This window comes from Cottoperca gobio, chromosome 8 (assembly GCF_900634415.1).
Source record: "Cottoperca gobio chromosome 8, fCotGob3.1, whole genome shotgun sequence".
NCBI lineage: Eukaryota > Metazoa > Chordata > Actinopteri > Perciformes > Bovichtidae > Cottoperca > Cottoperca gobio.
The window spans coordinates 14835897-14906845 of record NC_041362.1 but is presented as its reverse complement, the minus strand read 5'-3'; the positions used below and the strand labels follow the sequence as shown (position 1 = coordinate 14906845).

At 41.4% G+C, this 70949-nt stretch overlaps 5 protein-coding genes across 14 annotated transcripts in view; 2 read left to right on the top strand and 3 right to left on the bottom strand.

The window, feature by feature from the left end:
- The window catches only part of usp7 (ubiquitin specific peptidase 7 (herpes virus-associated)), a 23576-nt gene extending 19381 nt beyond the window's left edge, over positions 1–4195 (bottom strand). For 2 of the 4 annotated variants that reach the window (XM_029437315.1, XM_029437316.1), the window contains exon 1: positions 3153–4195. In XM_029437315.1, the coding sequence (XP_029293175.1) occupies positions 3153–3243 (91 nt within the window). In that variant the 5' untranslated portion in view covers positions 3244–4195. Of the gene's footprint in view, positions 258–3152 lie in introns of all 4 variants that reach the window. The other 2 variants (XM_029437314.1, XM_029437313.1) reach the window with 2 other exon arrangements.
- Positions 4196–6209: 2014 nt separating this feature from the next.
- Positions 6210–13780, top strand: hapstr1a (HUWE1 associated protein modifying stress responses a). The gene is made up of 5 exons (XM_029438214.1): positions 6210–6642; positions 7747–7827; positions 8199–8266; positions 8466–8676; positions 10327–13780. Exons 1-5 carry the CDS (start codon positions 6447–6449, stop codon positions 10641–10643), a joined length of 873 nt encoding a protein of 290 aa, XP_029294074.1. The 5' UTR covers positions 6210–6446; the 3' UTR covers positions 10644–13780.
- A 1411-nt stretch (positions 13781–15191) lies between these two features.
- Positions 15192–19252, bottom strand: dctn5 (dynactin 5). The gene is made up of 6 exons (XM_029438644.1): positions 19050–19252; positions 18798–18866; positions 18553–18671; positions 18224–18335; positions 16400–16502; positions 15192–16310 (listed from the first exon to the last, which is right to left on the bottom strand). The coding sequence occupies exons 1-6, from the start codon at positions 19095–19097 to the stop codon at positions 16213–16215; spliced, it is 549 nt and encodes a 182-aa protein (XP_029294504.1). The 5' UTR covers positions 19098–19252; the 3' UTR covers positions 15192–16212.
- Positions 19253–19640: 388 nt separating this feature from the next.
- On the top strand, positions 19641–22528 carry ndufab1b (NADH:ubiquinone oxidoreductase subunit AB1b). The gene is made up of 5 exons (XM_029437879.1): positions 19641–19843; positions 20869–20988; positions 21474–21561; positions 22077–22192; positions 22289–22528. The coding sequence occupies exons 1-4, from the start codon at positions 19682–19684 to the stop codon at positions 22166–22168; spliced, it is 462 nt and encodes a 153-aa protein (XP_029293739.1). The 5' UTR covers positions 19641–19681; the 3' UTR covers positions 22169–22192; positions 22289–22528.
- A 1495-nt stretch (positions 22529–24023) lies between these two features.
- On the bottom strand, positions 24024–61008 carry LOC115012763 (trinucleotide repeat-containing gene 6A protein-like). Of its 7 annotated transcripts, XM_029438552.1 has the most exons (28): positions 60706–61008; positions 59152–59203; positions 52800–52898; positions 49724–49787; positions 46726–47034; positions 45926–45973; positions 42852–44888; positions 42556–42724; positions 41952–42421; positions 41440–41571; positions 41173–41349; positions 38632–38820; positions 38275–38441; positions 37936–38013; positions 37539–37706; positions 36562–36717; positions 36109–36228; positions 35809–35946; positions 35542–35673; positions 35271–35445; positions 34997–35140; positions 34461–34631; positions 34233–34373; positions 33485–33592; positions 31989–32219; positions 31657–31727; positions 30811–30950; positions 24024–29966 (listed from the first exon to the last, which is right to left on the bottom strand). In XM_029438552.1, the coding sequence occupies exons 6-28, from the start codon at positions 45969–45971 to the stop codon at positions 29618–29620; spliced, it is 5709 nt and encodes a 1902-aa protein (XP_029294412.1). In that variant the 5' UTR covers positions 45972–45973; positions 46726–47034; positions 49724–49787; positions 52800–52898; positions 59152–59203; positions 60706–61008; the 3' UTR covers positions 24024–29617. The 7 variants fall into 7 exon arrangements, with proteins under 7 accessions (XP_029294412.1, XP_029294411.1, XP_029294413.1 ...); XM_029438551.1 differs by lacking the exon at positions 49724–49787; XM_029438553.1 differs by lacking the exon at positions 49724–49787 and having other exon boundaries at positions 60847–61008.
- Between the last annotated feature and the right edge of the window lie 9941 nt (positions 61009–70949).

The window sequence follows — 70949 nt, the reverse complement described above, 5'->3', positions numbered from 1 at the left end:
GATAGGTCTCCAAATGTGTTGATGCGTCAGTCCGTCTCTTACACTGCATTTAATGTGCACCTATGATCCTTGTCTTCCTCCGAGCTGACAGGAGCAATGGTGTCAGTTCTGTGTGTCTCCAGGTAACGTTACTGACCGAGTCCTCCAGGAGACTGACCTCGTTTCCTCAAGTGGATTACACCGTGCTAATGTGGTCTGTCAGTCAACTCCATGACAACTTCTTGTCCCTCCTTCTGTGTCAGTCTATTCTGAAACCTCTGAGGAGAACGCTCTAATGGATCATTCACTGAAATCTAGCCAAAAACACCACTATGGCTTATTGTAAAACTAACGTTCACTCAAAACACGCAGGTGTCTGGAAGGGGGAAAATCGCAAGCATCAACACACTGATTTATTATTTATAAATATATATTTCCAAGAAGCAACACCGTAATTGATCTGAATACCTCCTATGGTTGCACTACAACAGTGACAAATGTTCTTCTATGAGACATCTGTATTGTGGGCAAATAGAACAACAACTCCAGATGTGTTTAACCTACAGCAACAAGGTTATAACTGCACAGCGGATCTTCTTACTTGGCACTAAAAAGCTGTTTGATGAATCAGACCACACTAAGTTGTGTTCATCTACGGTCTGAATGTTTACCGATGCAGTAAAAAAAGGTAACGAAAATACATTTTAAACCCTAAAAGGAATATCATGAAGTACAAATACTACCACTAAATGAAACCTTGACTTTGATAGTAGAGGTAGAATGTGTTATTTATCAGACTGTTAGTCCTTAATCTTGTCCTATTAGACCATATGAATTTCAGAAAAGGTATCTTTTGAGAAATAGCATTATAAATGTGTGTTTTCTAATAATTTCACACATGATTGGAGAGCCGTAGCACAAATAAACACACGATTGATCGTGTGACAGCAACAGCCTTGCATCCCAGTACGACTGCTGTGGCAAAGCAGATAAAATGACTTGAGGTATGCAGAGCAGATGATGGATTAACCATACTGCGACTGTATGCAGCATCATAGCATGAAGGAAATTAGGCATGTTTTGCTATAGGCAGTAAAAAAAGAAAAAAAAAAAGTAGTGAGAAGTTTATTTTGTCAACTTGTTTTCGCTGTCCCTGTAAGGCTGCAGTGCACTGGGACTGAATCCAACATGGGTGAACTGGAAACTAAGGGGTGAATGCACCTGCCATTAGTACATTTAAAAAAATAAAAAATAAAACTACCGATTAAAAAATGAAAACACCTGGGATATTTTATACTTGCTTATTTCTGTAATTGAGGAAGATGATATATAGTGTACAGGCGAATAACAAGCAACAATGTGTGTGCAAACAGATAATAAAATCACTAGCCCCAAATGACGCAGTGACGCTTAAGGCTGCCCCAGGCCTCTACTCCGTCCGAAGTTGAAATGAATAAAAAACTTTATAAAATGGTGTTAGGGCGGATGTTCTGCGTATATAGTGCTTATAAAACGGTAACACAAGTGGCCCTGACTACAAAGCTGACTAACACAAACACAGATCATTAAAAATGGCGAGCTCCATGCCGTTTGGTCGTCCATACAATGAAGCAGCAAATCCCCGCGCTGCCTCTGTACGGGCCTGGCTTACCGCAGCGGCGACTTGCCAGCACTGCCGCACGTTTCACACAACACACTGTCAAACATCAACATATAAACTAGCAAACAACTAAACCAAAACATAATGTACATTCGGTCTGCCTCATTGTCATCTGCTCCTCTGGCATGGCTAAACGTGTTATACCACGCAGTCCATTTAGCAATTCACGATCGACGCCTCTGCGTTAGCCTTAGCTACTTAGCCATTTAGCAAACACTAGCCACATATTTATCTGCAGGCCGTTATTAGCCAACATTCGCTGGAATCACAAGTATCGGCGAAAGAGATAGGATTAATGCAAGAGACAAACATAACCCATAGTATTTATAGTATATCGTCCGACAGCAAATAGAGATAATTGAAAAAACTAGATTACGTGAGGCAAATATTCAAGGCCTAACGGCCAAATCGAACGTTGCAAAATACAAGCCACCATTTTGAAACGCCACACACCCCCTCTGTGAGTGTTAGCTCGATCAGCTAACTAGCATGCTAGCCAGCGAATGAACGTAAAGAGTAGGGCCTTGGAGCTAATTGACTAGCTTAGAATTAGCTGTCTGACTAGCCATGTACATTGCGTTTTACCATCTTAATGAAAACATGGAGCAATAAAATATATACCCGGCGTAGTCTGCATACACATATTTACAAAACATAATAACTAGTCAAATGTACTGACAACACATTTTAGATGCCAAATTTAAATAATTTACCCTGTCGTTAAGCGATATCGTTACTTTATAGGCCCGCTTTTTAAAATACAAGCCATCAGACACGATGCTAACACACCATCTTTTAGAAAGGCTGGCGTAACATCACATGCTGAACAGTTATTAACTGGCTATATTTTCACGTCATCAGTAAAAATTGCAAAGGTTACTTTGTTCACGGAATGGCCAACTTCGACGAGGAACGCAGGTGCCGATAACTGTCAGAATCAACCCAAAGCCCACGGTGAAGTCAAAGTAGCGAGATTAATTTACCTAGCGATGGTTCCGCGTTAATTTCAGGTTGTTTACAAACAATTAACGTTAGGTTAGCAACAATCAGAGAGCCTGAAATGATGTGACTGCATGTGGATTCTAAACTGCAATGATTTGACAAACTGCATCTGAGAACTTGTTACAGCAAACGACCGCGAACAAAAACAGTTTATTTATAAATACAGCGACCAATGCAAATTCATTATTTGTGTGGCTAATGTTTAACAATGTGGGTTAACAGCTAATTTGGACCATCTACAAGCAATGGAATATTGCAAGCATACGGAGAGAAATCCAAGCTCCGTTCGCTTATAACGCAAAATGAGGTCAGCTCCACACAAGTATGCTGCAACGGACGCACAATCAGCAAAAACGCAGCCAGCTATCCTAGCTAGCTTCGGGCCTTCGTGTTTACTGTAAAGTTGAGCTCAGTTTGCAGAAATATAACAATGCATTTCCCGTGCAACAGTTAAATTTAGAAAAAATAGGTCGTAAATTGTCCGTTCACCCTTCTTGGGACCATAACTCACCTTCCATCTCCATGTCTTCTGGTTCGCTGAGCTGCTGCTCGCCGGCTTTCTGTTGCTGCTGCTGCTGCGTGTGGTGATGGTGGTGGTTCATGTTGGCAGCTGTTGTTGTTGTGGTTGTGATGCGTTGCTCCCTGCTATCTCTGGTACCCTCGACCTTGTCCAGGGTCGGCTCGGCAGGGAACCGGGTTCTGGACTGCTGGTGAGGTGTGGTAGGATGCGGTGGTGGGGTGGACAGGTTGAGCCTCGGCGGCCGGGCCTGCTCTGTCTCGACCTCGGCCTTGTCCGCTGTCAGCGCCGGGGAGTTAGGAGGGGAGGTCGGTGGGGGAGCGGGTAGAGAAACGCGGACGTATTTGCTCGCTATTCGCCCAATCTCGGCGCCTTTGGTGGGTGCGAGTCGCTGGTTGACGGTGGGATGGATGGACCGGGGCTCCAAGGAGGGAGGCCCGCTGAAATTAGCTAAATTAATCCGGATTTACCCCGGGAAATGTGGGGCAAACAGACAACGCACAGCACGACCTGCACCTTGAGGAACAAATACCCTGTTTATTGCTAGTGCTAAGCTACCCGACAATAGGCAGCCAACTGGTGATATAGGTACAACAACAAAGAAAATAAAGGTTCATTTGCTAGACACACATTCAACAACTCTGTCTGCGATATCCCCAGTCCGTATGCTCCTCCGATTGTCCCTCGTCTGGGGAAGAGCGGAGGAAAAAGCTATCCATTCAAACCAGTTTCCAATACGGAATTAGCACTAATGTTGATTTGGAAGTTCGCGGAGACGAGAGTTGCCACGGCCCGACATAAACGAATTCCCCCAAACAGCCCCTAACACAATACACGACAAAACGCGGCACCTCGTTGCATTTCTAGCTAACCTCTTGTTTATTGAGAGGAATGTGCCCGGTCATACAATGTTAGCCTGAGCTGTGTTGCTCCTAACCCGCTCCTCCCGTGGTTTGTGATGTGTTGAGTCTGAGGTAAATCTCAAAATGGCGGTCGCGCTCTTCTCTGAAATGTCACATCCGCATGGAGATCCAAACACTGGCCCATCCCCGGCCAGTTCACATCCATGTTAAATGGTCGGGATCAGATGTGTGCATCGGGTACAGGGGAAATAAAATAGAAGTACAAACAACCATTATAAGACAATAGAGGGATAAGCATACTGGTGACTGCATGTTGCATTGGGGCCCCAATCACTAATTTACAATGATTTGGATAATGATAATAATTGTCTGAATTTAGAAGTACTGGAATAATTAAATACGTGCACTCGATTAATTTAATTTGTGAGACCACGTACTTTTCCTCCAGTGAAATGCAAAAATAGAATTTTTAACATTCTTTTTTTAATTTACACTTTTTCCTGAGCAGTGTTGAACAGATGTACTTTTGCCTGCAAATTTAAATATTGATCACCAATTACGTACAACTAACTACCTGGCTGCAGCATATATCACCCATTAAACTAAATAATAACAAACACATTGTATCAATTTACAAGGGGAAGGCAGGGGTCCTTTAAAAAACAAAAAAAGAACTGTTGGCTTTTTCACGTAAAACATGAGTGCAGGATTTTTACTCCAGTGTAGTATTTTTACATCGTGCTACAGCATTTTAATTGCCTCTTTCTAATATACGGGACCTGCACTCAAGTTGTTGGTAGCCCATTGCTGATTTGTGGCATCTAGTCTATTTTTTTTAACCCTAATAAATTTACTTACTGCTTTTACTTGTATTGACTTTCTTATTTAATAAAGAATTTATTTAATTGTATTTAATGTAATTGTGATGCAGCCTGACTTTGTGATGCTCTACAAATGTCCAGGGGCCTCCTATCCTAATTTGTGACGTCATTCAGTAACTGCAGGGATTCCAAAACTATATAGGCTACTAATGTCAGTCACATCCAAAATTCCTGATTTTCTTTTATCCACCAAAAATACCTTGCAACCTTTCTCATATGATTATTTTCTCTTATTTCACAGAGGCAGGGTGTGCCAATATTAGTTTAGTAAGTACACAACAAATTGGACACAGTGTCACTTTACTGTGGAGAAATGCACAATGTATTTATTTTAAATAAATAGCCTATACACAATATAGAAAAAAGGGCAGCAATACAATCTGCCATACACAACTGTAAAACAATTTAAATATATAGTAGTGGTATCAAAGATAAAAAATAAATCAAATGTTTTTTTAAATAAGCAAAAGCTTACAATAAAGTCACTTTACGTAAATCGTGCCAACTAGTATACCATTGGGTATAACTCATATTACCATATTACCATTGGGGAGGACCTACGTCCAATCATGAATGATCCCTTTACCAAGGCAGTGTTCATTTTGTTAGTAACACTTAGCTGGTCCATATCTGCAGTGCTGAAACCAGACCGTGCGTGGCTGTAACAGACAAGCCTTCAGATATTGAGTAAATGGCACCATTCAGTGGATAGAAACAGTACTACACCAGGATTTCGTTGAAGTTAGGTTTTTTATAATGACTGACTCACTCTCGTTTATCTCATCTCCTTGTGTGTATCAGTTAGTGTTCATTATTATTATTATACAAGTAAAATATATATTTTTAAGAAAATATAGAATATATATATATATTATATACATAATAATAATAATTTTTAAAAAATCAATCTCTCATCTAATGTGTGAAGTATCATGAGAGCCACATATGGACTTGTAGAGTGGTCAGTTCATATGATTAATACAGTAATTTTCGTGCTTGTTGGTTTTGAATTAATTAATTAATTAGCGATAAATAAGCACACATAAGATTATAAGTATGATGGTAAAATGTATTTACAAAGCACTTTTTAAAACGTTATATTATGTTATTATTCTAACAGAACAGTTTTTACGACAAAACTTGCACTCTCTCGCAAGCTTTAGTAATTTTTACTGTGGTTCTTTTGTGTCAATGCTGTGACCGACGTGTCAGAGAGCCAATACAATTCGAAACAAAGCTCTCGAACCCACCCTGCAGTGCACATGTCCCCAATCATAGTTGACAGCTGGTATATAGGGCGGGATAAAGCGCATAACAGGGTAGTCTGTGTTGTATATATCTCGACGTCGGCGAATAGGAAAAATAGTTAGCTAAGCTCATCTCCACAGATGGTAGTAGGGACAGGGAGTAACGCTGTATTGTAGAGCGAAATATTAAAAAGCTAACAGTATTCATGAATTTAACCACATCATTATTCATACAGTGTCCAGATATTAATATTTTAACAAATTAAAGGCGCATCTTACTCGAGTTTGGTGCATTAAATGGAGGAGAAGAAGGAAGAAGGAGACTCGGAGATACAGGAACACGGACCCGAGCACTGGTTCTCAAAATGGGAGCGGCAGTGTTTGGCCGAAGCGGAGCAAAGGGAGCAGAGCGAGGAGGAGGCCAACAACGACCAGGATAAACTGTGGCATCTCTTCCAGAACTCCGCCACTGCTGTGGCACAGTTATACAAAGGTTCAAACCAGCGCTTTCTTTTTTCTTGTTAGTCTAACTATGCTTACACTGCCAGTATGCCTTTGGCTTGTTGGTTAGCAACCTGGCTACTTAGGCGTCACTGTGAACTAACGTTTTCGCTAGAATGCTAACTAGCCCGTAAGCATACTCTGGTCAGTACAGGGTAACGTTTACAGCTGATTTTGCAATGCTAAATTTAGCTAGCGGTGTTAGCCAGAGACAAAAAATAGTTATACAACTCGAATCCAGTGTTATACACATGGTTCGATTGTTAAACAATCATATTAGTTTGAATGACATAATTAAAGTAGCTTAACTTAACATCAATACATTTGTCTATAAGATGGCTTGTTGACACCAAGTTTAGACAGCAGCAGATAGCTAACGTAACGTTAGCCAGGCTAGTTACAAAATGGCGATGGTAACAACAATCGTAGCTACGCGACATTCCCAGATGACAGTCTCTTGTATACTGTCAGTGTTGCCATCTATTATACCGGACGCAATTAGCTGTTCAAATGTGCGATGAAGATATAAAGTTAACAGCACAGAAATGTACTCTTGGTTTTAAACGCCCGGTTTGCTGCTGAGTGAGCAGTTTGTTTAGCAACGCGTATCTAGCGTTATAATCACAAAATGGCGAGGACAGTATTGGTTCGCTGTGGAAATATTGGTTTGTGTACAATACGCTACGGTTAAGGTGCTCTCGGACATTATATATTCCTGTCCATATTGTCAGAGCTCGACTTGCTAAGTCAATCCATGTTTGACATGTATGTTTGACATAGCTTTGCAACTTTACTGCTGAGAGGGCAGTTAAGTTGGTGTGTCGGTGCTTTCTTGCTAAACTAGCTGCTGCCAAGCTGGCCATCTAGCGCTAGCTGACAGTTATTTTTATGCCAAACCCTGTCCCTGCAATTGTAGATGCAAGACAAAATGGCGAATGAAAATTATCTTCATTTCAACCCTACAATCACCAAGCTGTTGTTCCCTTTCAGATGTTTTGGTCTCCGTTGGTCACATTAATCGAGAGTGTTTTCTTTAAAATTGTGGCTGTGTGTTATGTATAGAAACCAAACATATATTTCCCCTTTCCTTTCACAGACAGAGTATGCCATCAGCAGGGTCTGTCATTGTGGGTGCCCTTTCAGAACTCTGCAACAGCAGTCACCAACCTCTACAAAGGTATCTAACCACACTGCTCTTCTCTCCATCCTTGTGCTTTTGAGCAAGATATATTGGTCTGCCAACTACTACACATACAGTTGTTTTTGTGCTTTTTTAATTTAACCAATATGTATTGTTGCTGACTGTTGGTGTACTTGAAAATGTAAACATGTTTTTATTGACTGGCTCATCCAACAAGCGGTAAACACACCTCCCATGGTCATTATCACTCTTGTCAGCTGTGGTTGGTTCTTAGTAAGAATGAGATTGTACTGGACTTGGCTCCTAATTTGGCACGCTACCTCCCAAAGTGTGTGTGTGTGTGTGTGTGTGTGTGTGTACTTGGGTTTGAAATGCATAATTATATATATATTTTTCACCTTTTGCAGAGAGTGTGGAGGCCCATCAGAGAACCTTTGATCGGGGCATCCAGACAGGCCACCAACGCCGTAATAAGGTGGGTCTTGTTTCTCTGTTAACTTTGTTATGCACATGTTACACTTTCCTGTCATTTGTTTGGCAGTTAATAACCAGGTGCTTATAGATTACAATAGGTTCACACAACAGGCATGTTCATGGCGAATATAAATGCATCAGCGTTTGTTAATGTAATTAAACCTGGCCTAAGGATGGATTACACTTGTATTGGATTGCAGGACATGTTGGCCTGGGTGAAAAAGCGCAGGAGAACCATCCGTAGGGAGGATCTTATCAGCTTTCTGTGCGGCAAAGCACCACCACACAGGAGTAGCAGGGCCAACCCCCGGCTGGCCATGGTGGCCCCAAGCCGGGCTAATTCACCAGCTGAGACTGGCTCATCTGTGGAAGCAGACCTCCAGCCCTTCAGGGAGGCCATAGCACTGCATGGTAAGTTAGGTGCAAACCAGTCTATCCACTTAATCAGAGACGTGATTTACAACTCAGGAGGCAGTTACATTGTTGGATAGAAAATCAGTGGTACTGCTGGTGTTTAATGTCGGTATAGAGGTCTGCAAAAGTGTGGGTGGGACCTACTGATTCCACAAATGTATTTTAGTTTAAGTTTGGCAATATACTGTAGAATGGTTTTGAGATAAATGTTAATCCTTTATAAAAAAAAAAAAAAAGTATTAACTGTCTCATTTACTAATATACAGGTTGTCGCCTGATGTACAACAAATGAGTGTGTGTGTGTCTGTCTGAGAGGGAACATCTCTCTAAATCAAATCAATAGTTTGGTAATGACCCTCGTTTTTAAATATGCAGATGCAGATCTGTGTGTATGTATTTCTGGTGTGCTGTCGATGCAAATGAACATTCAGAACTTTATCTGAAGGTCCCTGCATTTTAAAGCGTAGCTGAGGTCGGGGTGGATGATTGGCATTTGGTGTTTTAGGTTAACAGAAACACAAGTTCGGTCTGTGTCGGGAGGTTTCTGCGTCTCCTGCCTCAGTTATGGGAGATGGACAAAATAATTTTGTCTTGCAGTGACAAATCGCATCAAATTCACAGATGTTTATTTTAGTGTAGTAACACAAATAAACTGTATTTCAAACCAATGTGTAGCACAAAACCAGTTGTGTATTTCATGACTGGTGTGAAAAGCTTTTATCTGTTGACTTAAAAATGAGAAGGATGCATCATGAAATGCATACTGTACTCGACCATTTAGACAGCATATTGATTTTTAGAGATGTTTTGCTGACTGGTTTACCACACCGGTCACCTCTCTTGTAAAGTTACAGCTTCTGTTGCCAACAGCCATGTTTTTAATGGCTGTTGGAGTCGTTATGTTCAGTCTAAGGTTGGCTTTGGTTGTTAGATGGCCGCATCAGATGCTATTTTTGTGGCAGACATCCTAACAATATCCTTCTGAAGAAGCTGAAGTTTTCTTCTGAAATACAAAAAGGAGACAAACAGCCCGAGCGAGTGACTTTGACAAATGAAGTCCTGTCAAAAAGCTGTTTACTTGCTGTGTCCTTCCATCACAAGAAGACATCTTCCCTAGTTACACATTTTAATAGTCCTTAACTGGTTATATCTCAGAGACGATAAAGTGCCATGCCCTTTACAAATTTAAATTAGGTCTGATATTAATATCTGTCGCATACAGTATATCCTCTCTCACGAGGACACACATACTGTCTTTCTACCCCTGTGCGTCCATGGCACTTTGATCAGACAGAGCATGCATTTGGGTCAAACAAATATGATGTTGATGCACCTATGGTGTGCTGGATTGGCAGTCACTGTTAGTCCACTCAAAAGACTCCATTGATGTTCGTGTAGCCTTCATTCAAAATCACAACATGACAGGATGCCATTTTCTTTAAAATCAGAACTGATTGCTTTGCCTCTTAGCAAAGTCAGTAAATAAGACAGACGGGTTGCAGCTGCTACTCATGTCACTGTTGTTCAGATAAAACATCTTTTAAAATCATGTTATCAAGATTGCTTATGCGTCTTATTTCTCCAACTGATGCCCTTTTGTCTGTTGCTTCGGTCTCCTCTCTATACTGTCTCCTCCTCCTTCTACAGGTCTGAGTGGAGCCATGGCGAGTATCAGTGTGCGCTCCGGCGCTCCAGGGTCTCCCACACACGTAAGTGGGAGCAGCAGTAACGGAGGGGGTGCCGGCGTAGGCGGTTCTTCCGGCTCGGGGCCGGTGTGCCGCAGCAGGCGCAACGGGCTCCAGGATGTCGACCTGAACACTTTCATCTCTGAAGAGATGGCACTGCATCTGGACTCTACAGGCTCCGCCTCTGCCGGAGGGGGAGGAACCAGGAAACGAAACTCCACCCAGTGTAGTGATGTCATCACGGACTCCCCTACGCACAAACGCAACAGGATGATCTGATCTGCTGCCTGCCTATATGTGTGTGTGTGTGTGTGTGAGGGGGTGGGGGGAGATGCCTTCAAAGCCAAGGCTAGGAGAGGGGGGATGGATGGGCTTATGTGGGACAGATGCACAGATGGACCGACACTCAAATGCCTGGCTGTGCAAAAGAACCCGGGCTGAACATGAAAACAGGGACTGACGGTCTCAGTTTAGTCTTTTCAGATGTTGAATGAATTCTATTCCTTGTCTCCTTTTCCTGCACTATTACTACAAATCAATTATCTGCAATCAGAACACTGTGTGTGTGTGTGTGTGTGTGTGTGTGTAAAATGGGAGTTCCAGACGTCATCGCCGCCCTGGAAAGGAGACAACGAAGGAAGTCACTGACTCATTCTGGGATGCAGATAGTTCTCAAAGTGGTGAAAATGCACTGTGCTGCTTTGACAAGTAAAAGCCACTTGATCCTTGACACATTTGTGCCCTTCCCTCCCTTAAACCTCACTCATCCTCACCCACCACCTTAATAAGGAAGTGAGGGCCATGATCAAATCGTCTCACTCAGTGAACCGAGTTGCTCGCCAAAATGTTGGACCCCAACTCTGTCAGAGACTCGCCTCTACGTCAAACAACCCACGTGTTCTTTCTGTTACTTCATCATTGCAGCTCTCAGTTGACGTTGCCTGTCGGTGGTGGAGCTACATCGCAGGAGTACATGTGTGGCATCATCCAGCTTCATCTGCCGCCAGTTACATTTCTCTACGGTGATGGCATGTGACTTTATTCTCTACTAACTACTCCGCTTCAACAGTGGCTCGATTAAGTTCAGCCAGACGCCATTTTTTAGTTCTTCACCCACCAGTGTTAAAATATCTAGGTTTGTTGCCACTGTTTGCAGCCAAGTTCATTTTGCATTCTTTCTCCACCTCTTTTTGTTGTTAAGGATAATGGAAAGGAATTTAATTTTTCTTTGTGTATACCGCTTGTCAGACAGCCCGTTTGCTGTCTGCGACGCCCCCTCCCCCTTTACCCTAGTCTTATTACAAAAGCAGCTGCTGTTTTATGTAATCTTGTGATTTTTCTGATGAGTTGCAATAAGGATTTTGTGCACTTCAGTTTCACCTCCTAACTCATGCAAACAAATCGGCTCTTCCATTGTATCCCAGTTGTAGCCTCGTCCAGCCCTTAACGGGCCCGCTTGTGGTCAGTCCACACATTGCTTAGAGAAAGTAAACACTTGGTATGAGTAGAAATGCAGCCCTCACACAGCGTAACTCTGGTTCCAACAACTCTTCAAAGGTTTCTGCGCGTGGGCTCTACCTGTCTTCAAATATTCAGAGACCTTCCCTGTCTGGCAAATGATTTATCAGAAGATAATGCTGTAAAGAAAGCATAAATCACAGAAATGTGTACAAAGGTAGCGTTTCTCAACAGACCCACCAAGCAGGCCAGCAAGGGCACACAAGCCGCTGGTTTATTTGGCTCGAGTATTCCAAATAAATCTGCTTTTTGTACAAGGGGCGTGTGCATTAATAAGACGTGGATGGATTTTTTTTTTTTTTTTTACGTGGTACAGGATGATGTGACCCGGGGCTTCTTGAAATGCTTGATTCCTTCCATCCTTATGTAACAGAGAGGAGTAGGAGACATTGATATCACATGAGTCTGAAATGTGGGTATAATAAGCAGTTTGTTAAGTAATATAAACTGGTACTGTACTAAAAGATTTTTGGAGTTAAATCTAAGCTTGTTTGTGGGCAGAATAAACTCAATTGTTTGAATATGCTTTCATTTAGCATAGGATGCTAAAAAAGTGTAAAAAAAAAAGAGTTAAATCTTAAGTTGTCTACATATTTCCAGTGATGCCCTGCCATAGTAGTGCTACAGTAAGTTGTCAGTGAGTTGGCTTCAACTTTACCTGTAATACCCACAGTAACCGACTTGTGAGATGTCTATGTGTCCTTCTCCTGTTCCTCCTTTTTGTTGACTCCTTCACCGTGTATGACCTGGAAAAGTAGGTTTTCTTTAGTTGTATAAAGCATGCCAGTTTTTAAACTTCTGTTACATTTTAGTCACTTTTTTTGCATTATAGGTTGGCTTTTATATTCATACATGATATCTGGCTTATCGGTGAAAGGAACCAGTGAGATGTGTTGCTTCTGTCAAAATGAAGAATTCTGAGTTTAGGAGTATGTTCTTGCATACAAGGGAAACCACTGAATTAGACTAAAAAAAAGTGCAAATTGGAAAATGAGATTTGATTTGCCTACAGACACCTCCGATTACTGTGAAGGAGGAGCAACAAGGAATTCATGGTTGGTAAAAAGAAAACTATGAACGTTCTGGGGAGCTTCAGCTAGCGCAGGTCTAGTGAATTATGGAACATAGGAAGGATCCATCTTTCCTGAATAGGAACTTCAACCCTAAAAGTCACATTTAGAGTCCATCAGACAGTTTTAGGCTCTGGGACCCTGCAGAGAGCTCATGGCTGGTGTTGGAGATGAAGTGAATCCTGAGGACTGACCTGTCAACACTTCATTAAATCAGAGGAATGCATTTAAAATATTTTAGTTGCTTTACTTTCTCTGGAAACTTAACTCACTGTTTTGTGTCTATCACTCCACATTGGTAGCATTCTTGACTGAAACCAAATGGCGCGTGTTGTTACAAATAAGTAGTTATAACCTCCCCAGTGTTTGTTGCATGACAACATGTCAGTTAAAGGGAAGATATGAAGTGGATGCTGACAGGAGAAATAAATACTTTTTTTTTTTTCTCCTCCTAAGGCTCGACTAAAGAGTTGGGTACAGGCAGGATTGTGCCGTCTTTCTAATCCCACTGTTCAACCTGCAGCGTTGACCCCCATTGATTAGCCTGGTTATAATAGAGGGGGCACTTTGTGTTTTTCTTTTCTTCCCCTGAGCCAGTCACCGGCCTTCATCCACATTGTTTCAAAAGGCTGACTCATGCCATGTGTCTCTGGAGCCAACACTATTATCAGCTGTTTCTTGATACTTATTTGTTTAAAAAGTAATAAATGGCTAATCTATATACTTAACATTTAATTGTTGGTATGATATATGTGGTTCACATTGTAAAATAAATAAAACCATTGAGTTGCAATTGGATTGACTGTTTCATTAAAAGAAGAAAATAGATTTGGTTTTATTTGGTTATTTTTTCTCAATCTTTAATACGGGTTCTCTATCAACATGTTTCTTGAACTTTTGGAAAAGATATGGGATAAGTCACATGTCCTTAAGTTATCACATGTAAATTGACTGTAAATATACAAAGCAAATATTTTCATTTCCTTTCGGTAAGGAAGGAAGCTTAATTTTTCTTTTTGTTCCTCACTATGTTTGCACATATATTTTGTGAACTTGCACCACAGGCTCCCCCTATAAACTGGATATATCTGGTTGCATTTACAGACATGCAAATGAGGAGCAGTAAGTAGAGCATCTTTATTCTATTGTTTTATCAAAGGAGATCCAGAGGCTGAGAATTTACACTTCACAAAAACATTGCGTAAGAAAGACTGACTAAATTTTTGTGGTAGCTAGAGGGGCTTTTTGTATTTTTAAAAACATAAAGCCAGTCATCTCATTGGCTTTCACTGCAGATGTCATTGATTTAGTTGATGACTTGTGGATGAAAGAAAATACCAGAGCCATGCATTTGAAGTTTGAGTTTGTGGTGACTTTATCTCTGGCTAAGAGAAATGCCATCTAACGTTACCCTGCTGTAGACCACTAGATGGTGCCAGAGGGCGGCATTAGGAAAAACTCACTTTTTCCATGTCGTGAGTCTAATGAGGAAATGTAGAAGACAGGCCTGCAACGTGAGTGTGACCCTGTTCTGATACTGTAGCATGTTCAAGTGTTATCTTTAACATTAAGCCTTTCTACTATCTTCAAGGTTCCTTCTGGAGGTTTTGACCTCTATGGCTATGAACTAATAACACTATTCCACTCTCCAACAGGTGGCAGTAATGAGTCAAAACACAGCAGTGCGCCAACAGGGAGGAAGAAATAGGACTGATAGGAAGAAATCATGTTGAGTAACAACTTTGCAAAAAAATTAAAGGGAAGGACACACTGTTAAGGTTAAACAACTTGAATGTAAACACAACTTTCGTTTACACGAACACTCCGAAAGCCACCTTTAAAGGTGCTAGCTATTAGCTTAAAGTTGTGGACGTAAACCAACACTGTATCCTCGAAGTCTAACACACGTGTTGAATGCATTTATTTCCTCGTGAAACATCCGTAAAGCACATTCTTTGAATAGTGTAAATACTGCATTATTTATTTCTATGCTTGAATAGTCTTCTTGCTCCGAGTCCTTTGTTGGCATGTTGTTTATACGTCCTCGCGCTAACTGTCAGTGGAAAGAAACCTGTGTGCTCAAGCGCGTGCACACTACAAACAAAGGTACCTTACAAACAATCCACGAGAAATGGTCAGCTGTCCTCGCATCTAAAAGCATACAAGATAAAGCTCTGGGGCTGATAACGTGGAGTCAGAGACAACAACAAACACATTTGCTGGAGGAAACATTAGAAGGTTAACTGGTGATCTGCTTTTCTTTTAATTGTAGAGCAGACAGAGCAGAGTCCATTTGAGGCAGATTTTCAAGCATTTACATTTATTTAATTGCTGCACTTTCTTAGAAGTTGGCTCTGGCTATTGTTTGTTTACAGAAAAAGACAAAGCACATGGATCTGTCCTGCACACATCAACATATTCAAATTAACATTGCAGTTGATAATTTGAAACATAATGAAATAAAAATCAACACGGTAATAAATTGGTGTTATGACAAAGTACATAAACCAGTGAAGGAGAAAGCAAACAAGTTCTTCAACATTAGAAATCAAATAAAAGAGTAAAACAACAGAATACTCTTAACAACTCGCTGATACGAAGTGTAACTGCTGTTTCCCAAATGAAATGTGGACATGCAAAATGCACATGTACAGCCAACATCCTCAATCACAACCATTGTTGTTGCTGTATTGGTCCATGGGTGTCATACAGTATATTACAGGCTGTATTAATACACCTCCACCCTTCACAGCTCATCATCCTCATCTTCCCCTACAGCTGCTGTCAGAGAGCAAAGGTTGTGATTATCGGCAGCCACACAGAGATCCTTGAGTTTCTCCACAGCACACTGACCAGAAAGAAGTATTAGACTACATGAACATACTTCATTAGAATATGAAATCATTCATCAGAAATAAATATCTTGAACTGAGTGCCAGTACATTGGGCGTGTACATGAGTGTGCAGTTCAGTAAAGACTTTTCAAAACCTTCCCTTCAATTTGGAGCTGCAAACATACAACATTGCCTAATGCAGGCTGCAGCTATAACAGCTTTCCTCATACTCAAAAACTCAAATCATGTAAGGGTTCTTTACAGGACCAAATGTTTGTTCTTGGGCAGAGAAACTCAGGGGCCTTTGGGGAGGTGAAGGAATAGAAGCTGAGCTCTCAGAGTCCATTTGTAATGAGAGACCCCGACCCTGACCTGACACTGGCTGGAAAGAGTGTGGATCCTGCTGACGGGCTTTGGGAGCAGGACTCAGATCTGGCTGAGAGGCAGGAACTTCTGGTAGTAACTCTTGGTAACATCTATCATCAGGTCCTGCGTGCACTCTGGGAGCTCTGCTGAAAAGAGACCTAAGAGAGAGAGAAAGACAAACACAGGTGAAAACATGGTCGAATAACAGACAGTAGAGGTGTTTGTGTGCGTGTGTGGTGGAGCGGACCTGGGCATCCAGAGAAGACGGTAAAAGGCGGCACCACGGTCTCAGGAGGGAGCACAGTGTTGTCTAAGATCTTGCAGCAGTCCTTCAGCACACAGCGACGACCCTGCACACAAAACAAGTTTACAAACATTTAGAGTCTAAAGCCTTAACTGACTAAGTGTTTTCTTCATTCTGATAATCACACCCTGGTAAACAATGGATGGCAACTATTTAGAACAATATAGCAGTAAGCATCCTTATAGTCTAAAGAAAACTGGGCTGAGTCGGAGTTTAGCCACAGTTTTGTTATTTGCTGAAAAACTTTGAAAACATTTGTTGGGACTGTTTGTATTTAATCACATCTGTACAAACAATCACACTGAAAAACATGCATCTGTACAAAATACCACAAAGCTACAAGATTCCTAAAAAGATGAAGACGAGAATAATCACATAAATATTTTTTAAATAGGGGCAATTAATCCCAGTGTACTTTTCCAGGGATAATACAGCGCTAGGTATGTATCTCTTTTTATAATTATGTACATCTGCTCGCTCCAAAGGCTGTTTAAATTGTGTTGTTTTCTACTACATTAAAAAGGCTGAGTGTTGTTAAACTCAATGAATAAAATAAAGTCTATGCTGCGTATCCAACATAGTTGCTGCTTTTTTAATTAGCTTGTCGCATTTTCTGTTTAAGTCCTGCGGAGTCAAGTACCTGTCCTTTCCAGTTGGAGTGTATGATTTGGTAACGTCTCATGGGTACTTACCTATTGTTTTACTTCTATTTACTGAACAATTAAAAGACCATTGTGTACTATTTAAGTGAATAAAGTATTCATAACTATGTTTTTATTAGTGTATAATCACTTAAAACTAAGAATCATTGTGTTTTCGTTAGCTTAGAATAGCTGCTTTTCCAAAATCGTACCATTAGAAGCTAGAGCTTCGAGCCAGTTGGTGTTTATGGCCTTAGGCCGCTAGAGCAATATTGCAGTATTGCCCTAAAACCTGTCCATAACATGCTGTCTTGGTGTAAACATCACTCATCCCGCACAACGCAGATAACATAAACAGACTCCTGTAACAAAAAAATAGCCACACTGGAATTACAGTCAGCGCCATCAAACAATCCATAACAGTAGTTAGTTAGTTAAGTAGCCTAAGAAAGTTGAATCGCTTTAGCTAAATCAATTCCTGGGTGTTCTCTCTGCTGACTGAGGTGCGATGTACAGTGACTGCCGGCCTTACTGCTTTGCAGACTGTTAACATATTGCCTCAATTTACCAGATCTGGGTTCCCTGTTACCCTGCTGATAACGTCTGACTGCATGATTCTCAAAGATCAACTTTTTACTTCGGCTGATATTTACCCTTAACAGCTCTTCTGTGAACTAAGTTGAATAAACTAAATTGACTAAAAGTAAGATGTGTGACGTTACTGTTTGACATCCTGAAGCACCGCCAGTCAACACGTCCACGCAATTTGTTTCACTTCATTAAATCAGAGTTCTGCTTAGTGAAACATGGCTAATTTATCAGAAGAACTGAGTGAATTGTGAACATTCAGTTTGATAAGTTAACTTACATAAACCTACATATCTGATATAAATACATATACATAAATGTGTTCCTTTCATATTCCATCCCAGGTCTGTGCCTACTCAAAGCAGCCTGCCATTCAGTGTGCTGCTGCGCTAAGTTTATCTGAACATGACTACCATGTGACTGTTTCACCACAGGCAAGAGACACTGCTTCTGTGTATGTCCCCTCTCAGTGGGGCAGCACTTTGTCTCCCTCATCGTGTCTCCTTTTTCTGCTTATGTGCGCTTTCATCCCACTCACTATTACGCAGTTCTTGCCAATGTGGACGTAGGAACCAATCTGCGCTGCGTTGACCACACAGTCCTCCTCGATGAAGACGTGGTCTCCGATGTGCAGCGGGAAGAACGCCACTCTGGAGGGAGAGATGGAGATGGGGAGGGAGAGATGAAGGGGGACGGGAGCGGAAAGAGATTAAGTTCAGGCGCTGAACTGGCATGAAGTTAGGGACACAAAATAAATCTGTAATTCTGCCTGTTATTTAATGACACAATGACAGCCAAATGTTAAGAATATTTGTTGTACAATACTCAGTTGTGTGCCAGCTAAAAAGAGAGGGAAAGAGCCTTTACCCTTTGCTGAACTTTTTGAAAGGTGGTCGAATGACGCTCCGGCTCTTCACCACACAGTGTCTGCCCACCCTGACATTAGCCAGGTCTCCTCTGATGATGCAGTCATTCATCACAATGGTCTAGAAGAGAAAATAAACACGTACAATTGAAGCTATAGCACAGCCTAACAGAGTGCATTGATGACAACATAACTGCCCTGACAGAAAGCTGTATAATTCATTGTCAGGCAGTTTGTTTTTCCTTACTTTGCCATTGAGTACGATGTTTTGACTCCCACATAGCACTGACTGTCTGCTCACTTTGTTGCCAGAAGCCTGAAATACAACGACAGAAATTGTTAATAACTGCAATAAAGTAAGCTTATGTCTTTAATGTACATCTAAACTGAGCACAAACAATCATTTAAGTTATCCAACGCCCTACGCCCTGTTCAGCTTCGGTTAGCCAAATAGCAAGCGACTAGCTAGCTAACAACGGAATGAAATCAAACACATTACCGTCTCAATGTACTCCGCTTTGTTGTACAGTATTTCAGACAACTCCATGGCTGGAAATAAAAAGAATAACGTATATGTATGTGTGTATATATATAATATAAAATATTTAAGACAGTGGCGAAAATTCAGTAATAATAATAATCTGTCCTGTGTTGCTGCTCTGCTGTCAGCTCTCTCTTCTTCTGCTGACTCTATGAAGGGCTTTTCAGACAATATGAGTTGAGTGCCAAATCATCGATGGATGTCATTAAGCCAAACAAATGAAACAATCCCCCGGTATTTGTTATATTTGCATTGTATCATATTAGAGTTATACATGTGTATGAAGTGTTGAATTATTCTGCGCCTTCAGGTCATTTGGTAAAATAATAGTTAAACAACTAATCCGTAATGTGATTCTTTTATCGATTGGTCCTACTTACTTTTTTTTTTTTTTTAATCAAAGTCAATGTTTAAAGTTATACATTTTTGATTGTCTGTTTAGTTCAATATCATTGTAGACTGCAAAAATTAAAAAATAAAGATGCAAAATAAAGACACAGTTTGAGTTGTGCGCATGCGTACGGCGAAGCCCATGACCCCGTTTCTTCTTCGCTTTGCACGCTGGGAGTCTCCAGTCACTTTTCTCAGTCATGGCGGCCCGTGTCCTGCAGCAGTGTGTCCGCACGCTCGCCCGGCCCTCGCTGAGGCTTGCCTCTGGTAACCTGGCCGCTGTCGCCCCGGCATCAGCTATACACCGACCTCTCTCTTTCGCCGCAGACAGTCGGAGGACGCGGTGGCTTGTACAGAGCCGGGTGAGTCTCCGGTAACATTGAACAGTCGTGGCCTAGCATCTGTGACCTACCGACGCCTTTCAAAACTGTCAGGCTAACCCAGCGCGCTAAAAGTTCATGTTGCCATGCAAGTAGTTTATTCTACAATGAATGACAATCTGATGGTGTGATGTCCTGCGTAAAGTCACGAAACATTATAACGTTATATTTTTGGTTACACAACAGCCATATTTTTGCTTGTTGGCTAGCTAGCTAGCTAGTTAGTCATGGACAGACATTTGTGTTGTTGTCACCGTCTCACCTTCAATTTAGAGCCATGTGGATGCTTACAGTTAAACCTTAATCACCTTCTAACTCTACATAGCTCATTCTAACTGAGCAATAGCTAATGGGAGCACCATTAGCACATCACACCATATTTGTACTTTTTTTGTTGTGCATTATGTTGTTATAGTCCACTTACTTTGAGTGTGACGCATAACGTATTCAATGATACTGTAATGACTTGTTGCCCACATTAATGATGACATCAAGCTGCAAGACATCATGGTTTTAAAGAGAATATAAATCGGTATTATATAAAGATAGAAGACTATACCAATGTATCAGCTGAGATTGGTAGCGGATACTAATTCTTATGTTTGATAAGTCAAAGATGATTTCATTTTCAGAGTCCTTGAACTGACAAATACATTTGTAAATGTTATTTCTTATAACAGTTTGTAAAGTGTTGACTTCTGCTGCAGCCACAAATATTTCACTTGTACTACACACCATCTGGGCCTATTAAGTAATACTCTCAAAGTTTATAAGCTACTTAAGTCTCTGTAAGTTTGCTTTTATGTCATTTGACAAGTGTGCAGTAATGAGTGGTGCACATTAAATGGAGCCTTAACAATAGAGTTAAGAATATAAGAAAATAAAAGTAACCACCCACCTGTACCCTGGTGGAGGTTAATGCACATATAGTGGAATAGTACTTTGCTTTTTTTAAAGGCACTCCTGAGCTAAAGTCTGCTAACATTCTTCTCCTCCTTATTCCTCAGATCCCCTCAGTGGGCGTTTTGTGCAGACAGTATGGGGACCTGCCCCCCCTCACTCTAGAAACCATCAAAGACCGTGTCATGTACGTCCTCAAGCTCTACGACAAGATCAACCCTGAGAAGGTGAGAGAAAACGCCAACTGGCTAAGAAACCATCAGGCCTGCTCCTGACCAGCTAAAACATTAAATGCATTGTCAAAGATGTCACAATGTTTTTCACCTTTTCAATGGTTTTTCAAAATATGAAGAAAAAAACCCCAATCTTTTTCATTAATCTTTTTTTAATTTAAATATTACATTTATTTATCTTTTTAAAAGATGAATCGTGTCAGAATCACTTATTTACACACTTCACCTCCTGGATTTAATTTGATCATGGAAACACGACATTGAGTTCTTCTTTGGTGTATGTGAGAGGCTGATGAAGTCAACTCCAGCAAATGAGAAGTATTCAGTGACTGTTTGGAATATCCATAATTCATGTCAACACCATGAGCTGAACATGGCTCAATATGCTGTCAGCCTCTGTTCAGAATTGAACAGACGTGTCAGTGATGGTGGAAAAATGACATTTTCTAATGTCTTGTGTTTTTGTTTCTGCTCCACAGCTGCAGACATCCTCCCACTTCATGAAAGACCTGGGTCTGGACAGTTTGGACCAAGTGGAGATTATCATGGCCATGGAGGATGAGTTCGGTGAGTCGGCATGCTGTGAAACCACACATCTTTAAAAATTAACGTCTCATAAGTTAAGAGACAGATCTGTGTTAAAGTTTGTGACGATTCTTTCCATTTCCAGATAAATGGTATATTTAGCTATTTAAGTCAATCAACAGGAAGATGAATCTGAAAATATTCTCATTGGTTTTTTTTTACTTTCTTTTGATATCGACCAAACAAATCTGCAGATTAATAGAAAATAGTTAGTTGCAGCCATGTGCGAGAATTCTTTTTAATCCTTAAGAGAACACTTAAATTAAAACTCGCCAAATTTAGAGATGTATAATTTTTATTGGACACCAACAAAAATAATCATATTGATTGTGGCATCAAACTGTGTGTAGTGTTCATGGAGTACAAATACTGAATCTTTAGTCACAGAACAACATGTGCTCGTCAGCAGCCAGCTGGCCATAGTCTTTACATTTTAGCAGAAACCGTGAGCCTGTGTTTTGTATGATCTTTTTGTATTGTGTGTGTTTCTTCTGCAGGATTTGAGATCCCTGACGCAGAAGCAGAGAAGTTGATGAGTCCTGAGGAGATTGTACAATACATCGCAGACAAGAAGGACGTTTATGAATAATCTGTTCTGTAGTTCACTGCAGAGGCAAGTCTCGCCGTCATCTCAATTACACATGTGCATTCTGGTGTTAGGTCTTCTGTTCCTGTAGTCACTCATTAGTGTTGTCTATTTCCTCCACAGGAAGTACACTTCCCACTTCCTCCCCGTCAGCGCTGTCCTTTACGGCACTGTCGACGTCAGCTGCCGTGTCTCGTGTTTGACTGTATTTAAATGAACATGTACATGTTTCGGAGCTTGGAGATAAACAAAATATTAAAAATGTTATATCGGTTTTGATTTTCTTCTTCTTCCAGCTCCACAATGTGGTTCCGATGTATAATTTCTCATGAATAGATCAATAAATACACATGCTGTATAGTTCTGAGTGTCTCTGCTGTGATATTCATTCCCATGACAGAAGGAGCAAGTTGTTGAGTTAAATATATATCAAAATGCCATTTTGGAAGTCAGACTTTAAATAAGTGTCTGAAGGTCACAACATTTTCTGAACCCACAAAAGCATTAAGTCCTTCCAAGGTTTTTCATGGTAGTTTATTTGCGAATGAGAACGCTGGATGTGTAGGAAACTGAGCGCCAACAATAAATGAATCCAGTGGTTTTCATGGTGTATTAAAATGACAAATTCAGACACACTTTAAATAAACAAATTAACATTTCCTGTGTCATGGAGGATAAATATCTAGTCCTAACCCAAAGACTTTAAACACCATATACATTTTATGCCAGTTTTGCGAAGTTGCCATTAAAACATTCTGGCTTTGGATTGATTTTAAATAGAAGTTTGAAGCGGTAACATTGAGAAACTTGAGGGAAATAAGGTTGTTTATTTTTAAAAGGAGCCTTCCTTGTTGGATGGGAATCTCAGACTCAACGCTGGGATTTCTGATTTCTATGGTGTTAAATTTGTGCCTCTTGGAATGAATGTTGAGGTGTGTCCTATATACTGTGTGTTGCACTCTGTAGGTGTGTGTCAGCTGCGAAGCCTCGCCCTTCACAAAACGGAGCGAAGGAGATAATGTGAATGCGCAAAGTAGACAGTGCACACAAATTAGATCAATAGCATAAGCGTTTAGTTTATTTAATAAAAGAGCACCTGTCAATGTGAAAAGTGAGGGTTTTATTTTATTAAAAATACCTTGAATTTCAGGAGGGGCGGGGCGCAGCGCCTCTCCAAGACAATGGTAGGGTAAACACTGCACTTTGAGTGCTGTAGTTACTATCACTTTTCAGATTTTAGCAGCAATTAAAGCAGTGGTTCCAAATGTTTTTTTTCCGAAACCGTATCCGTGATCATTTAAACCAGTCCAACCTTCGGGTTGTGACTCCAAAGCTTCACAGGGAGTCACAATACCTTGATTTTAAGGGGTGTCAGACAATTAGTTTTTTTTTTTTTTTACAGAATTGTAATTGTTTCTGCAGTTATATCACGTTCACTATTTGTTAATTGTACATTTTATCTGTTATGCATTAAATAGAATGTCACTTAACGTTAGTCAGGGATCATCAGTTTACTCTGCTAGAAAAGGGGCCCTGAAGAAAAAGGTTGGCAACCACTGATGAAATATACAGTCACAGGGACAACTTTCTACAGAACAAGTCTTTATTTTTCACTTACCTAATGCTTAAATAAGTCAGTAGTTTCACCAAAGACAAAATAAGTCAATGGAAACCAATTAAGAATCTTGTAATCTGCTGAAATGTCTTTTTTTTTTTTACTTAAAGCGTAAAACATGGAAGACTACCTGGCAGAGAAACACATTTCACAGAAGCATTAGTTAAAGTACATAAATGGTTACTCATCTAGTTTTACAAAGAATCAGATGAGGAGGAATAACGAGTCCAAGAGGAAACCGAGTCATTGTTAGTCTTTTATTGAGGGTTGTACCCAAGTTTTACAGCTTTGTATGACGGCTGCAGGAACCAGAGGGTTACAAACAGTAATCAGTACAGCCAACAGAAGACCTACTACTCACTACTCTACACCTTAGTACAGATTCTCTTAAGAGCACTAAAATCCAAAAAAATAAGGAGAAAAAAAATACAGAACAAACCAAGCAACAAAAGGAAGGAGAATAAAAAGATTAAATGAAACTAAACAAATAGACAGCATCAGAGGAGACATTCATTATTAGAGCACACTGGAGTTGGTTTTCTATACCTTGTAATATCAGGCGACTTCGTTTTTGTCAATTTTTATACCCATACAAATAAAGATTGTCCTTCAAAAAGTGCAGTTTCCCCCGAAGTTTAAGATAAAATCCTTTGATGACCCGAGGAAGACATTTGAAAATAAAAAGGTACTTCCTGTTTTTGTTTGTAAAGAGAGGAAAACTTCCTCTCGTTGATTATAGACACTGTACGTTTATATTCTCATATATATATTATATATAGTTTCAACAGTCTCCCAAAGCAATGTGCATAATAGGTTTACAGGTGATCCAACTACACACTGTGGATTGATAGAATCTCTATAAAAAACATTGTAGTTGTGTAAAATTTGCAGTTTTCACCGGCCTCACTCCCCTCGGCTTATCGAGGAGACAAGCTGTGAAAATAAAGAAATGGACTTTGCAAATCTTAACCTGTCCTCCCCTCCTGCTACAACTGGCCCGACGGTTGCAAGGTAATAAAGGTTTTTTCAGTTTTTTTATTTATTATTATTATTATTATTAGTAGTAGTAATAGTACTAGTAGTACGATTCAACGATGGCACGACATGTTTGAGGAATATTATTGGGAATCCCATCTCAACTGTGTTTTTAAAAAAAGTTTTGGGATTTTTTTTTTGTTTTTTTTGTTTTTTAAAGAAAGCAAAAAACCCAAGGTGGACATGGAAGCCTGGGTTCAACACTCCACTGCATAGTCTCTCTGAGCGACTCCCACCCATCCCCTCTGTACTGGAGCCTGCCCCCCCACCCCGATAAACCCGCCCGCCCCACCCACATCTTTGTGCTGGTTAGACTAAAGCTTTTCAGGGTTGTTTGTGTGTATTCATACTAAATGTAAAATGACAAAAAAGACAGCAGATTCTCACAGTTTGTGTTTTTTTTTCTTTTGTTTTTTTTTTGTGTCAACAAAAATAGCCTTAGCGCTTTTGATCGACAGCAGGAGCCATTGGGTGTGTTATGATATAATATAGCATTTGCTCACAGGATAGTTAAGTCAAGAGAAAAACAGTCACATTATTTTTTTCTTAAACATTAAAAAGTAGTAGAGTATCACCAGCCAGCTTCCCTCCTCTCCTACACTTTCCTTCCGTCTTTCCTCCCCTCGTCTGGCCCTATCGGGAAGCTGCTTGGCAGCCCTGGGGATTGTACATTGCTCGTGGTGGTTTTCACTTACTGAAAAGGTTTTCCTCACATCATCCTTTTGCAAATGATTTCTTCAAGCATTTAACATTGTCCAGCTTTTTTTTTAAATACACATACATACACAAAGAAATAATAAATCAATCCCTTTCCTTCCCTCTCACCCTCCCCTCCTCGATTTGGCATGATAATGTGTTCGAACATACACACACTGTTTCTGTACAAGACTGGGTTTTTGCATCTTCCCACACACACACACTAACAGTAGATTGGACGAGACAGAAACAGAGCTAGATTTAAGCTGTGAACCAAAACAGTAACATAAACATCAATGAGAGGCGTTTTACAGACTTTGCTTGTCCCTTCTCTAACAGCAGAGCGATGCGGCCTCCTGAGCTGCTGATCAGGGGTCAGTTTGTGTCCCACTAATTGGTTAATGTAAGGATACTGAGGAGGGACACAACTGCTCCCGGATCAGTGTTAGGAGAAAAAGCATTGCCAAAATCAGAATGAACGAAGTGTAAACTAATTTCATCAAGAGCGGAAAGGGAATATCGACTGTTAAGAGTTCACTTGCCTCAGACCTCCTGTCAGTTTTGCGTTTCCTCTCCTGTAGTTAAGCTTAGGAGTTGGAGAGGGAGAGCTGATCCTGGGTAACCAGCAGAGAGGCAAGTGGAACCCTGTGTCCCTGAAAAGCCAGGAAGAGCTAGCCGATCACAAGTCGCATCCCCGAGCCCCGAGTCACTACAAGCCAACAAGAAGCCTTGTTTCAGTCAAGCTCAAGACATGAGCATCTCCAACAGCAACGGCCACCATGACAACAGGGGCGTGGTCAGAACAGTTGTTGAATACTGATTAAAATACTAAACAATGAGAAGTGGTTGCTTCACTTGACTTTTCCCGTGCGGTAGTTCCATATTAGAGGCTGATCAGGTGCCGGAAAAGGCAGGTCGAGACTGCGGCCGCGTATTATAGTTTTAAAACCCTTTTCAGCTACATTCAGGCGACGTGGCGAGGTCGCCGCTCTGACGAGCCGGCCCAGTGAACAGGGAGAGGTAAACATGGAGAGGACGACGAAGCCCCTCCCCTCTTCTCTCGCCCCCTCACTAGGGGCCGACAAAGCACCATCTTCTCAAGTCACAGCGCGCGCGCACACACACACACACACACACACCACACACACACACACACACACACACACACACACACACACACACATTACCCTGCCACAATACTCAGACGCATCAGACAGACCTGATAATGCAAACTACGCCACCTGTCCGACCATCCCTCCCGGCTTTGCTCTCCGCTTGCTCAACCTTTCCTCTAATCCACCCAAGTGCAAAATCCAAGGCGCCTCAGTTCAATTTGTCAAATTAAGTTAACTCAAAAAACAAATGACAAACATGGTTCAGATGTTCCACTTGATAACATTGTGTCAAACCAGACAAAAAGAAATAAGATTATATATAGTTTAAGCAAAGAGATTCTGGAATAAGTAAACTAATTAATCTTTTGTATGATTGAATTATTTGGTAGAGAGCAGTTCAATACTGGCACACACCACGGTCAAGTCTGGCTAATACTCAAGGTTCTGTCTCACTACGTATACGTTCAAGTTGTTATATATTCACGACTAAACTTAAGAAACACAACTTAAGCCAACGTTTCTAGTACTTCTGAAATAAAAACCTTTATCGGAGGGGGGAAACACGCGCAAACACACGCAACAGGCATAACAGAATAATTACACGATGAAGAAAAGAAATTAAGGTCCATGGCTTCGCTAATGCTGACTTCTCGTTCACACACTCTCTGAAGCTTTTTCTTTTCCCCCGATAATTGTGCATCATAGTAACTAAACAATCACTGGTAGATAGGTAATTCTAATATTCACGCGTGTATTTTGACAACAAACACCACTGGTGGATTTACATTCACTGCCGTTCTCACACACACACACACACACACACGACCCAACACCTTCCCCTCCAGTGGTCAGAACTCACATCTGCCCTTAAGGAGCAACCTAACACACACGCACACACGATTCATCAGGTCAGGAACTTCAGATGAGTACTCCCCCCCCGCCCCCACCCAAAAAGAAAAAAAAGAAAACAGTACAACAATACAATCATATTCTATTTGTAAACAGGTAGAAGCCACTTGACTTGTTGCATCTTCGGACACAATTAGGATCAAGGCAATGAAATGTGGACGACTTTTGCACTGTTAAAATATTATCTTCAACCAAAAACGAAAAGATTTAAGTTTTTCTTCTTTCCTTTTTTCAAAACACCATTTGTGGCAATGAGAGCGATAAAAAAAAAGAAAAAAAAGAAAGCAAGTTATATTTCGCATTTTGTTGTACTTAATGAAACATTTAAAACATTTTGAGAGACACGGGAAAAAAGAAAAAAAAAGCCTCTCAGTAGGCCATGTGAGAGGCTACAGTATGCATAGATACAGAGTCGCCTTTCTCTTGGTTTAGAAGTCTGACAAGACCGAACATTTTCCACTGACCGTCACACACACACACGCACACAATAAACACTCCCCACTTTTGATTTTAACATTAGTGGAGTGGAGGAGTGGAGGAAGAGGAGGAGAGAGGGAGCGTTGGGATTTCTACAGCCCGTCCTCCACCCCCCCACATTAGGACCCCCCGTCCCTCTAAAGACAGCATATTGAAAGCAGTGTGTTGAGCTTCTCCAGCTTAAAGCAGTTATTTGGCAGAGAAAATAAAACTTACAGACCTATACATAGTTTTCAGTGCTAGAAGTTGGATTTACCTTTCCTACAAGGAGTAGTAGTTTCTTTTGTTTTTTAATTCACCTACAAGGGGGGGAAAACTGGCTTGATTTCCTGAGAACCATTGCTGGTTATTTAGCAGACAAAGAGGAATAGTTCAAATAACCAACGCCATGGCCAAAACACTGATCCGAATTCCCAGAGTTACAAAGCATCGTCTTCATCCTCAATAAGAGTTTTGAATTTTTTTGTAGTTTTTCTATTTGTTTTATACATTTTTTTAAGTTTGTTTTTTAAATCATTTTTTTATATTTTTTTTTTATTATAGCATTTTATTTTTTATTCCATCTTCTCTTTAAAATGAAGAATGAACACACGTTCCGCCTCCTAAGTCTTGTAAACAAGAGGTTGCAGTGTGGCACCTCCAAAACATCGAAAGCCTATTCTGAAAGTGCTGTTTCCCCCCTGCCCACTAGGGGGCTAGTGGGAGGGCTTGCTAGATAGGCCCCGCCCCCTACATTGGGGCAGGCGGGGCTTGCTAGTCCCAGCTGCGGCTACAGTCCTTTGCACTGCAGAGCTCAACGTTCTTTAGTTTTAAAACAAAATTGGTGCAATACTTTTTAATGTCACTTTTACTATCACCAGATAATCCTCCTAAATCAGCTTTTATTATTCTTTAACTATCTGTTGATCTTGAACTCCACGACAACGCAGTAAGGTAGGCGTGCCAAGGCAGAGAGGAGCGCACACATACTCAATCACACACGCAGTCACACATACACACAAAGTACTTCCGCGCACATACGTGCACGTGCACACGCATATGGTAAGGACCTCAATGAGTAAACAGCTACACTGGAAAAACTGGCTGCTCCCTCTATATTGCAGATTATATATACTGAGAAAAAACCACATTCAGTGCAAAGTTAAAAAAAAGCTCATACTCCAACATTGTCAAACAAATGCAAAAAAAAAAAAAAAAAAAAAAACCGTTAAAATGAAAATAATTGGAATTCAAATAAACATGACGAATGAAACAAAAAAATTATATATATATATAATAATGAGCTCGATTGAAGCTTTTTTCGGTCTGAAAGAGCACTACCTGGAAGCAAATATCCATCCGTTCACATTATAGAATTGGCCTGCATGATTCAAGTATTCCGACTGATATGTTTTTGGGCTAAAACAAAGTGGACATATGTGCAGAGAGAGAAACGTAACTTGTTTTCCACAGGGGAGACCCCGTTTTTGTTGTATTTCTTGTAAGTGAGAAAGAGTCCGACTAGTGCCATTGCTTTTTTAACTACTTTTTTTTTTCATTTTCTTCTGCTGATTATTGATAATTCTCTACTGACCCTTCCCCCAGCCTGTTTGATTGGCAGGCGGTTCACATGGAGTCCCCACCCCCTGTCAGGTGATCCACCGGGAGGAAGGAGCTGATTGGAGAAGGGCTGCTGATCCTCCCTGCCTCGGTGCCACTGGGACTCCCCCACAGGCTACTGGAATAGTTGGGCCCGCCCCAGAGGGAGGAGCTGTGGAGATCGCTGCTGTTCCACTGGGTAGGTTCAGGAGCGCGGCTGGGAAATGGGTGAGACTGATCCATTCTGGTCTGAGAGGAGCCGATGGCTTGCCAGCCAGAGGAGGGAGTGGCCAGTGACTGCCCTTGTGCAAAGAAACGGTTGATTTCCTCCTCGCTGGCAAACTCAGCCAGAATAGTAGTGTTCCCCAAAACACACCTGCAGAGAGACAGCGCTTGAGTGAGTGTGTCTGTTCCTACAAAATATCCTGTGGCGTACCCACAGTAGGACGCTGTTCCCACCAAAATTAGTGCGTACACAGGAAACCCCGCTAAAAATCGGAGACGACTATGCCTTTCTGTTTTCTCGTTCGACATGACGGGAAGGCAGGGTTAGAAAATAACAGTGGTTACTGTCAGTGCCTGATCTGTAGTTCCTTTTCTTATATTAGTTATTTATTCTGTCCCTTTTTATCAAAACCTCAATGATTGTTGGAACAGTGGAAAGACTAACAAAACAGTTTTGAGTTTCTTTATTACCGTTTTCTGACGGGAGTTTGGTGGCTTTGAGAGCATAACTGAGTAGTGAAAGGGATTTATTGATTTTAAAAAATCAAATGTTTAGCTGTGGAAAACGTAATTAAGAGTTATAATGGCTACTGTTGAGTAAGTTTCAGTCAGACTTTGGATGGAATTATTTTAAATAAGTAATGATCCCACTGCTATGCAGTCACATCGATATTTTCCCTTTCTAAAAGTGTTGTCTTGCACATGCTCACGTGTATAAAAAAGGCAGTAGCCTGTATATATGGCAAGCAATTGATAATCTGTAGGAGAAATCTAGCTGAGGAAATCAGTTTTATATTACCTCCTACCCTGGTTATGGTTACTTAGTTTCTTCTGGCATTTAAGAAATCAACTTACTGGTAATAGCCAGGTGGAGCACGTGCCATTATGAGCTTGTGTCTAATACAGGACGACTGCTTAAGTACAGTGTGTGTGTGTGTGTGTGTGTGTGTGTGTGTGTGTGTGTGTGTGTGTGTGTGTGTGTCAGATGTCCTTACATGTGCAGGCTCTTCTGGGCCTTTGCGGCCTCATCCTTGGAGCTGTAGCATACCACGGCGTTACCGTGCGGCAGGTTGAGGTGGAATGTGATCAGAGGGCCGTGCTGCATGCACAAGGTCCTCAGGGTAGAGCCGTCGATCTGTGAGAAACACACACACACACGGACGTGATGAACAGGGACAGTTGTTAAGGAACTGCTGACAAATGTAATGCCCGAACATGTCCTCTGAGAGTTCAGTTTGTTGAATATGAACTGACAAAAACACTGAACACATTTTTAAAGTGGAAGGAGCTATTTTGGGCGCCCCTGGTGCCGGATGTAAAAGTCCTATTCAGGTTTTCCCATAGACAATGTTGCATGACTCACAGTTGGAGCTATTTTATGCCTTGGATCAGCATGAAACACTCCCAGTTTATTCCTCAGTCCAAAACATTAACAGAACTGCGTCAGAAAATATCTGGTTCTTTGATAAGTGGAAGGTACAACCCTACATATACACTTCAAGGTAGTTGTTTAAGTCAACTGACTTCAGATTAATTCAGCAACTATGGTGGCGCGTTTCATTCTCAACCGAAGCGTTTTCAATTTGAAATCTGAGTCACGCTTCTGGCTGCCTTACTCTCCATGGCAAAAGGCAGCAGATGCTCATGGATATTCTAGTATTCTGAGCCATCAGCCGTGACAAAACATGACTTCTTAACAATGAGGATATGTTTTGAAGAAAACATTTAAATAAGGATACAGAATGGGGGAAAACACTTGTGACCCCTCCTACTTTGTAACCAATAACAATAACGGGGGGAAAAACACAGATTACACTTTTCATTCATGTTCCTGCGAGTACCTGAGGTGTGAGATTTTTCAGAACAAGCCATTGGGTTCTCCCTGAGCTGCTGCTGTCGCTCCAACTGGAACCTGCCAATACAAGTGGAAGAGTGTGGGTCAGAGGTGCAGCCATACAACATGGATGAATAAGTGTCCCATAGCATCACCTACTGGATGTAAAGTGCTTTCATGTATGGTTAGTGAGTTAGTGACCAAAATGCGTTTGCCGCATACTCAATAGTTACTCAATTAGATATTTGTGACTCAAAAATGTTGACATGAAAGAATAATATTGAATAACTGGGATTTATTCAACCATTACTACAGGTAGTCTAGCAGATGTGCTCTCACCAGGTGTGTATCTGGACTCAGAGGAGCCCCACCCCCCCAGCCTCAGGGCAGAGCCGTCCCAGCCGGAGGAGGCAGAGCTGGGCTTCTGGCTGGTGAGGCCGGGTGGTGGTCTGGAGGGGGCCGCCACAGACAGCGCCTTGGTAGGCAGGGGGACCTTCCACAGCTCATGGGCCAGGGAGGAGTTGGACACAGAACCGCCGCCGGGAGACCACTTTGACTCACTGGGTCTGGCTGCAAGGAGAGAGGGGAGCCAAGAGAAACATTTTCACAAATCTGCTCGTCTTTCTCAACATAGTAAGAGTCCAACATGAACAAAGTGTAAAAAAGGAGACGCACTATTAAAGTCAGCTAAACATGCTGTTAAAAAACGTACACAACTATCAAACTGGTTTCTCACATTTTGGATTCTGGCAACAGATTTACTTTCCCCCCCACGTCCATTTAAAGTTCTTAACCTCTTACACAGGATGGCCCGTCGGCAGGCCCACGGTGCATTTTCAGAGAGGTTGTACCTTGCCCTTTGTTGTGTACAGTCCACCATGCTGGACTGTACACCCAATGCCACATACTCAGAGAAAGCTTAGAGTCTCGTCTATTTAGTGAGCAAAACGGTTTTGAGATCACAGTCACAACAGCAAGTACAGTAGGCATCTCACAGTAGCAAGCAAACCCAAAATAATAACTTTGAGCCAACTCACCTAACCCTAAATCTCATCATAATCCTGTAATCAGTAATAATCCAAATAAAACACTCCTGCGTCATTGCAGAGGTCCTATAGATCGTTTCCAGTAACAAGATATCCACCATGAACATCTTCACATCTCAAAAGCCCATGAACAGCTGTTGCACTCTTTGAAATCAGCTGATCGATGTGTACAATTTTGTGACCATACACGGAAAAAACGTAATATCTCCGCATTCAGCGCAGTTTCAACGCTTCTAAAATGGATGCCCGAACTCTGACCTTTCGATTGACACTTCATTTGAGCCAATCAGAGCTTCCATGCGTTATCTACAGCCATCAAGAGCCAATGAGTGTCAACTTCATAATGAGGTGCCAGCCCTCTTCTTTTGTTCACAGACTGAGCCAGCAGCAGCAGCAGTCTCCCGCTGACTGGCGTATCGTGTAGCCAATGAAACGCTGAACATTTCGACATACGCCATCAATGTTTTTTTTTTTATAACAAATATTTTATTTTTCATAATTGTAGTTATTATATTCAAAATACAAAAAACACTATTACTCAGTGCCAGAAGCACTTGGAGTGATTATTTAATGTTTTGTAAGAGCAATAAGAGAGTTATCTTTTGAATGAGACCAAAATCATGCAGCTGGTGAAAATGGTTGAAGAGCAGCTTTCAATTTACTTTGGGCATGTCGTTTGTAGGTATTTTTGGGTAAATTCCCCCACACTGTAAGAGGTTAAAGATCATTTGGTTCGTGGAGCAAAGAGGAGGAGATGGCAAAGGCTGAATTAGCAACAGGAACACATACCTGAAGTGCTTTGTGCTGTACTGGTGAGGGAACCGCTGTGGCTGGAGGCACGAATGGATGACCAGGCACTGTTAGAAGGCATCGTGGTGTTCAGTGATGAGGATGGCCCTGGGAAACAGAGAGAAGGGTTAGTGTCTGTAAAAGCACTTTAACTAATCTGAATTTATCTGCTCATCCACATTAATCCTTTCAAATATCTTTTAATATCTACTCAGGTTTAGCTTTCAACAATTTTAGTAACAAAAACAAATAACTTCATATATAGGAACTAAAACTAAACAGACATCTTTAATTAGATTGTTTCAAATATTGTGGACCACCTGAAGCTACAACCTGATGGGAGTTCTGAGCAGCATAACAGATCAAATGTTAACTACAATTATGTAAACCTGAGCCATTAGAACAACAGTTGTGAGTAAGTTTTACATTTGAATAAAGAATAGAGAAAATCACTTCTCTATTAGTACAAGATAATAAGGCTCACATAAAGACGGCCCACTTCATGGTACAGAGTGGCGCTTCTTTCTCTAACAAACCATCTTCTTACAATTGTTCAAATGACTGACAGTGACTGTTGTCATTTCAACCAGAAGAACAGACAGTTATTGGCTTAAAACAGTTTTACACATGTAAAAGTAAGTAAAAAAGGAGATAAAAGATTGGATAAGAAATATAAAGGATATAAAATGTAAGTACATCAAAACTCAACCCTAGTTTGTGTTCATGTCCGGCCATGCGTGTGACCTACCATTGTTCCTGTCCCTGAGGTGGTCTGTGTCGCGGACGGTGTTGATGGAGAGGTTGTTGATGACACTGCCGGGGGTCACATAAGGATCAGTCTCAGGGTCAATGTTGGGGTATCCTTTCCAAGGCTCCCCGGGCCGGAACTCTGCAGACACACAGACGGCGATTAGCAGTTTTCAATGCAAACATTTTGTCTCGTTTGTGTGTGAATGCAAAATCTTGTGTACCATACCTGGGGGCCAGGTGACAGTGTTTCCATGGGGCGGGGGGGAGTTGGCACGGGGCGGCCAGCCATCGCCCACCGAGCCCATTGATTGGCCGGGAGGACTCAGGGGAGATGGGCCAGGAGACAGGAAGTCATAAAAGGGAGAATCCTCCAGACGCAGCCCAGACGACATAGCACCTGTGGGACGAACACACACAAACATTAGAATAAACTCATTGGTTTGGTTATACACCATCAGAGCATTACACTATTTTACTATTTTACACCGACTACTTGTAGTCAGCAAATATTTTTCTAAGCACATTTGTACATACTATATAAAGCAAATGTTTCAAAACTTCATAACAAGGTGACAAATTCAACAGCAACATTTAATGTTTGACTGAAACGACCCTGTAGGGCAAATTTATTTGTGGTAGTTTGTACCCCAGAAGTACAAGATCTCCTATACTAGATAGACAATCACTGCATAAACAGCTCTGATGGCACTTTTAATATCAACAGGCCACTGTCACAAACACAAAGACAGGTTTCTTCTGTACCAGGTTTGCTGTTCTGCTCCAGAGGGTCAGTAGCCCAAAGTTTCTTCATTCTGGACTGGGGAGGCTCTTTGTAGCTCACAGCTCCGCCGCCACTACTACCACCAACACTCATGTCCAGGGGTACATTCAGGTTAGAGTTCAAGTCTGATGGGAAAGATAGAGGAAGAGAGAAAACAGCAGGGAGAGAAGAAATTCAGTCACTCTAAATATCTACATGTGGGAAAATATTCCAATTTAAATTTGGAACAATAACTGTTTATAGTAGCTAACATACTTAAAGGGAAGTTGCTGAAGGATCCGAGAGCAGCAGCATCCTTCTGCATCTCAGGGGCATTGTGGGACAAGTAGTTATCCAGGTACGGTTTGTGGGATGGAGCCTGTTTCAGCAGGGAGGGGTCCAGGTGCCGTGGCGGCTGCATCATTGATGGAGACGAACCAATAGGACGTGTCTAAGGACAGGAGGTGGGAGGTTAGAAAAAACAATCAAAACACCATGGACACATATCTGTATGAAACAGGATTCGGAGGGATTTTTTAAAACACACCTGTTCAGTCGGTCGTCCCATAGGCATGGATCTATGGCTCTGAGCTTTCTGCTGTTGCTGCTGCTGCTGCTGCTGTTGTTGCTGCTGCTGCTGCTGTTGTTGCTGTTGCTGCTGTTGCTGGAGGAGAAGACGCTGCAGACAAAGAAGAAAAAACGTAAATAAAAGCAGATAAATTGAGTTACAATATGCAGTCTGACAATACTGCAAGGAAACATTAAACAAGGCTCACTACTGCATGCATGCGTGTTCGTGTTTCGATCGCTCTACCTGTAACTGGTTGATCTGGTTGAGTTGTGACAGCTGGTTGAGCTGGGAGAGTTGGTTGAGCACAGCCACCTGCTGAGGGCCAAACAGAGGGTTCAGACCTCCGTTACCTCCTGGGTACTTCAACAGGGATGGAGGCACCTGAACACAAACAACATTGTGGTTTTCGTTTATATAATGCCATTCACATTTTCCTGTGAATTAGATGAAATCATGGACAACATTACAAAATAATGAGCAGTAGAATGCCATCTGAATTAAAAGAAAAAGACAACAGCAAGTTTTTATATACGCTTGTTCTACCTGAGAGGGCAGGATGGGTGGAGGCACTTGGTTACGAAGGTTGGGTTGGGGGGGGGCCTGGGACTGGGGGCCACCTCGGCCCTGTGCTACGCTGCTGCCACCCATCATAGGGTTTACATTCTGAGCAGGGAAGACACAAACACACACACAAAAGGTCAAACAACTTCTAAAAAATAAAAAAATGTGGTTTTGACATTCATAACGTCATGGGACGGGACAGACACAATCACAAACCCTCTTTTAGTGTCTTTGTGACAACCGGCTTCAAAGTAATTGAAAATAAGCGGATAAATGTTGGAAATACTTTTAACAAAATGTTGGAGGGTAATCTGCTAGAATACCCTTGTGGTTTGTCTCCATTTCTCCACAAAACATGATACTCTTATTGTTAGTATCTTAGGGTCTGAGGCTCAAGACCTAAAGACAACATCCTCTTCCTCCTTCCACACTCACCTGCCGAGCGCCCCCAGGACTAGAGTGGGCAGGAGACGGCCCAGAGTCGAGACAGGTGATAGGCTGAGCAGAATTGGAAGGGGGAAAGCTCATGCTTTGATTGGAGGAGTGCTCATCAGAAGCTGGGTTATTGTAAGCAGAGGGGGAAACGGATAGCTGCAGAAGCAAGGCCGGGTGCACAGCAGATGGACGGCAAGCACAGAGGGACAGGAAGCACATCAGCAGCCAAAGAAGTGCAAAGAGGGAAGGAGAAAAGAAAGAAAATAGTTAATTTTTCAAAAGAAGAGAGGTAGAAGGAAAGAGCAAGTGATGTGAGAACAGAGGAAACAATGGGGGAGAGAGTGACCAGTAGTTGAAAAAGAGAAGGTGGCAGCAGAAGATGAGACAAAAACATAGAAACAAAGATAAGAGACAAAGAGCTTCAAGTGAAGAAGGAAAAGCAGCAAAGCCAAATAAAACACACGGCAGCTTTGTACGGATCCACATAACGAAATGAATCACTTGCAAAACTACTGATTGTTATTACAATAAAGCATGTAAGTGTGCATAATTCATCAGCTTTTGTTGCACATAAGAGACACAACCTAACCAATAATTCATTATGATGAGATAATTCATGCAAACAGCATGAAACATGCCTTTCAATAGTCCACACGTCAAGTGCAGTGTGTTGGAACCACCACTGTGGGGCACAACAGGGCTGAGAGAGCAGCCAGACGTTTGAGGCAGATGACACACAACAGACTCTCTTCCACTCCACACTTAGCTCATGATCACCACAATGGCAGAGAGCGTGACTGAGCATAATATAGTAATGTTGTTTTTACATGGTAGAGCGCATTACCAACCCATTAAGTGCCGGTGCAACACTCCTGCTGTATTTCAGCTAGGTAAAACACTCTCAAGATGTCTTCCTTTGATAATTTATCCACCCCCACCCCATAGTAAACCAGGGAAGCTTTGAGGTTTCTGCATACCTTGTCATAGTAAGGGCTGCGATCCATGGCAGACTCCTTGTGGAGCTGGTGTCGAGATCCAGGGTTCTTCCCCATTACTCCATTGTAGTCTCCAATACTGCCCATGTCCATACGCTTGTCCTGCACCATCCCTGCTCCTGTCTTCATGGAGTCGTCAGGAGAGTCTCTCTGCAACAGGAAAGAGAAGAAATGTGGGTTAGATAGACCATAAAGCATAAATATTGCGTTTATTCAATAAAGACCATTAATTCCTTTTGAAAAACTTAACAGTAAAGAAAATGCGGATGAATCCCATCGCTGCACATGAAGTTGGATGCAACCGCGGATTTAAAATGGACAAAATGCAACAACCATTTGAAGAAACTGAATTTTAAAGTGAAAGAGCAATAGTACTTACAGAGAAGTTCATGCTGTTGAACTGGTTGATGAAGGGTTTCATCCAGGGTTCATCCGGTTTGTTGACTGGTTTGTTCATCTGAAACATAGACAAAAAGTAAATGGTTAAAAGGCAACCTGGTAATGCGGCAACTCCAGTAAATAATTATTTTTAGGGTGTTTCTACAGGGGAAAGAATCATTTCAGATTATTATTATTATTTTTCTGTTGAAAACAAAGGTGGCTAAAAAAAAACCTCCAGACATGAACCTATGAAGTGCTAATGTCAGGAGTTTGGCGAGAGCGGGGATCAATGTTTTCATGTTTGGTTGAACAAATGCCAAAGTCAAGGTGAACAAACCTTGTTAGAGACTTTATGCTTGTAGTTCCAGGTGTTTTGGTCGTGGGACCTGTTGTCCTGTTGGCTGTTGCTCCACATGCCAATCTCTACCTCCTCTTCCTGGTCCCAGCTATTGCCCATGGACGCCTCCTCACCACCCCATGTCTCCATGGGCTTGGGACCTGGAGCTACAAAGAAAGTGAGGACAGAGCAATAAAGTGAATACCAACAAGGGATTGTAGACAGTTCTATTGCTGATTTCATGCACTTCCGACGACAGCGAGTTTCTTTCATTCCTCTTTGCACAAAAGTCAAAATTCCAGCCAGGACGTCCTATAGTTTTAACATTATTATATTATAATTCATGTGCGCTCATACCAGACTTATGCTGGCCGGCCCATCCAGGTCCAGCAGGCTCTCTCTTATCTCTGCCGGGTTCTTCCCAGCTGGAGCTGGTGTCCATGGGCTTCCCCCAGGCAGACGTCCCGTTGTCTACTTTCACAGGCGGAGGAGCGGGAGGTTCCCACGTTGAGGACTCCTTCTTTTTGGCATACGGCTCCCCCCAACCTGGTGGAAAAGAGGGAGGTACCCATTAGAGGATATACTTTCTGCAGTGTCTTGAACCAATAGCTTTTTGCATTAATTTAATTTATTTTAAGAGTAAAAAAAACCCAAAGCTAAAATACACACCGAAAGGAGAGCAAAAACAATTTATCAATACTGACATCAATAATATAAATATGTATGCATAAAATCTTTCTTTGGACCCTATCCACATTTCATATTTTCCAATGATGCAGCAAGTTGACATTGTTTATCTCTGCTGGAATCAGAGAACAGCGCTTGGGGACAGAGCCCTGCTGAAGTCCCTGGGGAACCCCGCGTCAACTTGCATATGCAAGTGTTGTTTACTAACTCTTATGGGTGTGAAGATGTGTGCACGGGCGCCTGTGCACCTAAAAGTATGAGATCAAGTGTACGAGTTAAAAAGGCTCCCGTTTCAGCTGACCACCCAGACCTGCTACTTTCTCCCTACACAGGAGGCATTTGGGGAGATGCCAAGGATACCTCCCTGTAAAAATAGGACAGATCATGGGGTGGCCTCAGGCTCCAGTGTCCCTCATGTGACTGGGCAGGCACAAAACAAGTACTTGCACAAAACACAAAGAAGCACGCACAGCTAAACAGAAAGATGCATATATACAAATCGGCACATACTTGCATGTTATAAGGCAGACATTTGCTTTACACTCACACACAGGAGTGCTTGTGCATCTAAACAGACGCACACACCAATTGACAAACTGTAACCCTAGCATGCATCTCCTGCTCTGTTTGTGTAGGTGCATCAGTTGATCTAATAAACACTTGTTTATGAATGTGTCTGACAAGTTGTAGATTCTAAAACTTAAAAATATTAAATCCACTTTTTAAAAAAATTCTATATATATATATATATATATATATATATATATATATATATATATATATATATATATATATATATATATATATATATATATATATATATATATATATATATATATATATATATATATATTTCCATTAATTATTTTGTTGCCGTTTCCATACATTTTTGAACTTCAGTGTTCACAAAAATAAATGTAAAATCTACAACCTGATTATTTTCCTCATCACAGTAGCTGGCTAGTCTGCCCCGCCCTTCAGAGCCATCCACTTTGCTGCTCCAGTTAGCTCGCTAGACAGCAACCCTGAATAACCTCAACAAGCCCTCCCTCTTTCACCCTTCTCAGCCCACTTCTACAGAATAGCTGCCTTACTTGTTTTAGTTTTCCCGTCTTACATTGGAACCATTCCTATTACGAAGCCAGCAGACCTCCTCCTCTACCACTCAGTCTCTCTCACTCCCTTTCTCTCAAACCCAACAAAAGCCAGTGTTTCTACAGCAAGCCGAATTGGCGGGTGAGAGAGAAAGGGAGGGGGGGAAAAAGGCGAATGAGAGAAGAGAAAAATCGATGCTCTTAGCATTCCAAAGGGATGACTCAACCGGCTTTACAAAAAGCCCTCAACATAGACAACACCGTAGGGAGATGAGAGGGAATGGCTGTATGCGTTTGTTTCCTCTCCATACTTCTGTGGAAATTGTCTATGCTTCAGAATACATTTGTGAATGTGTGTGCATCCACACTTTTTGTGTTTGTACTGTTGAAAACCTTTTAAGATTTTATTTCAGCCATCTCAAAAAGCGAGTGAGTAGGACTTGATTCATTTGATCCATTCAAGGCTTACAGGCTGCAGCAGAAGGTTTGCACTAACACACTCGTACCATTTTAGATACTGGCTAATGTCCTAACATTTTTATATGAACCTTAATATCACACAAAGGAAAACAAAACCCAAAATGTTAATCTGCATGCTAATCTACCCAAAGTCAGTAAATTATGCAAGAACTGTGCATTTGAGAATCTGCAAAACTAAAGAATCATTGACACACTGTCCTTCAAGAGTGCAACGATGAAAGTATCCCTGCAGGCTCAAAACCACTGCAACATGTCAATAATGAAAAGATCTGTGATAACTTGTCTGCCACATCCATCTGGGGCTACACTATAAAGGGAGCGCGTGTGACTCAACATTAAAATTGTTATGTTTTTTCACATGAAAACAAAGTGGTTTAAAATAATTGTGCATGTGCCCACACACTCATTTGTGATTTCATAATTTAAGTTGTGTGAAAGATTGCCTGACTATTGAAAGTGGGGTGTTTAAGTGTAGTTTATTCATTACTTATTTAGATTTACATAGATTTGTAATGTTTTTTAGTTAAAACGTGATAACAGTCAATTTATTTGGCTTTATCTGACTTCTTTCTGCTCCGTCTCAAACATACAGCTGTGTACATGCCTGAATTATGTGTGCATACATATTCCAACTTACTAGTACAGCTTTTGTCCTGGGCAAGAGGTTGCACGGGCTGAGGAGGATGCACGGGCTGAGGAGGATGCATCGAGCTGCGTGCTGGGTGAGACTGGTGTTGAGTGGACTGGCCAGCAGGCTCCTGCTCCGATTGGCCAGTCCTGCTCCACTTGTTGAGAGATCCACCGCCGCGTTTACCTAGGAAGAAAGTTTAATTACATGTTGAGTCATCAGCCCAAACTTTCATATGATGAAGTGTTTTGAAGAAATTCATAGTGGGCGTTTTACTAGGTTCTCCCCAAGCTGCTGTCCCATCATCGATCTCCATTCTTCGACGAACGGACTCTGGAGAAGGCTCTTCCCACCCAGTTGACACTTCTTCCTTCTGACCTGCTGTGGGTATGGGGCCTCCCTGCCAGCCTGATGGAAGAATACAAGTGAGCCATCAATTGTATGTCCTCCCACTTAACTTTATTGCTATACATTGTCAGAACAGCGAATTCTAGCCGTTTTTGTGCCCTTCCTTATTTGACACCTATTTTTTTATTCTGTGTTCTATTTACTATGCATTTCTTACTGTAACAAATATTTTAGTCTATTTTAAATGCTGTGGTATCAACGTCATAATGTAGCAGCAAAATAATGAGTTTTTTCAATGACAATTGTCATTATGTGATAATGCCAAAAGGTCAATAAACTAAACACAGCTATGCAACTAATAAGGACTTGCTCATAAACAAAAAGAGGGACAAAAACTTGTTCTAGACATAAATGATGGGACGAATACTCCGAATAAGTACCTGACTTGTTAGGGGCTTGATTGCCTCTGGACATGTTGGATTCAGGAGCTTTTCCCCACTCATTGGAGGGCTTGGGATTTGGCTCACTCCAGTTCTGGGCTCCGTGGTTGTTCTTCATGGGCTCACTCCAGCCCTGGCTGTTACTCTGAGGATTGGGTTTGTGGACTGAGTCGCCCCAGTTGGAGCCTGGATTCGGAGTGCTCTGGTCTGGAGTATTTGATCCTCCGCTCCCTACCCAGGTGTTGCTGCTGCTGGTATTGGTTCGGCTTTGCTCGCTCCAACATCCAGAGCCTGACCGGTCGCTGTCGCTGTCCCAGCCCACTGAGCTGGCAGCTTTTTGGGGCTCCCCCCAGTGGTTGTTGCCCCCTGCTCTGGCACCATTTCCACCATTACCCCAGCCTTCCCTTCCATTTCCACTATTGGTACCCCAGCCCTGCTGCGGTTTGGGCGCATTAGTCCATGTATTGGACCTAAACAAAAACAATGAATGTGATTAGTTCGGCATCACATTAAAATTACAGGGGGGAAATGAGTTGCATTTACGGCAAACAATATTTCTGTGTTGGTATAATCAGTATTTCTATAATGCTCGAACATCAATTACCTGTCGTCTTTGTTAATGTTATTGCTCCAGGTGTTACCGTTGTTGTTGCCCCCCTTGTAGCTGGGCCCATCGTTCCAGCTACTCTGCCCACCTCCTCCATTTGCTGGGTTTTGCCGTTCACTCCAGCCAGAACCTCCTGCACCTGAGCTGCCCGGCCCACCACCCCAACCTGTAAGTAAATGAAAGGGATATCAATTTTTTGCCTACTTTTGTGTTCTGCAATAGAAATTTGCCTCTCTCTCTCTCTCTCTCTCAATTTCATCCACACAAAAGTTTCATACTCTTTATAGTCCTACCTCCAGAGGTCTGGGAGGGAGCTGCTGGTGTTGTGCCCCATCCGGAGCCTCCACTGCTATGCTTTCTTTCGTCTCCTCTGGGACTTTGGTGCCTATTGTTAGCAGCAGAATTGACGTCCCAGGAGGTGTTCTGCCGTACAGGTGTCTGTCCCCATCCAGTGTTGGACAGGACCCTTGGGTCCACATCGACCTGGGGCACAGCTGATATTACTGTTGGAGGATGGATAACCTTTCTGCGATTTCCCCCTTTTGACTGGCTGCCGTCTCTGTCGGCGCTGGATCGGCCTCCAGAGCTCTCTCCGCTTCCTTCACTTCCTCCAGATCGACCCCAGCCTCCAGTGACACTCGCCACGCCATTGCTTCCACCACCACCACCACCTCCTCCTCCTCCTCCTCCTCCTCCACCTTCACCTCCCCCTCCCATGCCCATGGCGTCATCCTCCAGGCTTTTCCAGCCATTGTTGGCTGAGCTTCCTTTATGACTTCCAGCATCTGATTGGTTATTACCAGGAGTTGTTGATCCCCATTCTCCATTTGTCATCTTGTTGTTAGATGTGGTAGAGGACGATGAGGACGATGAAGAAGACGATGCGCTGCTCCCCCAGGGGCGAGGTATCCCTGCTGGGGGACCCATAGTAGTTTGGTTCCCATTTCCTGGTGTTTGGCCTGCAGAGCCTGGGATTTGATTTGAGCCGGTACCCCAGGACAAGTTGCTCTGAGGCTGGTTTGGGTTATTGGCAGGCCCCTGGTCCCAGTGTGGGGCCCCAGTGTTATTGTGGGTATTATTACTCTTGTAAGCAGCGGTAGAGGATATTTGGGGGTTCCCAGCCTGCATTAAGGCAGGGTTTTGTGGGTTCACAGTGTCTGCATTTAGGGGGCCCTTGTCTCCAGGGTAGGTAGTTGCGCCCCAAGGCGTACCAAAGGCCCCAGGACCCCCTAGCTCTCCTTGGGTGTGCTGGGGGGCTGATGAGGGTTTTCCATTTGCCAGCGGACCCACATTCCCTCCTCCAATAGAACCCCAGGAACAATCCCCGCTGAGTTGGGGTGAGGCTGTAGAGTTTGGTGGACTAGAGGTCGTTGTGGCGTTAGTAGTAGTAGTAGTAGTATTCATCATAATAGTGTTATTTGGTCCATTAGAATCAGTGTTAAGGTTGGTAGGCTGTAGGCCACCATTTCCACTGTTGCTGCTTCCTAACACCTTGCTGCTTGCTGTACCATTATTCACCTCAGTGTCTTCCATCATACTGCTGTTTGGAGCTGCCACGCCACCCCAGCCTAGCGTTGGGCCCTGTTGGGGAGCTATACCCAGTTTGGAACTCATCCCCTGAGCCTGTGGAGGCCGTTGGCCCTGGGACACTGGGCTTGGATTTTGTGACCAGGCACCGTGGTTGGCATTTGGGTTTAACCCTCCATTGATGCAGGGGGTGCTTCCGCCTGTGATCATGTTGCTGCCCCAGACACCACTGTTATTGACGGGCTTGTTGTGGTTACCCATGTTATTGCTGCCAATACTGCTGGACCCAGCCGCGGAGTAGTGAGAGGACCCAGTGATGTTATTATTTCCATTATTTGCACCACCGATGGTTCCCACCCCTCCACCAATTATCTGACGACTGTTGCCGTTGCTGTCTCCATTCACTGAAACGCCAACCATCATGGCGGAAGTCACCATAGAGGGAGAAGAAGCCGTAGAAGACACAGAGGAAGAAGCATTTGCTGACATCATTACTGTTGTCACAGCGGCAAGGTTTTTCTCTGAGCCGATCGAGGAGCTAGAGTCTGCGTCCATGCATTCTGATGCCAACTCAGGGTCTGATCCTGACCCGCAGCCAGAAGAGGAAGAAGATGAGGAGCAAGAGAATGAGGAAGAGGAGGGAGGCCAGACGGAAGAGTTAGTTGAAGAAGGGTTGTTGGGTTTGTCGGTGCTTCCGTCTACTAGGACTTTGCCCCAGTTGCTGTTACCGTCACTGCTGCAGGGAGAGCCTGAGGACCAGGGGGAAGGCTCATACTGCGTGTCTAAGCCAGGATGCTCCAGACCTGGAGACAGAAACGGTGGACATGGCAGAGGATACGGTTAGATTGAAGATTTACATTAAAAAATGTAATAAATAAATACCAAAAAGTGCCGTTTCATAATAGTCAAAAAGTGAAGAGACAGTAAAATTTTATATATTAAATAACAACAGATGTAGTTTAAATTTGCCTCATTTACAGTCGCTTTGTGATTTTTCTATTCACTCTAACCTTCAGCTGCCCAACTGTTCTGGCTGTGATCAGTGCCAGGCCTGAGCCTGGGCACAGCTGCCACCATTTTGTCACCACAGCAGGACCCAAAAGCATGCCAAAGCTATAAACTATGATTCAGGGAGGAAGAGGACGACCATCAGCAGGAGAGATGGAGGGCATGAAGGAGATGGCAATTGTGTGTGAAAAGAGGGAGGGGGATTGAGGGGGAGAGGAGATGGCAGCAGCTGAAAATATTCAGACTTGGTTTAAACCTTGATATTTTATACCATTGTTTTTTTTCTGGCTTATGAACCTTTAGCAAAAGAAGGGGAAAAAAACATTAAGCATGAGCTTTGCAAAAGGCTTTTGGTTTGTGAGCAAACCTTCCCGTACCTTTCCTATGACGATACAGTAGGCAGCATGCTCACAGCAGCTCAGCACCATTTTATTATTTGAATACCAGCTTTTATTTGATATTCCCACTTAGTCGTGACATTCTATCAATCACAAAATCTCCTGCAAATTTCTTTTATTTTTCCTATTTCAATTGGTTGCTCATCTCTGTGTCCTATCATTTTCAAAGCCTCTCTTTCACAAACTGGCTGCCAGATCTCTCTGGCGCTTATCGTGTTTGCCTGCCAAGGCTCCTCTTGCACCCTTTCTAGACTCACTCATTGATCTCTCTCCTTTTCTCTGATATGCCATGAATAAAGTGCATCACCTGTTAAGGTCATGTCGGACTGGGTTAACCTAGTCTGCCGATCACAAAACAGAGAGCCAAAGTAAGACATTGGAGAAAGAATGAAGGGCAAGAAGAACAGGGAAGGAAGAAGGCTATGTGTAGTCACCTGTTTGATTAGGGGAGTGGCTGACGGAGTCCCGAATGGGAGCCATGCCTGGAAACAGAGAGAGGAAAGACTGTCAAACAGACTTAGAGAGAGTTAGATAGAGCCAGAAAAAAACAGTGGGGAGATGTTAGAAATTTAGTACAGATAAGATATTCCGTGAGAATCAAGCAAACAGAAAAGAAAACAAGAGTTTAAAGTCAAAGGAGTTCAAAGTAAGAAGGGCTTGCAAGTAGAAGAGTATTAGTAGACAGACCCTGCTAGTTGCTGAACCCAAGTTAGTAGTTACAATTGGTTATCCATAATATTATATAAAAAGGCATTTAACATATATTTTTTAGATTTAATTAACTCAGCAATCTATTAATAAGTTGTTACATGCGTGTACAATTCTCAGTGATTTATCTGAATTGTTTTGTTCTTCCTTTTAGCTGCTTAGCTAATGAGTGTTTCCTAAGACATCAGCATGTTCCAGCTAAATATCGCATTTGTGATAGAAGTATTTTGAAAACAAACTTTACTTATTTCAAAAGCCTCAGGAAACTAATTTTTATTTTAAAGTCATTGCCCAAATGAAGCATGTTTAAGAATGTATTGCAGGCTTGTGCAAATAGGAAATCCGTTACTTTTTAAACACACCCACATTCTAACATTTACTATCATTTACTTGGACAATGGTTTTCTTGCTTATTCAAGAATGTGCTAATTGTGCTCGTGCTCTGTACGTGTTTGAGGATACCATCAGATCTAATTAAGTGTAATGCTGATTGCTTGTGTTCCATTTATTTATTTTCGTAGTATACCTGCGAGTGCGGCTTGTGGCAGTGGCTCCTGGCTGGGCAGGAGGGCGTCCCCGGGTTGAGTGGAGAACGAGTGACCTCTGGTTCCCAGGTCGACAAATGGGAGGTCAAAGGTCAAAGCTCAGAGGGCACAGCCTCAAGGGTCTGAGGTGAAGAGGCAGGGCTTGTCAGAGCGGGCAGCAGGCTGATCAGGCCCCCTTGGCATTGCTGAGGACTGTATGTGTGTGCACGTCTGTATGTGTGGATGTGGGGAAGGGGAAGGGGGGGATGTTGTCTAGATTTAGGACTGCCTTGACTTGGTATGCTCTGGCACTGCAGAGAGACAGAAAGAGAAAAGAGGAGAGAAAGATTGTTAGGTCAACATATTGCACGCATGTAATATCAATAACTTAAATCATCATTCAATCATTATAATAAATGACTCAGTCACAGCATCCATCACCAACAGCCATTTTTAAAGTATTTCTAAAGCATTTTAGACATTTGTCACCCGGATTTCTCATGCATCATTTATACTATTTTAATTCTTCTATTTTTATAATATAATGGTACTTCAGACTCATTTACATCAACACTGTGATTATTGTACTGTAAATGCTCTTATTCTGTCTTATGCGTTTGCTGTGAAGCACTTTGGGCTGCAATTCTTGTATGAAAGGTGCTATACAAATAAAGCTTATTATTATCATTATTATCATGTATGATAGAGCAACAATGGGAAGGTTTGACTTGACTTGGAAAATTGACCAACTGCGACAGTATGACGATGCCCACAAGGAGGTTTGCAGTAGGATTGTTTCTAGCATTACTAAAAATTTGATAATTGGCTTGCTTCACGTTGTCTTCACTGTGAACAACCTCTACCAGCCCCACCCAACACAAATAGGCGAAGCGGATCACCGTGCTTATGGTTTCCACATGGCTTCTCCTTAGCTTTGATGTTACATTTTAGTGGAAGTGCAGGCCAACTCCAAGGGGGGCTAAATGTGGTGGCTCTGTAGCCTAAGTCTAATTTTTGACCCAGGGAGCACAACTCATTATTCCCACCTCTCTGGTACACCGAGTGTACTGCTAGGTTAGTCAGAAAGGTAGCATGAAGAATGTGTGCGTGACGGAGACTGACCACCGCTCACACCTTCTCTTCTTAAAAGGGGGATGAATTTGTATTGGTTAGACTAGATTAGAGTTATACAACAGGCTTAAAGAAAGGCAGCACAGCCCTGGGAGGCCATGGCAAGCACAACCTCTTATCCCAGTGCAGAGAAAGAAAAGCAGTAAAAAAGGGACAAAGACAACAAGAGAGGGAGGTAAAAACTTGAGGAAAAGGACTAAAGGCACAAATCAACAGTGACACACATCCTTCAGTAAATGTGGACTAGTGCATTTGACAGCAAGAAGAGTGAGTGAGAGAGTCTGAGTGTGTGTCTGACCTTTTCATATTGCAAGTTCGCAAGTGTGTTAGCTCTCTCTGCCTGCTGCAGCAATACACATGTCTATTTATAAACCTGCAGTTCAAATAGCAACCACACTGGTCACTAGCCAATATGATAAGAGAACAAACAAACCCATGTGAGGCCAGAGAGCAAGTTTGAAGATGCAATGACTCATGCTTGTGTTACAGGTTTGAGCATGTGTTACAGATTTCATTCCAATATTCAACATGGAGTGATACGTTTATTATAGAAAGAATAACCTTAATGCAATAAGACAAAACAATCCAAATATTGCAATTCATATAAGGGAAAAGATGTCTTCCCGACACACAAACCAGCAACTAATGCTAGAAATCCCGGACTTAACTGAGGCCAAACGCCACCTTTCTTAACTCACAGCTCACTAGCTAAACCTGGGCATACTGCCAGCATCTAAACATAAGGCCTGCCAGAGGCTGCTGCGCTGCCCTCTGGAACCAATCAAAAAACAGACGGAACAATGATATCATCATCATTACAAAATACTCTCCAAAGTGGCTCAGAAGAATTTCAAAGAAGAAGCATTATCCAAAAGACAAACAGGATCTTGACTCTTGACCATTTTACATGGAAAGACCCAAGTCAAGCCCAAAGCACCTAATTCAAAGAGGCTACGCAGGGAACAACCGCCTGTCCTTATAAGGCAGTGTAAATCAAGATAGGTACTGCTCGTCATGCACCGAGCCATTATGGATTAGTGGTGAAAACAATATTTCTACAGACCAGTATTGCAATCTAAAATGAAATATTTTCCCTTAATTAAACTTCCAGACTATTTGTTGTCTACATACTATTGTGTGTGAGAGCTAGCTAGTTAGCTTGCATTTTCATTCATTATTAATTTTTTTGTGCAGGATGACAAATGAACCTCGATTACAACGGTATTATTAATGAATGTGAAAACATTAACACCACTCAACCCCAGTGAGTATAAGCGTGTTCTTTGCCTCTACTCAGTACATAGAGTACAGTTTGTTCCCCTTTCCCCGTGTTCCCATCTGAGAACAGCTTTCACGAGGGCCCCTGGAGTTGGCAGCAGCTCAACTGCTGCTATCATCTTACAGACAGAGAGGGCTGAGAGGAGGTGGGGGGGGGGAGAGGGAATATGGGGACAAGACACAAACACAGAGTGCAGATGAGGGGGGAGAGAGAATTGGAAATGTGAGCAAGTGAGTAGCAAAAAAATCAAGATGTCAAGGTGAGGAGGAGGAGGAGGAGGAGGGAAGAAAGAAGACAGAGAAAAGTGGAATGTGAAAAAGGAGGGACAAAGAGCAAAAGAGGCCGTCACTGAGGTTGATGTGAGGAATGCAGCTGCAGCTTCTAACATGTAGGAAAAGGAAAGAGGTCAACTTCCTGAAGTCAGCAGCACATGAACCCAACACAACGCGTGCTCCGTTTAACGGACAAGAAGCAAAATAATTTAAAGAGGCAAAGTGGCCAACATCCTAAAAAAGTGGGAAAGGATCAATAAAATTAGCCAATAAAGTGCTTGTGCCTGGTTTTCTACCTCACCTGTTACATAAACTAACCTGGAGAGTAGGAGTAGAACAGAGGTGGATCTAAACCAAGTTACATCTGAATAGACATGAAAGGCTGATGAAGACCAAACGCACAAAAACAAAAAGACAGAATCTGTAATAAATACAGGCATGTTTGTATTGAGCTATTTGAGAGTCCTGAGTGTGTGGGGAACTTTATGTACTGCTATAAAGCAGGTGGACTAATACAAAATTCAAAATGCAGTACACATACAATCCAAACCGTTTTTTGTACGTCTTAGTTTCAGGGGTAGTTTGATTTGTCTGATATCAGCATTGTTTTAGAAAATGATACCAAACACTACAATCACACAACAAAAGGTTAGCTAATGGACAAACAAAGCTTTGAGCGGTTTGACCCGACATCTAAAAAAGAAACTTGACTGTCAACTGAACATTGTTTTAAGCTGATGGCACTTTTCACGTGTCCTGTTGCTATGCAACTACAAAATCTATTTGAAGCATGGTGCGCCGTTGCCAAAAAGCTGACATATTCTTTCACATCATTTGCATGCCAGTAAAACACATCAGGTCCTCAGCAACAAACCGTAACGTTGAAAATGAAATAAAAGGTTGCATTGAGGGTGGGCGTTACAGGAGGCATTAACTGCACACAGGTACAGAGGTCATGGTATGGATTGCCTATACAGTTAGTGCTGGCATAACATGTATTTCCCCTGTCACATCATTTCAGGTGCAGCACAAGCACTTCATGCACTTCCATTTTATGTTAACACACTGATGACAGTTGTGTTCATACATGGACACAGTTTCCTCATGCTCCGTGAAAATCTGCTCTGGCTCCTCATACTCGCATGTTTCATTTTAAGGGCTTACATTGATGCCTTTTTGTGCTGTATATACACTTAATCTATAATACTTCACTGAATATTTACAGTATTATGTTTAAACTCAGTTTAAGTTTGTTGGGGAAATCCATCCCAAATCTCTCGTCTGGGCTGAACTAACCAGCCGAAGAGCTCTTGTTAGGGAATACCTTGTTGTTATGACAACATTCCTAAACACTCCCAATTCCTCTGGGCTTGTCCAAGCAAGATGACATCAGCCCAAGAAGCACTTGCCCGTATGCAAGCACCCCTTAGTAATAAGTGGCTAAGCTGAGGGGGGACTTGGGAGTGAAAGCAAACAGTCTGCATCTTTCCTGCTTCAACGGCAATCAAAGTGAAGGATTGAGGAACACAAGAAAGTGTTAAGAAAATGAGTAATTTACTGTAATGCAGGCGTTACTGTGTTGTACATGGCTGCATCCCTTTCAAAAACAGCATGAGATTGCATATTCATTGCACGTGCAGATAAGTGCACTTGTCACACAGTCCAACACCGTCACGTCTACTTTGGGAGGGGTTTGGAGGGGCACCCACACACATCAAACTCAAACCAAGAGCACTGTACACCAGAGCACAAGCTTTGGGTGTTGCGTATGACTCATTAGCTGGATTGTCCATTATTCAGTCATCCATTTGACTTTACAGTCACATGTCCACCCACACCCAGGTTGCCACCAGCCAGGCAGTTTAAAATAGTCAGGAGTGTAGGATGGTGCCTTTCTTGTTGCTGGTTTGAGTACAGCAATGAGTGGATTTTTCTAAGTTTTCCAGGAGCTGAGCTTTTGTTTATACTGCACCAATTCATTTAATAGTAAAAATGCCCACCACAAGGTGATGTCTTCAAAAATGCTCGTTCTGTCAGATAAACAGTCCAAAACCCAAGAATACTTTACTATCATATAGGACAAAGATGTCACATTTCAAAAGCTCGAACAAGAGAATTGTCAGCATTATTTACCTTGAAAACTATTCTGAATCAATTATCACAATTGGTGCAGAATATTGTTCTGTTGATCAACCAAACCACTTATTTGGTGCAGCTCCATTAGTGTGTGTGATAACAAAACAGAAGTATGTCATATTCTATCTGGATTCAAAACCAAAGACAATTGAACTGGTGTATGCTAAAGAGCTGCCGACAACTGTGAGCAAATCAGCATATAAACTCCAGCTATAGTAAGACATTGTTGAGCAGAGACACTGAGTCTTTCAGAGGTACAATGATTACACTCTTGCTATTGTATAACCAATATCTGGGGGGGGGGGGGCTTCTATGATGATAAATGTCTGTGCCAGTTCACAGTTTGGTACTACGGAGACTTAAACTCTTCTGAACTACTTCTTTGTTTACACTGTGGCAGACAAATCTAACAATACAGTAAGAGGGTGAGGCTATAGACACAGCAGGACGACGGTGGAGGAGTGAAAACAAAAGCAAGAGACAGAGAGCAACGAGACACACTCAAGGTCAGAGATAGACACTATCAGACTTCCTACCTACACTAGCCATGACAGTAGTATCAGTTGTAACAGTAGTAGGCTTGTACAATTCGGACTCAATGGAAACTGCAACGGCAATTCAAATGGAAAACAAGGCTACGTCACATGGCAAAGTACACCAGCACCTTCATGAGAGCAAAGCACACTGCACTTCAGGGACAGACCAACAGAGACAGAACCCAGACCATGCAAGGAAGACATTTTTGGGAAAATAAAATGCTAATATCCTCAATATGCTTCCTAGCTGAAGAGGACAAGCTAAACAATAAAATAGGAGTTGATGTCTTGAGCCAAGCAGTTTGTGGATTTTCTTAAGTCTTCTGGGAGTTGAGCTTTTTTATACCGAGCCAATTTCTATCATGTATTGTCAGAATCATGTCTCTACAGAAAATTGCAGAACTGATGATTATGAAACTATTTTTACTACCTAGGGTACAAGTCTATTAATCCCATCCTTGCTTACTGTGCCGAATTGCATTTGGTGTTTGGAGAAAAAGGGCTAATGAACACTATGAGAACTCAACCTTACAGTTTGGGCAGCATGTCGCTCATTATAGATAAACAGTTCTGTGTAAGGTGAACAGAAGCAGCGGATAAGAATAAATCACAAAGACTCCGAATCCTCACAGAGAACAACTACATTTGCAATGCCAAAATTCTCAACACCACAACTATCCCACAGCGCCTGAGAAGACAGAAGCCATGACTCCTTCTCTCACCTTTTGACCAGTCCTTTATCTTCTGATCCTCCGTCCTCGTCACAATCTCCGTCTCTCTCTCTCTTCCATCCACTGTTCTTCCCTCTATGGGTATGTTCCCTGTGGACAACAGGAGGAAATGCCATGACTGCCATTGTATTTATTTAATTATAAAACACAGACATTTTGTCTTTTATGAGGCACAATAACAATAAAGCGCTTCAATAACTCAAAGATGTCAGCTTGGTACGGAGCTCAATCTGGGCCAAAAGTTTTAATCATTTAACAAGTAAAATGTTAAACTGAAAGTTCAAGTTTGAACTTTGAAAAATACATTAATATATTCAAACTAAAAGATAAGTGGATGAAAAGTTTTTCAATTTTTGATTCTGCTCTTCAGTTAATTCTTTTGATTAAATTATTTATATATTTTATATATAAATATAATATATTTTGATACTTGAGGTCTTGATTTTTTATCTGCAGATTTGATGTTTTCAGATCTTAGTTTCAATAGCTTCAGCTCAGTTGAATTGTGAGTGACAGCAAATCAAAGAAGGCTGAGGACCTTCCTCAACCATGTTGCCTTCAGGAAACGTAGTTACCGCAAGAAGTATAATTCAACACTTTGTATCCATCATATTCCCGTGATTTCCAGTAAAAAAAAAAAAAAAAAAACTGACACCAGTGAAAACAGTTCTGTCAAGTAAGCAGTTTTAGACCGTACTTGGTACCAATAACAGTATAAGAGCAATAAACTATGACAGATTAAACAGTTCAACAACCACACTTTAGGATTTGACATTTCCTTCTTTCACAACACAGCGTAGTATTTGCTTGAAGCTTGCAATGGACAACCTGCTCGCTACTTTTAATAGATAATCTGGGAAACTATCCTAAATATTACGATAATGGGTCATTTTTGTAAAATAGAAACATATAGACATGTAAAATAAGTTTTTAGGTGGGGAATTTGACAAACTTAGAAACAAATTAAGCATTGTATAAACTAGCTTTATGCTATTAGCTGTAGTGTTATCGAATTTTACACGCTGTACAGTTTGCAGCTCAAGTTTCTTCCTTTAATATCGTCTTTGTTATCTGTGTTTGCCACAGTGACTAACTTTACCATGATTCGAGCTGCACAGAGCCTTATAAATGTGCTCACACAGAACCTCTCTAAATATAATAAAGCTTGGTAATAACTAACATTAAGTTTTTAGCATCACATTTTTATAGTTTACATGCCGTAACTTTAGCAGTCCTCATTGTTGTTGTTTTTGTCTTTGCAAAGGCCCGGTTCAAAGAAACTTGAGCTGGTCCCGAGCTGAATATTGAAAAGCACCAGGTCGCAAAAGTGAGTCGAGCAGAGCCATACCATGCGGTAGATTTTTTATTTATTTTTTAACTTTTTGCCAATACTGAAATTAATACTGTTAGTATTTCACCAGTTGCCTCGTGACAACATGAAAAAGAATAAAACATATGGCCTCAAAATATAAAAACTGGTGTACTTTACCTATGTAATAAAAAATGTTCACTACTTTTGACTGATACCCATAAAAAAGGTCTTCCTAAAAGTGTCCTATTAGTTTGTAATCAGACTGTGGCTTCTCCCTAAACAAGTGTAAAGTTTAGCCGCACTGGTCACGGCGGGTGTGCCATTTAGCCTGCAGGAGAAAGCTGCAGGATGCAGTCTAATCCGATAATGGGATTACATCGCACTTACCTTAGCTATAAACAGACCGATGTACAGAGATGCTGATACAACTCAGACAGACGCCATGGCTGCACCATTAAATGTGTAGTCATTTAGTTTAGTTAGATAATTGCATAGTGGCTCATCAATATATTAAAACATTGTTACTATAGGCTGATATAAGATTATGCATTACAAATGCAATGTTTACATGTTGGAAATATTTACTGCATTAAAGAATTAACTATAAACCAAAAAACTACTCCATAGCAAAGACATTTCACACAAAAAAAGTCTCCAATTGAACATTGAAAATGTATAATTTAATTGTTGCAACAGCTTCTTTATAAAGCCTCAACTCATTAACATAATTTGAATCTAAAACGGCTTATTTATCATTAAGCCAGGAGAAAACAATTGAAAATCAATTAACACCAAGACACTTAGTGATAAAATGCATTGTCCCAGCGCTGATCTGCTGTGAGCAGCAGTGATCTGAGTTGATGCTACAGCCTTCTTATATTCTTCAAAGGACATATTTATGAGAGAAAAGCACCCTGAGCATCTTTATTACATGGAGTTTTAGTAGTACGCGTTGAATTAAAGTTGCAGACTCCTATGAGGTCTGAAGTCTGTAAGCCTGTGACAGCAGTCTGACAGAAAGGAAGGTGGCAAGCATTGCTGTTCAACACAGTCATCAAAAGTCGCCAAAGTCAGAAATGTTTCATTCCTACACATAGGGGCTTAATTCCCCCTAAACCATTCTTGTCAACACGTTAAATGACAGCGGTTTGCCTAATCTGGTACGATCGAACTGTAGATGCACTCCCCGCTGCACTCATCCTTATTTTGCTGCCACCTTCAGTCACCACCGTCCTCGCTCTGTTCCCACACTTCCCCCTCTCCCTCCTTCCTCCAACCATCAAGTGCTTCAGCAGATGGTTTTGGGTTCAACAACAGCAGCAGCGCATGGTGGGGGCCCTCCTGGAGTGCATGCATACACACCATGGACAGCATCTGTTTATGAATGGGCTGACAATTGCCCATCCCCCGACAGCTACAGCTGACAGAGGGAGGGGACATCACAAGTCACCAAAACCAAAGGATAAAGAAGAACAAGGCGGTGAGAACAGTGGGAGGGAAAGAGAACAGGACCACAAAGTTGCAATTGCATGTTTTATGGTTTGTTTTTTTCTTTTTCTAGTGGTAGGTGGTACTGAAAAAAAGGAAAACAAAATTCAATTCAAGATCCTATTTATCCTGCATTTAAATGTATATCAGCTCTTAAAAGCACAATAATATAACTGATGAAAAAGGGGTTAATCTAAATGTCAGTCCATCTAGACAATGTGGAATAATACATCAACACCAGACTATTTTTTACAATCAATGAATTGATTGAATCACTTTTCAAGCAAAATACCAAATATTTGCTGGTACCAGCCTATAAAATATTAGCATTTTCTGTTCTTCTATATAATAGCAAATTAATAAAATACCAATCTGGACAGCTGATTGCACTATTAAGCACATACTTTTGGGTTTTTCCATCTTGAGACAGAGGCTGGGCTGAGAGGGATGAAGAGCAGCAGACAGATGAAAGTTGAGGAAAATAGTTGTAAAAAGGAAACTACTAGTGATGTTATGTACAACTCTGTAGCACACTAGTTTAGAGTCCAGTAGATTTCTTTAAACCTGACTCCTTCCGTCTTTATTAACTTATGGGTGTCTGCTACATCAGTTAAGTTTAAAGCTACTTCTTCTCTCTACTCTTTTGATATTCACAGTGTTGCACAGATTTCTGCCACCCACTTGCCTTTTCTGTGAACCTTTTTCTGCCGGCTGTCAAATAAAGCTGAAAGACGTTAAAAATAATCAAACTATATTTGGGTTTCTGAGGAGATAGAGATCAGAAGTCTGAGGCTTGAGACTACTGCATGCTAAGACCCCGTGGGAGTGTTTTCACTCCCAGAAGTGAGTCATGCAGTGAAGCCAGCGAGGTATTGATTGCATTTGTAGCTTTGTGGAAGTAGACGTTTTCACACACCCCAGACATACACCCAAACATAAACTGATAGACAAGAGCAGCCACAAAAACACTCACAAGAGTTTGTCTGTCCCTGAAAAACAAAAGCCACAGGGTAGTCGCGTGGCTAATTACCATGTATAACACCACATCATTTGCATTAGCGTGTTCTCACGGAGGCTGAACTCTGGAGGCTCGGTTCAGGAAAGCCATCACTCAATTAGTGAATGACAATAAGTGTCTCCCCATCACAAACAGCCCAGCAGCGAAGGCTTTGCGAGGCTGACATAGCTCGGTATGACATTTCCAGCCTATCTGCATTTAAACAGTCATTTCAACCGTGCGGTCAAAATCAGGCCGGTTCATTTAAAGTCGAGGTAACTTAAGCAAAGCAATACGATATTTCTGGCTCAAAGAATGCAACTCAGTTGAGCTGCTAGCGGAGGGGCAAGTTATCCGTCAAAGTATTTCCTACAGCAAGGTTTCTGAATACAAGAACAAAAGAATGTATTTAATGTTGAGTGCAGTTTACTTGTTGTAAATTGTATATCGTTTTTTAAAAATGGCAAAACAATTGCAAATAATAGATTTCAATATTTTTATATTAATATATTATATTACTTTGAAGCTTATAATTTAGACATTTTCTTGTTGCGGCTCAAAACCGTTACAAAATTAAAGTCAAAGTTTTGTAAAAACCAAGTCTGTTTCAAACGGCTCACAGCGTCAACTACACTAATTAGATAAGACACTATTAACACCGCAAAACAACTTGTTCAACTAAAATTCCCTGTGTGGATTGTATCCTGTCTGAACCTGCAAAGTTTGAAAGCACCAAATGCTCCATTTCAGCTCCTTGCATATTCCAGTCTCATGACCATCTGCAGGTGTGGCTTTACTGCTCGGAAGGGGCAATGGTCAACTACCTGATCCCCAACCAAAGTAGCAATGTTGCAACGCCTTAGGAATTTATAGCACTGCTGTATTAAATTCCAAACACGACGATCTCAAGTTGGGTACTTCAGCATGGAGTCATTTAATACATTGCTACAGCTTCAACACGGCATAAACAGTTGTGAAAACACTAGATATTTTTAGACAAGAATGAAAACATGTTGAGCCACGGTAATTTTGGGAGTGTCAACAGTCGACCAAAAGTGAAAGTGAAGCCAGACAGCCTATTGCTCTCGAAATCAAAGGAAATAACACTAGTCACAAACTAATTACACATTATTTTGTGTTATGACTACAATAAGCAATAAACTGCATCTGTGACTACCTGAGAGCTGAGTCTGTCTCAAAACTGACTCACACTTTTGCTTATGCAAAAATAAAGGGTTTCAGAGTAGGAACGTCCAAACACTTATTCAGTTTTTGCCTCAAAGGATGTAATCCCACTGGTGCCGCAAATGCTATAAATGTATGAACTTTTAGATACCGTGGTTTGCCTTTTATAGAGACATCCACCAAATGCTATTTGTAAACTTTAGGACAAGACGACAACTTTGAAAAATGAAAGCAAAACCACTTTCCAAAAGCTATGAATTGAAACAGAAATGACCGCAAGCAACACTGTACGGTTGGCAGCCTGTTATTTATGGAACAAAACCCTGTTTCGAATCTAGATTTAGGCTACGTAATAAGCTGCTATTGGAAAATACACAAATCTCAGAATCAAACAGTGTTAAGTTGAGAAACATAATTTAGGCTCATATAGAATGCTACGGTTAAAGTTCAATATGTTTTTTTATAAATGTAAACACGATTTGCACGAGACAAATCCTTTAAATGTTAGTGTGGCAAGGCAATAAAACTGCAAATCAAAGATGCAATGTGGGGGAAAGAAATCATGTCACTATCTAAGAAGGGTATTACTACAGCTTCCCCTTACATTGCTCCAGCAGAAGTCCCACCCACATACACACAGCTGGAAAATATGTCCCAATGTTAGGAAACAAACCAGCAAAAATAAAATACCATACTAAGCCAATCTCTAAATAATATTTTCAAAACCATGAAACACATTGAATACATTACAAAAGACATAACAGAAACGGGACTAAACCAGCATAAAAACAAGGCAGATGACATGTTTTACGTCTCTTGTTCGAACATCCTCAAACACCGACAACAGACACTTTAGAGACAGGAAGAAGGTGAGTTCATGCACTGGCTCTCTCGTACACGCAATAAAAAAAACTCAATCTAGAGAATTAAACATGATAAGATTCATGAACAGATTTAGGTTCTAAAAACAGATTAAACGCAGCCCTTGGAGCGGGTTGATGCACTAGTTGTGGTCCACGGCTCTATTGTGTGCCTGCAACTGTATGGACACAATGAGCTGCACAAACACCTCTCCACACACAAAACATCAGGACTCTGGCTTCTCATTTAGCAATTTTAAAACAGCAAAGCTTACTCAGCACAATGCGGCCTAGACCAACCCAGACCCTCCAATTCAATTCAAACGGAACTGCATGTGCTTGCATAAGCAGCAGCTGCCCATCCCCTGTCCCCCACACACAGACCTTTAGTAGCCCACCACACAGAGACACAGGTCATGCTATCATCTAAAGAGAAGTGGCCCCAAAAGGTGATATACATTGGTACTCATGTATGTGTAATATTTATGGTGGCACACTCACCTGTAATGATGCTTCAGCTTCTTTGGTGGCAACAGCTTTCAATTCCGAATCTCTGAAAGACAAGGATAGAAAAGTTAATTTTTCAGCTTTAAAAGACCAGATTTACCTAAACACACAACAAATAAAAGATACCTTGCATGTGAGTGTTACACACTTTTATTGGTTTGCAGTGATTACAACCCCTTGTAAAAAAATAAACTACTACATGTAGTGCCAGTCGTTTATGCATGGCAAACAGGGCCCCATTAAAATGTCTCAAATTAATTATTGATGGTGAACTGGTCCAAAGGCAAGCACCTCACTCACAAAATGTATGCAAGGACAAGCATACACAAACAACCTGTAAGACCCGTCAGTAATTGATAGTATTTTTAACTAGCCGATGTGGAAATGCAAGTTGAACTGCATAACAGGACAATGTACGACAACTGTCCCTAAAGCTCAGTCCTATACAAGGTTAATAGAGATTGTGTGTGTTTCTGAAAGTGAGAGAGAGTGTAGGTCAGGGTTACAGCTCGGGTCCTGATCGGCCATTATCTCAGCTGTTGCCTGATTTACAGCTTAACCAACATGGCTTCTCTCGAGCTGGTATTTTTTCTAACGCCGCAAAGACGAACAATGCCTTACATTTGATTACAGTCGATGCAATTAAATCCGTATGTCATTTAGGCGTTCCTGAAGCGTCGTCGGGCGGGTGTAAAAAGTTAGGTGGATACTACAGCAAAACCAGCAGAGCGGAGGTCTAGTGTTGAGCTAACCAGCTGCTCTGCCTCTCTGCCGATAGAGGGTGCTAAACACACTGAGCGAAATACAACTCTGCAGCTTCACAATTTCAACTCTAAATGTATGTAATAATGTGTTTTACCGCCAACTGATTAATGTTTAGGGGTATTTAAACAACTGTGTCCCCTTTGCAAGTCACCAAACAGCCGGGCAATCAGTCAGAGTCGCCGCCAGGCAACCTGCGTCGTCGAATTAGCAAGGCTGCTAATGCTAGCTAAAAGCTAACGTTACGAAGCGGCTAGTTAACTACCCAGTCTTTTTCAAATATAGCCCGATAATGGTATTTTATTAAACACAGTGATACATGAAATCTATAACCAATGTTAATTTAAGGAAAAACACATTCGTAGAAACACTCATATCGAACGAAAGACATAATTTCTCTCTTTTGACAGATATGTGCGCACAACCGGTGAGCTAAGGTTAACCAGTGCTCGTACTAGTTAGCGTTAGCATAAGGTTAACCTGCAAACAAATACAAAGGTTTGTCTGTCACACACGACAGACACCTGCAGGTAAACACTATCCCTGGTTTATCAGTCGATGTGTTTAACATTTATAATTGCAATCGGCAATGCAACCGAACTGCGAAATGCTAGCCGAACAGGAGGCTAGCTAGCTTAGCTCAGTAATTGCTAACTAAACAACAGCGGCAGCTCAACTTGTCTACACCAGTCCCCAGTCTCCCTGCTCAGGGCTCTCTGCGTACATTAGCTCACCACAAAGAAATGCGGTGTTCTGGTCAAGAAAACATCTTAAAACCAACCTTACCTCATTGAAGTATAAAGTGCAACTGAGTGGAAAGGAAAGCCGGCTGTAAGGCTAAAAGAAAATTCAACGCGTTTGCAGCATCTACGAGGGGAGGCATTCGTCCTGCATGATCGCCATTTTCTTAACTCGCTGCTGGCTAACCTTCTTTCGCTTGAGCTCTGCTTTCCCCTCCTCTCTCTCTCTGCATTCAGCTCTGACTGTTTCTGGAGGGGGGAGACAGAGCAGGAAACACACTCACCACTTCCTCTGACTGAGAGAACCAAACACAGCCAAAGGTAGCTACATGGTATCGAGAGAAGAGTAAAAGTATGTAAAGCCAGTCAAGCATGGCAATGTTCAAGGTAAGCAGTTTAGTCCCTACAAATTAATAAACCCATGAGAAAAGTTTCCATATGCATTATACCTAAACCATTAACATTAAGAACAATGTTATTTATTGTATTGTATTTAAGTATTGTTTTAACTAGGGATGAGCAATGTGAAAATATAAATATGATACCCAGAGTGCATCTCCCATTGTCAATATAAATGTATCTGACCTGTACAGACAAGCACATTTAGATATTATAGTCCAAGGTCATAGCCAGAGTTTTTGAAATACTGAGGTCCTCCAACAAACCCCAAACCACCCTCATAACAGTATAACCAGAAACCAAAAATATTTAAATTTCTTTAATTATTTAGATGTTTTTATATTTTACTTTTTTCAATGATACATACATTTTATTTCCTATATACTATACAAATACTGGAATACTACAGCCCTAGTCTATAGCCACATTTTACAATAACAGTATTCAGGGTTAGTTTATTTATCAGTAAACCGAACACACAGAAGGTAAAAGTAAAAAAAAACCCCATATATATCTAATCATTCAGTTCCACCGTGAGTCCTTGTAGAAACATTTAGCTGATGCCATAGCCTAAAATACATGGTAAAGTATAGTGATGATGTGGTTGTATTGGACACATTTTAACACACATTTATTTTAATATCCTGAAAAGTATCAGAACAAGAAAATTCTTGAGAAAAGTCCTGTCATTTTTTCACAGGTAAACAGTCTTTCTGTTGGAGGGTCCAGAGTCCAACCCCCGCATCAACATACATTACCTGCTGAAGTGTGCTTGAGCCCAACAATGAATCACTAGTGTCTGTCTGTGTTTTCAGAAGTGTTTCTGACCTCTAAAACGGGTCACGATCCTTGGATCTTTATTTGGCTCAATCAGCTTTTTGATAGCGAGCACAGTTTTTTTTAAATCATAGTTTTAGTTGTATGCCTTTTTAAAGACATGATGTCTGAAGAAGTAGTTGGAGTATCACTGCCGCAAACACTACCACCCATAATGCTTCAGGTACTCCTGGATGACACAGACCTACAAACACAAGAATTACAGCAGCTCTCTACTGTTTTCACCGGCTTGTTATTGCCATTCTTTGGTTTTTGTGTAAGAAAACAACCCTAAAAAGAGTTTAAAAAAGAGACGGGCAGAGACCAGAGAGATTCCTAAACAGAAGAGAAACAAATACAGTGTGGAATCTGCCAACTGCAACGTTTCACCAACGAGACAAAGGCTGTTGCTGCTTACAGAAGAGACCGGCTATCATGTGTGTGCAAAGCAGTGACCATTGACCCACCAATAGCAAAAACAACTCCCTTCCTTATGCACAAATTACCTCCCTTATCTGTGTGTATTAGAGAGAGAGAGAGAGAGAGAGAGAGAGAGAGAGAGAGAGAGAGAGAGAGAGAGAGAGAGAGAGAGAGAGAGAGAGAGAGAGAGAGAGAGATAGATATCATCCACTGCCAAGTAATGATTTTATGTGACCAACGAGTGGGAGATTAGATGTTACAGCGTATAAACAAGTGTTTAACCTTTCAGTACTCGGGAACTGTTGACAAATACTACTCAAATCTAGGTTGCAAAAATTAATTCCTACTGCCTTCAGATACCATTTGCGTCCAAATGGGAAAATATGAATTGATATAACATTTGGGATTCTTCCTGCTTTCATGCACCTGTTTTCAGCTGTCAAGTCATAATCACAAAGTCAGACACAGTGAGGATATACTACTGTATGAAAGAGGCAATAAAATGTCCCACTTCTGAAGTGAAAACTAAGAGTCTACAGCACAGTGGTGCTTTGAGCTGAATGCTAATGTCAGCATGCTAACATGCTCTCAATGACACACCCATGACATTTACCATGTTCACCTTTATCAATGTAGATACATGTCTCTCACTGCAAATCCCATTATTCAATGTTATAGGTAGATTGGAAGGGGAGAATAGGACACTACAGGGCGCAGTGACATGAAAGCAGATAGTTTGGGGCACTCTGACACATGCATGCAAACAAACTGCAGATCTCACATGTCCCAACAAGGACACAACAGATGTTCACAACATCTGTTTGAATGAATTTTGAATTGTTGGTTTGAATAACGTTGTTCTTTATATAAGTGGAACCGGGAAGTTAAACGTTAGGTCAACTACGGTGTATAAATGACCTGGGAGTTTGCCTGGCTTGTTCAGTGAGTGTCCACTTGTGCGTCACAATATACTGAGGCAAACTAGCGTTAGATTAGGCTGGTAGAGCGTAACAAAACAGAAAAGTCCAGAGACAGCCAGCGTAAAAACCTGAACAAAGCAAGACAGAGAAGAATAGAACAGTACAGAATAGAGCAAAACAGCTCTGCTGGTCAGGTCCCAGCAATAGTAAAATAAAATGGTGATTTTTTTACATCTGGGGTAACATGAAGAGTACAAAAACTGTATTTTAAACTCCTAGTTTTTGTTTTAAAATGGCCCAGAAACCCATACCCGATAGTAACCGGGATGTTTGTGTTGGAAAGGGCAGAAAACAACTTTTTGGCTGTTTGTCACAATGAATGAATGTACAAGCTGAGTGTACGCGAGATTTACTCGGAGAAGAGCAGGGCAGTGTAGGCAAAAAGTTATAGTCTGTGAGACGGCAGTCAACTTCACAGACAAAGAAGCGTATACAGAAAAGGCCAAGGTTAAGTCATTGACACACACAGAAGTTCAAATGCAGGAAATGCCCGGTTCCTTGGGCAAACAAATGCGTACAGGTACACATGTGTCCTGTATTTTCTGAATCAGCACTGGCTGTGATAAAGTTATGCAATTGCGTACATGTGTAAACACCCTCCACTACCGCTTCAAAAGCTAACATGCACATTAATAAACACACACAACTTTATTTGGGATTTAATGTTTGCTTGTTTTGTGGGTTTGGCTCAACCCCAGTCACACACACAAACCTGCAGGAACACAGGTCACAGTTGCAGCTGCAGGAGCTACGAGGCGTGTAAAAATGGGAGGACCATTGTACTAGAGAGAGAGAGAGAAAGGAGCATAGAAAATCAGACTGAAATGTGAATGTACTGGAGGAAAAGGGAAAGTGAGCAGGCAGGAGAGAGGAACAGAAAGTTAGTGAGGAGAGAGAGATTATGCAGAGAGGGAGAGAGAGAGAGATAGACTGACAGACAGAAGGTCAGAAAAGAGATTTGCATGTCAAGTAGTAATAGGCTTGTCCTGAGTACAGACAAGCACACGACTAAGCTGCAGTGTTCATGGTGCTGCAGTGAGTTTGTGTGCATGTGCATGTAGTGCATTATTTTCCCTCACTAAACTAACTGTCGGTGCACCCATCAGAGGACATTTCTTCATTCTGAATAGTTTCTCTAAAGCCTGTAAAACAACATACATGTATAAGTGACTTCAACTTTTTCATTATTCCTTTTGAGTCTGATCCAAATCATTCATCAAACTCTTTCAAACTGCCTCCCCCATCCAGTCCACCCTTATCCCCACAATCCCCTTCATTTTTCATGTTCTCCCTCTCCAACCTCATTATCTTCTCCCTGCCTCCACCCTCCTCCCTCACAATCACACATATACACAATAGCAGCCAGCGGGCACACACACACACACACACACACACACACACACACACACACACACACACACACACACACACACACACACACACACACACACACACACTGACTCATGGGCTGTCTGTCTCTTATTCTTCTTCTCTATTTATTTCTCTTCTTCATTAATGTATGTCCTTTGAGTGAAATGTGTCCATTGAATCTTTGAAATGCTTCAAAACACATGATTTAAAATGCATTTGCTTAAAGTAATGAAGTGCTATCATGAATTAAAAGAGCTTATCCACCAGTATTAACCCATATAAGTTTTGACGGGCCAGTGAGTGCTTGTTGACTGAAATTAACGTCAATTAGTCCATCACATTTTTTTTCTGCCCTTAATGGATCCACACAGTGTCTCATAATTTGATATCTTAATTTCTCTACTGTGCTCGATAATAAAGACATACAAACGTTACCCAAAAGTATTACATTATTATACAGTATTAATTTTAAGTGTTTATAAAAAGAAAAATGTTGTTGCCACGTCTAGATAACTGCACATAAAATCTACCAAAAAGTGTTTTATCTGTCCCTTTGTCTTCTCCACCTCTCTGCCTCTCTCTCTGACAGGGTACCAGCTTTGGAAATGGATTTGTTGTGGCTAAAATTACACCTGGTCCTCAACCAATTACCTGAACATTCATCCTCTCTTCAGCTCTCAGTGCATTGACACACAACAAGCCGAATACCAACCTAATCCATCAACTGTTTTGCTTGTGAGTTTTTTTTTTCACACACAGATGACTTTCATTCACCCTTGCAGACTTTGTTTTGCATGCACATAACAAACAGGCTATTCTGCAATACAAACAGGTACTATAAGGTAATTTCCAGGGGATCTTCCCATTTATGTCCCAGTGATCCATCACAAGGCCTTAAATATGCAGATAGTCTTGATAAGTGTGCTGGATGACAGAATAACATATTCAAATGTACCCCTTTATTTAAATTCACTCTCATTTATATTCATATCACTGATCCAATGCTGGCCTTGCTCCTCTATTACCACAGGAACTCATGCAGATCGGCGGTCACAGGATACAGTGATTGGCCAGTCCTATCGTCATTCATCTCTAGCGGATGTATTTTACATGTGCAGAGAAAGGAGACACTGGGCTGAGAGACAAACACACAGGCGATGATACACACACAGTTACACATTCAATCACACAGACACATTAAAACACACACATAAAGTCACATGCTTAAACTCTGCAGCACACTATGTGCTAACACCAGCACATGAAAGACAGGCCTGACACCCTTGTATTGTTCATTAAGTGAAGTGTGTGTATCTGTAGGGGCGTGGGGGTTAGGGTTAGGAGGAGGGAAGGAGAGATGAGGTAAAAGAAGAATGTCCATTTGGCTCAGTCGTCTACATTCAACAGCAGTGGGATAACATGCTCGCTCACAGTTACTTACAGTGGTGCTTTTTTCATTGTTTGGTCAAGAGTTCAAATTTGTTCAACTTTTGCCTCATTCCCATTGTATGGTTCGGCTCGACTCAACTCATTATCACCAGGTACTTTTTTTTCCCTGTTTTGCTTTTAACTGCAGGTAGCATTCCGTCAGCCGATCGCTTTAGCATCGCTTCATTTTCAACGTGACAAACCTTTTACCGGCAGCCAGATATTGTGTCGTCAATGTGCTAAATATCTAGGTTTTATTCACTATCAGTGAATGCAAATCATTTCTGCATCTTTTGGTCAATCCGTCCAAAAGTCCTCCACACATGGCGCAGGTGTCTCACTTTACTTGCATGAGCGAAATCACTTGACCCGGAAAATTATCAAGCAAAATTGGTGAGGGTACCTTCTAACAGGTTTTGTTGACACAGCCGAAAGCAGCTGGAGCTCCAATAACGGCATTCATTCATTCATTTTCTTAGCAAGCTTTTCCGTATCAGACTCTACAGTGAAATCAAAGAAACACACACCACCACATTAAGTTTGTTGTATGCCAATTTTGTTTTAGAATAAACGAAACATTTTAAAAACAGAGCAGGCAAAAGTCACTCTGAAAGCCAGAGACCAAACTCCTGCGTTACAAAGTAAATATGTAGAAAGGAAAGAGGAAATGAGTTCAGATTAAACCCTGAAGTGAAGCCTCATCTGATGTCACACCACAGCTGAGCTGAATCAGAAGAGGTTCAGTACTAATATTACATCTGATATATTCAGCAGAGGAAATCCATGTTAAACAGTATGATTATTACCATCTTTGGCATTAATCATTTCACTGTGTAGCTTCTAGACATGCAGCTTTCTTCAAGCTTTTCTTTATGTAAAACGTCAAAAAGTCAAAATTGTTAAGACCAAATAATTGTAAAACTAATGTCAGCCCCATCAGCCTCAGCTGTATAACATGTTTAATGCTTGAAAGCAAATGTAATGTATGCCAACACACTGACTAAACATTAAGATTGCTTGACATCAGGATGTTAGCATTGAACTCAAAGCACCACTGATAGGCCTTAATATGAAATATTTTAAGTAATAATAAAGTAATAAGGTTTTTGTTAATACAGAACCTATGGAACAGCTCCTGGGGTGTACATTTGGATTGTTCTACTTTGTGGCATTTGCTTTTCATATGAACTAATATTACTAAGTTGAGTTCTTTTTTTGTAATGTACTCATTGCTGTAGTTTCTTCCGCTTGAATTGAGTTTGAATTGCTGTAGGTTTTCTGTTTAACGTCTGGTTTGTTATTCAACAAAAGCACATTTCATTTATACAGAAAGAGAAAAGAAAACACCATATTTTCAGAGATGAAAAAAATATTGATATTGATATTTTAAATGTTAGGAGTAGTCAGTGTGCCGAACTTTGTAACCTAAAGCACTGTTTAGTGTCTCTGCTGGGCCATGATGCAATGTGTGGCACGCAGGCTGACTGGAGAGCCATTGTCATGGACAGAGCCACTGCTGGCCTTTTGTTAGTGCCGGACAGTCCAGCAGACCTCTTGTGGAGAGAGTGTGTGTGTGTAACTGCAGTTCAAAGTGTGAATGACAAAGAGGGGAATGATGTGATGGGAGGGGAAACAGTGACAGACACAGGAGATGAGAGGGGGAAACGGAGACAGAGAGAAGCTGACAGAAATGACTGAGAGCTAAACTCGACACATTAAACACTTCACACACTCACTTAAATGTGACACCAAGCCATTATAAGACTAATCAACCTCTGACTCTCATTTATTACAACTCCACTATCCTGTTGTCTAGTTCCGTATTTCTTTTGAAAAGAGGTCAATTACCTTCCTCCAACATACACCTTTCCCCCACCAGAACATTCTGAGTACTCACACACACACAACCACACACACGCACACACACACACACACACACACACACACACACAACCACACACACACACACACACACACACACACACACACACACACACACACACACACACACATACACACACACACACACACACTGCCCCAACCCCCATGCCAGTCCGAGCAGCCGAAAATGAAGAGTGTGTATGTATGTGTGTGTATGTATGTGTGCCTGTGTGTGAGTGTGAGTGTGTGTGTGTGTACATAGAATGTTCTAGTGCATGTGTAGATTGTCCTGGCATTCTGCCAGTCTCTCCGTCTCTCATTACCACTGTGTGTGTATAAGTGTCTGTGTGTGTGTGTGTAAGTGTGTAAGTGTAAGTGTGTTTCAGTGCGCAATGGGGCCTGCCAGCGTGACGGGCGTTACCATGGCAACTCCAGAGCAGGTTCCAGATGCAATGCATCATATTTCTACAGGAAGGGGCGTACGCAGACTTGCACGCGCACGCACACATACACATTAAATGGGCAGTAGGACTTTGGTTAACCATGCAGATTAGTTTTATCGTGATGGACCAACTCATTTAAATATTCATTCTTCCTTTTATTCTCCTCCGTTCTGAGACGGATGATTGGCCGCCTGGATCCAGCAATCATTCTGGACACACAAACAGGTACACACACACATATATGGCCACACACATACAGTTAAGCATTTGCTTGCAAAACCGTTTCAGAAAGAACTGTACCCGCTTTTTACCCGCTATACCTTTTTGTTAAAGGAATAGTTTGTCAATTTGGGAAATGCACTTAACCGTTTTCTTTTCAAGAGAAGATTGATACCACCTTCGTACTTCTGTTACGTCTGTACGTCTGTTAAATATGGAGCTGGAGCCAACAGCTGGTTAGCTTAGCTTAGCTTAGCATAGCATAGCATAGCATAGCATAGCATAGCATAGCAACTGAAACTACAATTTTTGAACAGACTAAACAAACGAGACATAACATGGTAATGAGTCAGCTTTAATAGGTGCAGGTCGTGGATTTTGCTAACTTTCGACAGAGCCAGGCTAGCTGTTGCCCTGTTTCTAGTTCTTATGCTAAGCTAACCGGCTGCTGGCTATCCAGCTTTATATTGAACGGATCAAACAATCAGTGTATGTCGAAAATATTTTTAATTTATGTCTTTGGGGATTGTTTTTATAATGTGAACTCGGTTGAGCAGAGAGTTGTGTAGGCTGATTGGGATTCCAGGTTTTCTTTTTTCTTTGTTATGCTATGTAACGTTACGGACTGATTGAATCATTCATCAGACAAACAAACATTCAGCAATTGCTTTGTAATAGTTTCGATTCACTGAAAGAACACTGAAAAGGTACAGCACTTAACAACTTTAGGAGACATTTCTGCTAAATGTAGCTTCTAAAATGTAGGGGTTTTGGATTTTGGATCAAAATGTGGACATTCAGCAGCCCCATGGTGTTACATCTTGTCCCACTATTCCACTTTTTCACCTCGGTGAAAATGTGAAACCAGTGAAACTATGTTTTCATTTCTATTCTGGCTGTTTTTACCTACGTAGGTGACATCCTAAAAATACCCTAAAATGTTTCTCCCCTGTCTCCATCTCCAATCTTCACAGTGACTCACAGCAGCGCTAATAAAATCTGGGTACTCATACTGTTAAGCCCTGACAGTGAAGAGAAACCTGTGTGTGTGTTCGTGTGTGACAAGGTGGGGTGTATAAAGAAAGGGGGGAGGGTAAAAGTATGTATCATTGTGTTTATTCATAGGAATTCGTGTGTCTGTCTGTGTGTGTGTGTGTGTGTGTGTGTGTGTGTGTGTGTGTGTGTGTGTGTGTGTGTGTGTGTGTGTTTTGCCTGCATGACTTATTTATAACATTATAGAGTTACAGTCGGCCCAAACACAAACATTTCCACAGCAGGTTCCCTCGGACTAACCTAAGAACACATTTTTCTAAACCACAAACACAAAACCATTACCCGAGGAGCACATTGTTGAGTTTAATGTAGACTGATAATCTACATCTTTTAAAACGTACTGTGTGTCTTTGGAAGCAAAATAAGAAGAAACTAAATAATGATTTTAATTGTAGCTGTGGAAAAAAAATCTCACTTTAATCCTGAAAACACAAGTTAATATTCATCAATACAAAACATTTATACTTTGTATTAACATAAACTGTCACTAAATGTGTTTTTTTCTATCCCCGACACATTTCAGTCTGAAAAACAAGACAATTCTACAAGTACGTGGATTCAAACATTTTCTCAGTAGTTGCTTGGAAACAGTCGACTGGGGCAGCTTCAGTGTGTGTCCTCTTGTGTGTGTTAATAAAGAGGCCTTGTGGATGTATGGGCTATTAATGGGTTGTGTATGGGTTTCACAGAGCAGCAGAAGAAGCCACATCCTCATATTGTGTAAATAACGGTGATGCAGATAAAGAACAGATATCACAGAAAGGAGTTGTGTGTCGACAATCGTCATTTAATTCCACTCAGTTTCTGCACATGTACCTCACAGCTATCTGACTTATTTATGTGCTTATTACTTTTTATAAATATTTTCCCATAAAGGGGAGAACCTCCTCAGAAAGCTCCAGGAGACCATGTTATCCACCAGGCTGATTACCTGATTGGTCTGAAAATCAATTGTGTGGGAGGTGTAGTTAAGTTAAAGCCTTTTATTGTCATTATACAAAAAGTACAACGAGATTCAGAGTGCAACTCTGTCCCAGTGTGCAATAAATACAAAGTCATACATAACATTAAAACACGGCAGTAGGACAGACAACATAAGCAATCATACGGGGGAATAAATAGTTAAAATATTGATATAAAAAATAGTTTATACTTTTTAAAAGTGCATTCAGAGTGTGTATATGTCACGGTATGTCTCAGGAGAGGAGCCAATTGCAGGACGAAGATAATGATTTTAACCAAAAAGAGAGCTTTATTAACAAAAGCTAATAAACATACAG

Coding starts and splice junctions, on each gene's coding strand:
- dctn5 (XM_029438644.1), bottom strand. CDS start 19,097: ATGGAGTTGTCTGAAATACTGTACAACAAAGCGGAGTACATTGAGACG. Junction 18,867..19,049: donor AAGCGGAGTACATTGAGACG/GTAATGTGTTTG, acceptor GTTGTATTTCAG/GCTTCTGGCAACAAAGTGAG. Junction 18,336..18,552: donor TTCAAAAAGTTCAGCAAAGG/GTAAAGGCTCTT, acceptor CTCTCCCTCCAG/AGTGGCGTTCTTCCCGCTGC.
- hapstr1a (XM_029438214.1), top strand. CDS start 6,447: ATGGAGGAGAAGAAGGAAGAAGGAGACTCGGAGATACAGGAACACGGA. Junction 8,267..8,465: donor GCCACCAACGCCGTAATAAG/GTGGGTCTTGTT, acceptor ATTGGATTGCAG/GACATGTTGGCCTGGGTGAA. Junction 8,677..10,326: donor GGAGGCCATAGCACTGCATG/GTAAGTTAGGTG, acceptor CTCCTTCTACAG/GTCTGAGTGGAGCCATGGCG.
- ndufab1b (XM_029437879.1), top strand. CDS start 19,682: ATGGCGGCCCGTGTCCTGCAGCAGTGTGTCCGCACGCTCGCCCGGCCC. Junction 19,844..20,868: donor GGTGGCTTGTACAGAGCCGG/GTGAGTCTCCGG, acceptor CTTATTCCTCAG/ATCCCCTCAGTGGGCGTTTT. Junction 20,989..21,473: donor ACAAGATCAACCCTGAGAAG/GTGAGAGAAAAC, acceptor TCTGCTCCACAG/CTGCAGACATCCTCCCACTT.
- LOC115012763 (XM_029438550.1), bottom strand. CDS start 45,162: ATGGTGGCAGCTGTGCCCAGGCTCAGGCCTGGCACTGATCACAGCCAG. Junction 38,442..38,631: donor GGCCGGCCAGCATAAGTCTG/GTATGAGCGCAC, acceptor CTTTCTTTGTAG/CTCCAGGTCCCAAGCCCATG. Junction 33,593..34,232: donor CCTCAGGGACAGGAACAATG/GTAGGTCACACG, acceptor TCTGTTTCCCAG/GGCCATCCTCATCACTGAAC.